Here is a 71766-nt window from a genome sequence, read left to right on the forward strand (position 1 = left end):
CCAGGAATTATGCTCTGTCACCTGTATATTCAAGAGGTAGTGTGGTTTAGGGGAAAACTAATGAAATTTGGTTACAGAAAACCTGGATTCAAATTCTTAGCCTCCCTACTTATTAGCTGTGTGAATTTAGGTAAGTCTCTACTTCAAGAGTCAATTTCCTCATCTATAAAATGGCATCAACACTTGTACCACCCACCTCAGAGAATCATTATGAAGGCCCAATGAGAGAATATAGATAACATGCTTTGACGAGGTGAGTTGCTATTATTAATCATTTCTACTCTTCATACTTCCCAACCACTTAATACAATTTAAGTCAGAATTGAGTCCTTGTGTCTTTGGAACAATCAACATTTACTCTCTGTAAGAACCCGTTCTAAACCAGGAACCCCAAACTATTGTTCTTTCTATTTTCTTAGAGCTAATAAACTGCAGAGACCTGCATCTGTCCTTTCCCCACCGTTTTTCCTATACATTTAAAAGGACCTTAGAATGAGTCTCAGAAGGTGAATGTAGACCTGTTTCCTGTCTGCCTGGTCGGTTCCTCAGCAGTGAGATATTTAGAGTTGAATGCTGTCTCACAGGTAACCGGAGAAGCAGCAGCAGGTGAAGCTCTTTGGTACAGTAGCAAGGAGCGTCCTAGCATCAGGTCTGCCCTAGTGATGAGCTGAAAGCCTTTGTGCCAGTAGGTGGACAGCCTGTAATGGGTTTCAGGAGAGAGCTTCAATATTTGTTGCAAACACAGGGACAAAGGATGTGGAGGGCCATTGTGGGATCCCCAAAGAGGAGCTAATCCTAGAGCAAGCAGACAGTCAGGGGGGGTTCAAGTGCTGGGTTGGGCTGGGTTGGGCTGGGGGGGACTTACTCCCTATTATGAGCAATTGTGGGGGGGGATAATAGCTCTGGGGTTAGGACACAGGTGGATGGAGAAGGCATAGCGCACCTGTCCTGAGAGGTCAAATAAATAGGCGTCATTCCCTCCCCACTCCACTCCCAAATTCACAGTTCCTTTAAGGGGGTTAGACCAATTGAGTCATCTCTCTATTATCCAGGAGTTGGCTGACTCAGTGTGTAGATCATCCAGTTCCTTCCTTCCTCTACTTTTCTCCCCTTATACCCTCCTCACTCCCGCTGCCTAAATTCAGTTCACTTTTAGAGGGTTAACCAGGGAAGGCTTTCCTGATTAATATGTTGTTAACACACGGAAGGAGGGCAATGATTTTATTGCTGACAGGAATGTAGAACAAAAACTTGCTAGCTCCGTCTAGTCCCTACCCAAGACTTGTTAAATGAAGTTCCTGGAGTGGTTTGCATAGATGTAGGTGGTGTCCAGGTTCATGGGATTAGAAAGGAATTTTTATATTCTAACTCAAAGAGTATACTGAATTCAAAGAGTGACAGCTGAAGAAAAGCAGTTTACAAGATGGACAATGTCTAATGACCTCTGAGGCTGTGGGTCTGAATCACAAAAGAATTGAAATAGCCCAAAGTGCTAGAAGCTAAAGGAGCTAAGAAAGTTCCTTATAGGGAAAAGTTGGCATAGCAGTTATAATTCAGTGGAGAACCAGAAAACAGAAGTTTAGCAAAGAAATCAAAGGATTAGAGAACAACTAGGAACCATAGACCAGCAAAGGAACTCAGCAATGTACAGGAGTGGAGAAATGAGCTATGGATTCACCTAATGATCACAAAGCTGGCAGATAACACTGGGGGGGAGGGGGGTGTAGAAAAGAAAGCAAGAGTACTGGAGGAATGCCTCCAGCAGGGATATTGATCTAGGATCATGAATTTCCCAAACTATGCATGTTCCCCAGGCATGTGCCTCCTATTCCCCACCTTCTCAGTGTATGCTCACAATATGTACACTCTCTTCACTCATGTTTCTTTTCCCCTGGAGGTTCCTGTGGGAAGCTATACCCTGTGTATATGGGATAGATTTTCTTTTTCGCTTATTTCGCTAAGCTGTTTAATTAAAGAAAAAAACACCCCTGAAGCTTGTGAACTATGACCTTGGGTTGATGCTTACCAAAAATGTGCCCTGAAGCACTATGCCAATTCCAATAGCTCCAACTCCAAATATAGGACATCGGTGTAGACAAAAGAGGACTCCCCTCTAAGGAGTAGGATAAGGGTTAGGGAGGGGGTAGCCCAGATTGGTATAGCAATATGGGTCAGTGAGGAAAGTGGGGACAAGAAGATACCAAACAACAGAGTTAAGCATTTCCCAGGCTACTTTCTAAGGTCACATTGTAGTTTGGCTAGGTCCAAAATAAAATAAATTTTTAAAAATTAAAAAAAAGAAAACCATATGTCCTTTGTTTCAAAGAGGACCAGTGACATCATGGGGTCGTGACTTGCTTGTGAATTGGATTTCAGTGAGGCAGAGCTGCACAAAGTTGTCAGCCTTACTCTCTCTTCCAGAGTCATCAAAGTCCAGTGGTATGACAAAAGTCAAGATGACTAGCAGCGGCCTGGGATATAGCAGATGACCTTGGTGCCTTCAATGTTTGACCAAATTCTAAACACTGCACAGCACCTCTTTAGGCTGCCTTCATGGCTGTTGGAGTAGAAGGACTTGAGGCAAGGAGACCAGAAAGCTTCTAAGAGCCTGGATCTGGAGTAAGAAGACCTGAGTTCAAATGTGTGGGCCATTTACTTGTTGTGGAACCTCAGGTACACCACTTGACTTCCCGGGGCCTCAGTTTCCTCATCCATAAAATTGAACAAGATGGCTTTTAAGGTCCCTTTCTTAGTATCCTTTCCAATTGTCCATAGTTCTCAAGGGCTCTAAAAGCACTTCTCTCCTCATAACCCTGAGGGAACATTTTCCTACTCACAAATGACCTGGGAACATATCAAGTTTAGAGATAATTTTTTCCATTTCATAGAAGAGAAACTGGGGCCAGCTAGGTAGCTCAGTGGATAAAGCACTGGCCCTGGATTCAGGAGGACCTGGCTTCAAATCTGGCCTCAGACACTTGATACTGACTAGCTGTGTGACCCTGGGCAAGTCACTTAACCCTCATTGCCCCACCAAAAAACCAAAACAACAAAACAAAAACAAATGTAGAAGAGATACTGACATTCAGAAAAACTAAGCTACCTGACCAAGATCACACAGTCTGCCTGGGAGAAATGGATACTGGGAGTCCTAGGTCATTTTCCTATTTATCCTGTCTATTGCTTATTTGTCCATAGTTGCTTGCACATTGTCTTCCCCATTAGATTGAGGACAAGGATTATCTTTTGCTTTGTACCTCCCACTGCTTAGCATGGTGCCTGGAACATAAAAGGTATTTAATAAATGTTTATTGACTGTCTGCCAATGCAACACTGTGTCCTTGATTAAGCTCCCTGCTCCTATGGAAAAGAGCCAGAGCTGCAGAAGGTCCCCCAACTGCAGATACTGTTCCTTGTCCCCCTACATACATGTGTGGACATAGATATGTTGGTTCCACCAGTTTCAGGAATTCAAACAATGAGAAGCATGAGTGAGTTACTTACTCATAGAAACTATTGGAAAAGAACAGGTGCATGTGTGGAAATCCATTCTGTTACCTCTATTCAGGGTCAGGTATTCTGTATAAGATAAGAGATAAGGATTGGACCTGTAATTTTGTTGATACAAAGACTTCTGAGATGAGGAAATTCCCTTCACTAATGCAGGTTGGCACTCTCTCTGGAACTTAAAGTTGCTTTACCAAAGAGCACTAAGAAGGTGAAGTGATTCTTCCAGGATCACAAAGCTAATATGGATTTGAACTTAGGTTTTCCTGGTTCTGAGGCCAGCTCTCTAACCACTACATCAGAGTGACAATAAGAGTTGGTAATAATAATAATAATAATAGATATAGGTCTTCAAGAATCTCTCATTTGATTCTCACAACAACCACCCTGGGAGATGGGTGTTATTATTATCCTCATTTTACAGATAAGGAAACTGAGGTAAACAGAAGTTAAAGGGACTTTCCCAGGGTCACATAGCTGTAAGTAACTGGTTGAGGTAGGATTTTAATTCAGGTCTTTCTAACTCTGAGTCTAGCACTCTATCCACTGTCTTGCCTGGCTGACTCATGATTCTACATTCCACAGAGCATTTAGGTTCAAGGAAAACCACTGAAAAAATTCAACTTGAAGTTGGAATGATAGATCTAAAGCACAGTAACCGATGAGGTGTGTGTGTGTGTGTGTGTGTGTGTGTGTGTGTGTGTGTGTGTGTGTACAATAAGAAGCATTGTGACATGGAGGAAATAATACTAAATTTAGAATGAGAAATTCTGTCTCTGCCAGTAATAATGATAATATCTAATATTTATATAGCACTTACTATGTGCCAGGCACTGTGCTTAGCACTTTACAATTATTATCTCATTCGATCCTCACAATAACCCCTGGAGGTAGGTGCTATTTTTATCCCCATTTTGTTCTTGTTCGTCCTTCATTTTTGAAGGGGATCAATGACAGATGAGAAGACTGAGGCAAACAAAGATTAAAAGTGACTTAGCCAGGGTTACACATCTAGTAAGTGTCTGAAGACAAATTTGAACTCACTCTTTGAGTCACTTCTCTTCCCAAACTATCAATCAAAGGCTAGATATTTACTGAATGCCTACTGAATTTGAGGGTACAGAAGGAAGAGTTGGCATTACAGTAGGTTAAGGTCTCTTGGTTCTGAAGACTGAAGACAAAATAGAGTCCTCTGCAGTTTGGTGTGAGAGAACAATTTTAAACTGTTACAGTTGGAAAGGACCCTTAAAGCTAATCTAACATAAACCCTTCGCTTTTCCAGATCAAGAAACTGAGGACCAGGTACATGAGATGGTCTGTCAAAGGAGGGGGGCAAAGCCAGGACTAGAACCCATCCTCCTGAGTCCTAATCTAAAACTTTTACCCCTTCATCAGGCAGAACGGACCCTCCTGGGCTAGACTGGCCAGCTCCGAACAATTCCAGCTCAGAAGACTTTGGGGTAGGGGGAGTGGTGTCGTGTTACTTTAAATTCACTTAAAGTGATACTATTTCCAATCAGCTAATGCGGAGAGGGAAGAGATGGGGGTGGGAAAGGGGGTTAGGAGGGGTGAGGAGAGAACAGGACCCAATTGGGTGGGGAGGGAAGGTTGAGATAGGTGGGAGCAAGTCTCTGCCTTCCTTCTTCATAGGCACCTGTGTCAGTTCCATGATTCTGGGGGAAGAACCTCAGGAGACCCAAGTTCATGAGATTCCGTTTATTAATCACAGAATAGAAAAAACTGGAAGGAACCTAAGTGATCATCTCTTCCAGTGGAGCCAGACTCAAAGAAATGGGGGCCACTAAGCCAAAAAAGGATCTTGGCTGCCTCATGGACTTAGGAAAACCACATATTAACATTACCTATGTTCTATTGTATTTTTGTGCATTTTGTCAATCATTTCCCAATTACACTTTAATCTGGTTCCTGCTGCACTCAGATGAATTGTACAGATTGACACCTCTAATCTGGTCTAATCCCTTTATTTTATAGAGGAGAAAACTGATGCCTAGAGGGATTTGCTCAAGGTCAGCCAGGAAGCAACTGGAAGAACCTAAGCATAAGAGGCTGAAACCTCAGTTTCCTGACTCTGGGTCCAGCACACACTCATTTTTCTATATTATATTTTCTCTTCTCTAAGGTTCTATAAGAAACTGCACATCCCTGAATCCAAAGCAAGCTAGAGAAAGGGGAAGGGAAGAAGAAGGTCCTTTTCAAGGGCTACCTCTGGGTTCCAGGCAACAGGTGTAGACATCCAAATCATTGACAAATTGATAAAGCTAAGGGAATATCTTTTTTTTTTTTAGTGAGGCAATTGGGGTTAAGTGACTTGCCTAGGGTCACACAGCTAGTGTCTGAGGCTGGATTTGAACTCAGGTCCTCCTGACTCCAGGGCCGGTGCTCTATCCACTGCACCACCTAGCTGCCCCCCCCCCACCAGATTTTAAGCTAATGACAAAGTCATTTTTTAAGATATTCCTGGGGCAGCTAGGTGGCGCAGTGGATAGAGCACCAGCCCTGGATTCAGGAGGACCTGAGTTCAAATCCAGCCTCAGACACTTGACACTTACTAGCTGTGTGACCCTAGGCAAGTCACTTAACCCCCATTGCCTCACAAAACGAAAACAAAATCTGGTAGGGGGCCATCACTGGTCCTTGTGACTTTTGTCTTGCTACTGGACTCTTATGATTCTGGAGGAGAGAGTGAGACTGATGACTTTGTGCAACTCTTCCCCACTTAAATACAATTCATGCAAAAGTCATTGTGATGTCATTGGTCCTCTTCTAGAACATAGGACAGACAACAAAATCTAGTAGAGTAATTCAATCCACTAATAAACTTTTTTTTTTTAGTGAGGCAACTGGGGTTAAGTGACTTGCCCAGGGTCACACAACTAGTAAGTGTTAAGTGTCTGAGGCCAGATTTGAACTCAGGTACTCCTGACTCCAGGGCCGGTGCTCTATCCACTGCGCCACCTAGCTAACTAATAAACTTTTATAATAATAATATATAGTATATAGCACTTTCTGGTTTGTAAAGCACTGTACTTACAATTATCTCATTTGATCTTCATAGCAACCCTGTGCTGTTATTATTTCCATTTTATAGTTGAGGAAACTGAGGGTGAGGGATTAATTGGCTTACCCAGTATCACACAGCTAGTAAGTATCTGAGTCAGGATTTGAACTCACTTCTTCTCGATTCTAAATCTAGTGCTCTGTCTACTTCACTAACTGCTATGTGTTAGGGGCTGTGCTAAGGGCTATGGATATAAGGACAAAAGCAAAAATAGTCCCTGCCCTTGAGGTGCTTCTAATTTAGTTGGAGGAGACAATGTGTACCTATACCAAAGAGATACAAGATAGATATAAGGTGATTTTGAGAGGAAAGCTTTAACAGCAGGGGGGCATCAGGAAAAGTCATGTGTGAAAGGGAAGATGAACTTAGCCTTGAAGGAGAATAGGGATTCCGAAACAAGGAGGTGAAGAGGCAATGTATTCCAGGCATTGCATACAGTCAGTATGAAGCCTCAGTTTGGGGAGGTGGAATGTTATGTATGAGGAACAGCAAGGAAGCCAGTCTGGCTGGACTGTAGTGTGAATGAAGAGGATTAAGATCTAATAAAAATGTAAAGTTGGTTTAGGTCTGAGTCAGGAATGATTTTAAATTCTAAACAGAGGAGTTTATATTTGATGCTAGGGGAACTGAGGAGCTACAGAATTTTAATAAGAGAGAGGAAGTTACTTCAATATTATTCTATGACGAGGGTGTGGGATAGAACTAAGGGTTGGCTGGTAAATGTTTAACGAGCAGTTCTCTGAAAAGGCTCCACACATTTTAAAGTTTAATTTGCATTAGTAACTTTCTCCATCACTTTCTTAGTCTTAAACAATAAAACAATAAACTAAGCCCTGATTTGTGGTATTTGCTGTTATCTGTGGTGTAAATGCTCACACTGAACATTTAACTGGTACCTGCACACCCCTGATAGATTCTCTATAGACTAGCTACCACTGAATAGCATTCCTGGGGGAAAATAAAAAACAAAACCAAGACAATTAATTTCTGAGTTGGGAATACTTTAGATCATCTCTCAGAGCTGGTCCTTAGGAGATAATATTTGTAAAGCACTTAGCACAGTGCCTGGCACATAGTAGGCATTTAAATACTTTCTTAGGGCACATTGGGGGATCTCCTCAAAGTCAGGACTACTTAAATGTAGGAGGCTTATTGTCAGCTACATATGCATGATTAAAGCAGAAACGTGGGCCAACAGAAAGACAATGAAGTCCATTTCTTGTTTTTTTGTGTGTGTTTGCTCAGATTAATATTTGTGGGGAACCCAAGGTATCTTGAAGATGAGGAAAAATACAATGCCTGAGATTCAGACACCCCTTTGTGAGTTATTGGAAAGCAGTTCCTAAAATATCTCTAGGGGAATGCAAGTTGTCAATCAAGAACTGATTAAAGGAGATTTTCTAACTCTAAGTCAGTTAATGGCTTATTATAGAGATGTTAGTTCAGCCAGCTGTGGCAAAGTCTAAATGTCTGTAGGTTCTAATTAGTTGTCTGGCTAGTCTGTTTTCTGAAAAAAAAATACTTTAAAAATTTTACAAGGCCACTGTGTCTTCTGTAATGTCTTGCCATGGCTCTTGTTGGTCTTGTTCCCTGTTGAGGATTGCTCTTTCCTGAACTTGCTCAGGTCTAGCTCCCAAACCTGTACCCATTGCATAGATAGATATATAACCTATCTAATTCAGACTGGACACAGTGGACACCAAATCCAGGATGTCCCAAAAGTCTTAGTGAAGGTTTTTGTTTGTTTGTTTGTTTTTTGGTGGGGCAATGAGCATTAAGCGACTTGCCCAGGGTCACACAGCTAGCAAGTGTCAAGTGTCTGAGGACAGATTTGAACTCAGGTCCTCCTGAATCCAGGATGGTTGCTTTATCCACTGCATCACCTAGCTGCCCCACCCCGTGAAGTTTTAGGCTTAAATAATTTAATGTTGTTTTCTGAAGATACTGCTTTTATAGTCTAGGGGCTGTTTTAAGTCTGAATTAAGAACCCTGAGGAGAAATATTAAGAAGGGAGTTCCTATGGTAACTCTGTCCTCTTGGGTTATCACTAAGAAATATCCAGACTAAACCCAAGGGAGGATCCAGAAATAGGGAGCCTAGAGGCAGTATCTCCTGAGTGAAGCAACCCCCCCTCTGATCCTTGACCCCTACAAAAGAGACAATCATTCAGTGATTCCTAAGACTTCTCTCTCCATCTCTTTCTAACCTCCCCCTTAACCTCCAAGTGGGTTGCCAACCTGCTTGGCCCTAGGTTTGTTTTTTGTGATGAGTGCCAGGGGTCACAGCAGCTTCTGGGACCAGGGTTAGTCTTTATTGTTCCCTCTTCCCCCGGTTGTGCAATTGTAGTCAGGAGATGCTCTGTCTTTCTGGGAGCCAGTCTGGTCTTGTCTCGATCCAGATCTCTGGCTTTCTGATTCCAAGGGGAGCTGTAATTAAAGGGCAACCCCCTCCCCCATTACCCTTGCCATTCTTCTATGTCTGCTGGCATCACTGGTAGGGAGGGAGGAGCATTACTACCTCATATGGAAGTTGGGAACATTGTATGAATTCACTCAGAGCCCCATCAGAGGTGGAAAGAGTCACAGATCCAAGGAGGATCTTTAACAGACCATTCTATAGATCCGGGGGAAGAGATGTTCGGTGAACCCAGAAGGAAACTCTCCTCTATCCTTAAATGAACTGGCAACTGGGTACATGAGATGAAAAAGATCCCCTTTGTGTCATCTTCCCCCTCTGCACCCACACCTTTTTGGAGTTCTATACTCTATTCCTGAAGTGAAAGAGAAAAATGTTAACTGTATGTGATCGTGTTTAAATTTATTTTGAGCAGAAGGAGAAAGGGGGAAAGATCTAGTTACCCAAGTGATTCCATAGAAGGTTTGAGTTACCAAATAACTTCCAGAAATCTGCGTGTTTCCTGACTGAAGAATCACAAAACCAGAGAATGTTTGAGCTGAAAGGGACCTCAGAGCTCACCTAGTCCAACCTCTCTATTTTATAGATGGGGAAACTGAGGAATGAGGGAACATTGGTGACAAGAGTTGGACCATATTCTGGAGCTGGAGTTGGAGAAAGGGGTTTCTCTTTCTAATTACAATAAACTCATTTATGTAAGTTTATCTATCTATCTATCTATCTATCTATCTATCTATCTATCTATCTATCTATCTATCTATCTATCTATCTATCTATTTTTTGGTGAGGCAATTGGAGTTAAGTGACATGCCCAAGGTCACATGGCTAGTAAGTGTCAAGTGTCTGAGGCCGGATTTGAACTCAGGTCCTCCTGACTCCAGGGCTGGTGCTCTATCCACTATGCCATCCAGCTGCCCCTATGTAGTTTATTTTTGAGGGTTTCTTTTTAATTTATTTCTCTCATTGCTTCTTATGCTTGTTTCCACCCCAACCTTTTCCTAGCAGTTGTAGAGACAGGGCTGACAATGAAGCTACTTGACATCTACATACCAGCTGACTGGACCCTGAGGGACTGGGGGTTACCAGGACCAAACCAGCATTCTGACTTGGGTATGGGGCAGTGAATGTCTTAGGCTGTCTGGGACCTTGAAAACTGATTTTGTCCCTTTCTTTTCAGACTGATTCCACTTAAAAATAGTCAACAGACAGATTAAAATCTGTCCTGAGTTAAAAAATGTCGGGGTGCCTAGGGTGGGCCACCTCCGTGGGGGTGGGTGTTCTGAAGACACCACACTGTCTGTGTCTAGGGACAGGAATCAGGAAGCGCTGAACTGGCACATTTTAGAGAAGCAGTGTTAGACTGGATCTGACCGAAAGCCTCAAAGTCAACCTCATCGTTTCTGAGGTATGATGTGTTTGTGTGGGCACACAAACAGTGCCCACCGGACTGACACCCAATTGCTGTTCCCCCTCTCCCACCTCCTCATCCCATTTTGACAAAGGGAGATGATTCTGGGTCATTGGAAGGCCCCATCCCCCAGCCAAACCCCTTACTAGTCTCTTGTCAAACACATTCCACTACCTACCATCAAACTTGCCAGTCATACTAGGTCCTCCCCCATCTGCATCCCACTGCACCCTCTTGATGCCCTTGAATGATGGCTGATTGCTGTCTGCATCCACAAATTGCTCATACACCAGAATCCTTCCTACTACTTGGCATTCCTAAGTGCTCCTGGAAGAGATGCCCCAGCTGGTTCTATAAGTAGTTGGTAAAGAGGATTCTTTCTACCATTTTTTTCAATATCTGGACTCATTCTCAACCCAAACTTCTGACACAGGGAAACCTGAAAGAGAGTAGTGCTACTGACCTCTTGTGGCCAATTGTCCATATGTTGTCTTCTACCTCCCTGCAGGGGCATTCCAACCCACCCCAGATTTTCTCTCTCTCTCTCTCTCTCTCTCTCTCTCTCTCTCTCTCTCTCTCTCTCTCTCTCTCTCTCTCTCTCTCTCTCTCTCTCCCCCTCTCCCTCTCCCTCTCTCCTCTCTCTCTCCCTCTCCCTCTCTCTTCTCTCTCTCCCTCTCTCTCTCTTTCTCTCTCTCTCTTACTCTCTCTCTCCTCTCTCTGTCTCTCTCTCTCTCTGTCTCTCTCTCTCTCTGTCTCTCAGCTCCATGTGACATAGTATCAATCTCTCCCCAAAACAAGGCATCTCATGGAAGACCTTTAACGTCATCCCTGAATACAGTTTCTATTTGTGCTCTCTTCAAAATGAGGAAATTGAGGGAATCGAGGGTATTGGAGCAGCAAGTGGTTCATTGTGGTAACTGAGTGAGCCCCACTGACTCCATCTTGTGGCTCAGTTCTGGAGCTAGCTTGGTTCCCTTTCTATTCAACTATGGTTCTAGTCCAATTTCTGTCTTGTGAGAAAACTTTTTTCAATTGTGGGAACTGGGAGAAAACCTTATTGTATTGTTTGAACCTAGCCCTGCATGGCTGGGAAACTGAACCACCTCTCCCTGCTATTTAGAAACCCTTAACTGAGGATCTGGGTTATGCTGACCAGAAACCTGGTCAGATCAAAAGATTGATGCAAGGAGTTTTCTCACAATTTTACATCTCAAGCAACCCATGTCTTATCTGAAAATTGACCCCAAACTGATCAATCAGGTATTGTTTCCATGTACTTTTGATTGTTTATACATACACACTTTGGGGAGTGGGACCCTTCCTTTTCTGATTTTAGGGAATTGCACCTGTTTGCCCTCCCCATTTGGAAAGTATTAAATCTTTCATCCAATTAGAAATCATAGATATCAGCTCGTTGAAAAATATCCAATGTATGGATGTGAGAATTGGACCGTAAGGAAAGCTGAATGCTGCAGAATCAATGCTTTCCAATTGTGGTGCTGGAGAAGACTTTTTGAGAGTCTCTTGGACAGCAAGGAGATCACATCAATCGATGTGCAAAGATGTGTTTCAAACAAAACTCATTCTCCTTCCTCTAAACCTCCCCAACCTTTGCCATTACTGTAGAAGGCACCCTTTCTGATGTACCACACTGTATTCTTATGGACCTGGGGAGAGGAACAGGAGACACACCTCGGGCTGGCATAGGGAACAAAGGAGGAAACCAAGATTTTTCCTCTCAATCAGAGAGCCCTGGTTCCAGCCCCCTGTCCCATAGGATGCATAATTGTTTTTCACCCCTTTGCTCTGTCTCTGGTCTAGTGCCTTTATGACCTTATCAAGGTAAACAAATAATGATGTTTATTTGTAGAGAGTATTGTAGTTTTCAAAGCATGTTGTCTCATTTGAGTCCAACCTTAGCCTTCTGAAGGCAAATAGCATCACCCTCCTTTTCAGATGAGAAAACTGAGTTTCACAGTGGCTGACTTGATAATTGGCCCAGCTGAGACTGTAACTGAGGTTTCCCAATGTTCTAGTCCACAGTTCTTTGGTACTTTCCATAACAAGACTGTTCTCAGAAGGCAGCTGGCTCAATTCCAAAGGCCTTTGCTTGGCATTGAGGTGTGACTCTTACAGTCAGACTAAGGCGCTCTCTCTTTCTCTCTCTCTCTCTCTCTCTCTCTCTCTCTCTCTCTCTCTCTCTCTCTCTCACTCTAATGCTCTCTCACTCTTTCTCTCAAATGTGTGTTGAATTGGGCTGTTTGTACCCAGGGTCAGGTAAGTTACAATGGGGTAGAAGATGAGGATGGTAGGTTCCTAATGAGGATAATTGTGGGACATCATTGTTTGTGGAGGGAGGAAGTCATAGAATCATAGATTTAGAGATGGAAAGGACATTTAGAGGTCATTGGGTACATATCTCTTATTTTAAGGAAACTGAGACCAGGAGAGGTTGAATGACTTGCCCAGAGTCACACAGGTTTTGAACACATTTGAACCCATATATCTCTGACTCAAATTCTAGTGCTCTAACCACTATTCTATATTACCACAGAGTTCTCAATAGGGATTTGACAGAAGGAAATATTTGGGATGGAGAAAAGGACTGAACTGGAAATCTTGTAGACTTGGTTTCTAGCTTTAGCCATATATGATTATAGGCAACTCATTTCCCTTCCTTATCTAAATTTCCTGAAATAGAGAGTTTGAAACAGTGAAGAGTAGAGGACCTGGATTCAAATCCTGTCTCTGATGCTTACTACCTGGTGACATCTGCCAAGTTACTTAACTTCTTTAAATAAATCCTCAGTTTCCCCATTTGCAAAATGAAGGGGCTGTATTGGAAGGTGGCTGAATCTTGCTTTGAGCTCTATGACATTGAAGGCCTCTTCCAACTCAAGAACATCAGTTATGATTCCTGAATCTTCTGTCCCTCTGCTCCCTTGTAGCAGGGAGGCTGTTTATCATGGGTCCACCAGCATCCTCTGTTCTTTTTCGACTCACAGACAGTGGCAGTGCATTGTTTGTCTTTACAGCTCATCAAGAGTCTCTTTTGGGCACCAGGTCCCAGCAGCCTGAGACAGAGGAGGTTATGGACAGGGGCTCCTAATCTTCTACCCAGCCCTAGTCCAGAACAATCAGCAGCCTCCTTCCTAGGGTGGCCTCTGTCTCTGAGAGGGGACTCTCCATCATCAGCAACATTTATTCCTTGGCTCACCCGCTGGTGAAAGCTTGATAGAATCAGTCAGATAGTTCTCAAAAATCCCTCGATGCTGCAGGAGGAAAGAAGAAAACAGAAATTATGTCCAGAGAGCCACAGGTCCTCTTCTTTCTAATGTCCACTGGAGGGTGGGATTGTTCCTCCCATTGTACTGATGAGTAAACCGAGACCCATAGTGATTTATCCTGGTTCACTCAGAAGCTGAGCTAGAAACTCAGGTTGTTTGAGTGCACTCAGCTAATCTGGATTTGCCATTCTATTTCTGGTAGCCAGGGAAACTGCGTTGGTGTTGGCAAAGTGGTGGTTTTACATATTTGCTAAACACTATCAACTGTGGGGTCAAAGGACTCCAGGCTGCCTGGATTGGGGTGAGACAGAGAAAGCTCTTATAAGCTCCACTTCTCCTTTCCCCTTACTTCAACTCCTCTCTATTTTCCATATCTTTACTTCTCATAATCTGTAACTGAATGGATTCTTTGAACAGGTGCTGCATGTTGAATGGGATGTTCTCTTTTTTTTTTCCTTTTTTTCTTTTTTGGTGAGGCAATTGGGGTTAAGTGACTTGCCCAAGGTCACATAGCTAGTAAGTGTCAAGTGTCTGAGGTCAGATTTGAACTCAGGTCCTCCTGACTCCAGGGCCAGTACTCTATCCATTGTGCCACCTAGCTGCCCAGAATGTTCTCTTTTAAAGTAATTTTAAAAAATTTTGAAGCTAATAATTATTAACATAAACATTTCAATATGCAGTATCCCAGATGATCTCGGACCCCAACTCAACATTCCCACCTGCACATGCAGGTTAGATAATACCAGATCTGCTGGTGCCTTTCTCATTGCCTAAAGAAAGAAGAACAAGAAAGAGGTGGACATAACAAATTCTATGCCTACACTTTGATTTTTTAAAAAAGTATATATTTGAGCACTGGCTCTGGAGTCAAGAGTACCTGAGTTCAAATCCGACCTCAGACACTTAACACTTACTAGCTGTGTGACACTGGGCAAGTCACTTAACCCCAATTGCCTCGCTAAAAAAAACAACAACAACAACAACAACTAAAAAGTATATATTTTGTTATCCAAGACAATGCCAAAAGACTGATGGTGGAAAATGCTCTCCACGTGTAGAAAAAGAACTGTGGAATCTGAATGTAGATCGAAGCATACTATTTTTCATTTTTGTTGTTGCTTTTTTGTTATTGTTCTTGTTTATTCTTTCTTGTGTTTTTTTCTTTTTGTTATGATCCTTCTCTTACAGAATGACTAATGTAGAAATATGTTTAACATGATTGTAACGCATAACTTATAGAAGATTGCTTGCTGGCCTCAGGAGAGGGAAAGGAAGGGAAAGTGGGAGAAAAATTTGGAACTCAAAAAAAATACCTTTACATGTAATAGTAAAAAAATTAAAATTAAATTAAATTAAAAAAATTTTTTTAAAGTATACATTTTGGTACTGTTTTATATAATTATACATGGATAACTTATATCTGATTGTTTACGGCCTCGGGGAGGGGGATAGGAAAGAAGGACAAAATTTGGAATTCAAAACTTTAAATAAAAGTGTTTACTATTTTTTAAAAAGTGTATATTTACTCTCTAACACTATAAGTTACTTTGAGGAGAGGAAGTAGAACTTCCATGAAGACACAGGCCTGATTTAAATGAATCAAGGAAACCACCAGTGAAATTACAAGTCTGGTTTCTTAAAAGTTCAAATTTAACAATGTAGTAACAAGATTGTCCTGCTTGTCTGTGTCCCTTTCTAAATTCCCTTTTTGTTCCCCCCACCCCCCACCTTCCCCAGTATGTTTTGTTGAAGTATTCTTCACAGTATCAACAATACGAAAGAGGTAGCTAGGTGACACAGTAGATAGAATGCTAGACCTGTAGTCCCAAAGATCTGAATTCAAATCTCGCTTCATTCATTCAGTAGTTGTGTCATCCTGGGCAAGTCATTTCACTTCTGTCTGCCTCAGTTTCCTCATTTATAGAATGGGGATAATAATAGCACCTACCTCAAAGGACTGTTGCCAGGATAAGATGAGATGTTATTTGTTAAAGTGTTTTGCAAACTTTAAAGCACTATACAAATACTAGCTGTTGGAACTTTTTCAAGAAGTCATCTTATCTGATCTTGTTTCTGACTGATGGGAAACACTTGAGTTAAAACAGTAATAATTTAAGGGGCAGCTAAGTGGTGCAGTGGATAGAGCACCGGCCCTGGAGTCAGGAGTACCTGAGTTCAAATCTGGCCTCAGACACTTAACACTTACTAGCTGTGTGACCCTGGGCAAGTCACTTAACCCCAATTGCCTCACTAAAAAACAAACAAACAAAAAAAACAAACCAGTAATTTAATATCTAGCATTTACATAGCATTTTAATGTTTGAAAAGCACTTTACACATATTATCTCATTTGATCCTCCCAACAACCCTGGGAGTTAAGTGCTGTTATAATAACAGTATTTATTGTGACTTGCTTGAACTTACACCTAGTAAATATCTGAGACAGAATTTGAACTCAGTTCTTAGGTGGCACAGTGGATAGAGTTGTGGGCCTAGAGTCATGAAGACCTGTATTCAAATTTGACCTCGGACACTTTTTAAAAAATCATAAACATTTTTATTTAAAGTTTTGAGTTCCAGATTTTATCCCTCCTTCCCTCCCTCCCCTCCTGGTTCCCTGAGGTAATAAGCAGTTATACATGTGCAATTATGTAAAACATTACCATTTTAGTCATTTTGTATAAGAAAACTCAAATAAAAGAACTTCAGACACTTTCTAACTGGGCAAGTCACTTAACTTCTGCTTGCCTCAGTTTCCTTATCTATAAAATGGAGATAATGCTTGCGCCTACATCATAGGGTTGCTGTGAAGAACAAATGAGAAAATGATTATAAAGCATTTAGTACATGGGCCATACTAAGTATTATATAAACATGTTCTTGTTATTCGCAGGAGTACTAGAAGTAGTACTGGTCTAGCTCTATTCTCTATGCCACCTAACTATCTAGAACCCCATTTTGAGTAGAGAAAGGAGAGATAGCTAGTTCACTAATGATTTGACCAGGGATATGGGTAAGCTACTGAAAACTCACCAACAATCATGGGGCTTCCTGATAGGCTGACAATAAGTCTGGAACAATAGTCAGAAGTCTAGCCAAAGTACTTGTGTTTGATGAACTCATAAAAAGTCACAGTGTAATCCTCTCACAGGATTCCTTTTGGTTTGTTTTTGTTTTTTTGTGGGGCAATGAGGGTGAAGGGACTTGCCCAAGGTCACACAGCTAGTGTCATGTGTATGAGGCTGGATTTGAACTCAGATCCTCCTGAATCCAAGGCTAGTACTTTATCCACTGTGCCACCTAGCTGCCTGGATTCCTTTTTATGTGTGAAAAAGTAGGGGGTGTTGAATCTCCTTAAGGTCACTTTGGAAGAGGAATAGTAGGGATGGATATCCAAGGCCTTCTTAGCACAGCAACTGTCATATAGTAAGTTCTTTTTTTTTTTTTTTGTGGGGCAATGAGGGTTAAGAGCGTACAATAAGCTCTTAATAGATCCAAGAGTTAAGTGATTGACTAAGAATCCTTTTTATAGTGATATGTCCCTAGGAATTGTTGTTGTTGAGTTGTGACCCCATTTGGGGTTTTCTTGGCAAAGATATCAAGTAGTTTGCCATTTCCTTCTCCATTTCATTTTACAGATGAGGAAACTGAGGCAAACAGAGCTGCCCAGCTAGTGAGTATCTGAGGCTGGATTTGAACTCAGGAAGATGAAGCTTCCTGATTCTAGGGCCAGCACTCTATCCACTGTGCCATAAAACTATCCAGGTGAGATTTTAGTTGGGACTTAAAGGAAGGCAGGAGAAGATGGGGAAGGAGAACATTTCAGACATGGGAGATGGCCTGTGAAAATGACTGAAGTCTGGATATGGAGTTGTTTGTTTAAGGAACAGTAAGGAGGGGCAGCTAGGTGGCACAGTGGATAGCGCACTGGACCTAGAGTCAGGAGGACCTGAGTTCAGATACGACCTCAGACGCTTAACACTAGCTGTGTGACCCTGGGCAAGTCACTTAACCCCAATTGCCTCACAAAAGAAAGAAAGAAAGAAAGGAAGGAAGGAAGGAAGGAAGGAAGGAAGGAAGGAAGGAAGGAAGGAAGGAAGGAAGGAAGGAAGGAAGGAAGGAAGGAAGGAAGGAAGGAAGGAAGAAAGAAAGAAAAAGTTATTGGCATTTAAAAACAAAGTGCATAAAAGGAACAGTAAGGAGACCATTGTCACTGGATCCCATAGGAGGACAAGGGTTATAAGGTGTAAGAAGACTAGAAAGGTAGGGGGAATCTGCAAAGTGCTTTACAAACCTTGTCTCATTTTGTCTTTACAACATCTCTGGGAGGTTGGTGTTAATTATTATCTCCATTTTATAGATGAGGACATTGAGGCAAATGGAATTTTAAATGACTTGCCCAGGGTCATAGATATAATGTATAGAGCTAGATTAAATTGAGATCTTCCTGACTCCAAGTCCAACACTCTTCTATCCACTGCACCACTTCAGGAAACTGAGGCCCAGGAGGTTGTGTCTTGACCAAAGTGACCCAGGCACAAAGACACCCAGAAGTGTCCAAGGGGACATCTGAACCTAGGTCCTCTGATTTTAGAGCCCGTGCCATTGTACTAGTCTGCTGCTCCCAAACAGCCCAGGGGAAGCCGACCCAGGCTGGACACAGACCACCCCAACCACTCACCCGTTTCAGCGCTTGTCTGGCCAACAGTTCAAAGGCTTGCTCCACGTTGATGTCATTCTTAGCACTGACCTCGAAGTAGGGTATGTCCTTCTCTTTGCACCAGTCCAGGGCTTTTTCCTGGGACACCTAAATAAAGGGAAAGGCATCAATAATATTCTCTGAGACACTAAGGCTTCTCCGGGCACAGACTACTTCCATAGCCCCTGTTCTCCCTCACCCAGAAAAATGATAATCACAGCTCCCATTTCCAAAGGACTTTGAGGCTTACCACAAGCTATCATCACAGCAGGAAGTGTAGGAATTATAATCCTCATTTGATTGGAGAGGAAAGTGGAACTTTGAGAGGTTAAGTGATTTTGTCCAGTTACTGTCAGAGTTGAGATTTAAACTGTTTCTAGAAATAAGGACAGACCTAACTAAATTGGAAAAAATGCTCAGGGGTAGGATGAATCAATATAATAAAAATGAAAATATTATCTGAATTAATTTACTTATTCAATTAAGGGCAGCTAGGTGGTGCAGTGGATAGAGCACTGCCCCTGATGTTGGGAGGATCTGAGTTCAAATATGACCTTAGACACTTACTAGCTGTGTGACCCTGAGCAAGTCACTTAACCCCAATTGCCTTAAACATCTGGGGCCATCTCCAGTCATCCTGATAATATATCTTGCCACTGGACCCAGATGGCTCTGGAGGAGAGAGTGAGGCTGGTGACTTTGCACAGCCCTGCCTCACTTAAACCCAATTCATTGCAAGTCTTGGCATCTATCATAGTCCTCTTCGAGAATGAAAGACAAACAAAAACAACTTATTCAATGTCATAGCAATCACACTATCAAATAATTATAGAACTAAAAAAATAATAACCAAATTCCTATGGAGACAAAAAAGACCAAGAATCTCAATGGAGATAATTTTTTGGAAGTGGGAATGAAGGGAGTCTAGCAGTGCCAGAACTCAAAAGAGAAATTCTCAAAACAATTTGATATGACTTAAGAAAAAAGAGAGATTAATCAGTGGAGCAGGTTAAGTATACAGTACATATAAGCAAATGTATATGGTCCCCTAGCATTCAGTAAACAGAAACCTCCCAGCTGCTAGGATAAGGACTTACTATTGGATAAAACTGCTGAGAAAATTATACAACAGTATGGAAGAAATTCCATTTAGACCAACATATTATGACTTATACCAAGATAAGTTCCAAATGGATGAGACATTGATAAAGAAGTTCATATCAAAAACAATTTAGAGAAACACAGAAAAAATACCTATCGTCTATGGAAAGAAGAAAAGTCCATGACCAAATCACGGACAGAGAGGATCTCATAAGATAAAATAGATCATTTTAATTACATAAAGTTAAAAAATTTTACACAAATAAATCCACAGATTTAAGAGTAAAAGGTAAGGGTAGCTAGGTGGTGCAGTGGATAGAGTACCAGCCCTGGATTCAGGAGTACCTGTGTTCAAATCCAGCCTCAGACACTTGACACTTACTAGTGGTGTGACCCTGGGCAAGTCACTTAACCCCAATTGCCTCACAAAAAAAAAAAAAGAGTAAAAGGTAAACAATTAACTGGGGAAAAATCTTTGCAGCAAGCTTCTCTGATGAAGGTCTCATTTCCAAGACATTTAAGGAACAGATTCAATTTTGTAAGAATAAAGGCGTTCCCTCAATTCATATATGTCTAAGGATATGAACAGACAATTTTCAAGGGAAAACACACAGGCTATCTATCTATAGTCATATGAAAAAAAAAACTGCTCCAAATCACTTAGAGAAATGCACATTAAAGCAGTTCTGAGATTCCACTTCACACCCATCAGATTAGCAAAGATGACAAAAATGGAAAATAAATGGTGAAGGGGTCTGCGTACATTGTTGCCATGCTGGTGGAGCTGTGAGTGGGTCCAACCATTCTGGAAAGCAACTTGGAAGCATACACAAAAAGTTACTAAACAATATGTGGCTAAATCTATACCCCAAAGAGATGAAAGAAATAGGAAAAGGTTCTACATGTACAAAAATATTTATAGCAGCCCTTTTTCGTAACCCTGGTAACTAAAGGGATGCCTATCAAATGAGAACTGGCTGAAAAAATTGTGGTACATGAATGTGATGGAATATTACTGTGTTGTAAGCAATGAGGAAATAAATAAAAAAGGACATGAAAAGACTTCGGTGAACTGATAAAGAGTGAAGTAATTACAACCAGAAGAACAATTTATAATATAATGTCAAAATTATACAAACCCCCCCCTAACTTTGAAGACTTTTATAAACTGATAAAGAATGAAATGAGCAGAACCAGGAGGAAAAAGACACAATAGTGTTAAGACAGACAGCTTCAAAAGGTATAAAAAAATAAAACTTTGATCAATAAAATGACCATCCATAATTCAAAAACTGATGATGAAACATGTTATCTACCTCCTGATGGAGGGATAGAAGATTTAAGGTAAAGAATGAAAAATACACACACACACATTTTATATACACGTATACATACATATTTGTGTGTGTGTGTGTATACACTGCCAATGAAGGAACTGTTTTGCTTGACCATGTATATTTGTTACAAGGAATTTTTTTTTTCCCCAGTGGGGTTGGGGAGGGAGAGAAAATCCATTTCTGTCCATTAAAAAAAAAATTGAGGTGGAGGATACTTGTATGGAATGTTGCATGTATTTTTAGATGGGTGTTAGTTTTGCTTAGTTGCTTTTCTTTGTTATGAGACAGTGGGAGTAATCCTGAAATGTTTGTCATGTAAAATCTTGATTTGTTTTGTTTTATTTTGTTTTTGGTGAGGCAATTGGGGTTAAGTGACTTTCCCAGGGTCACACAGCTAGTAAGTGTCAAGTGTCTGAGGCCGGATTTGAACTCAGGTCTTCCTGACTCCAAGGCCAGTGCTCTTTCCACTGCGTCACCTAGCTGCCTCTGTAATGTAAAATCAAAACACATCAGTAAAACTTAAAAAAAAAATTGAACGAAAATCTCCCAATTCTGCATGTACGCACCTGAGTTTGGTATCTAGCTCTGCTTTTTTCCTGTCCTCCCCCCATATTCCCAAAATAGAGCCATAATTCCCAAAATAGTTTCCTGTAGCTGGTGATGGTGGAATCTTGGGAGCCCCGCCAGGGCGAGGGGTGAGGGAGGCTGTCTCTGCAGCCAGCCCTGGGATAGCGGAAAGAGATCTAGATTTGGAGTCAAGAGAACTGGGGTGGAACCTTAGCTCTGGTAATTGCTGTGTGGCCTTTCTGAGCCTTAGCTTCATGGGGAGGGGGATATAAGCCCTGACTCCCTCACGGGGAGTTGTGGGGAAAGCTGCTTGTGAGCCTGAGGGCGGGGGGCAATCTGAACTCTCCTCTCTTCTGACCGGAATTCCAACAGCCCAAGCCTCTGCACCCCACCCGGGCCTGGGTCTGGGAAGTTGCAGGGGCCTGAGTTCCTGGGGATCCTCCTGGCCGGCTCTGGGGCAGCCTTTCTATCCCTCCTCCCGATTCATGCTTGCGGAAGATAACCCGGTGGGCGCTGAGCTGGACTCTGGCCACATTCTTAGTTATGCCCCATGACAACGGGGAGCACTGAGAACTGCCTCCTCTCCCTGATGACAGTTTCAGGGGAGCCGGTCTTGTCGGTGATCAAAGCTGCCATCAGAATTCCTTTCTCTCCCGACTTTCTCCTGGAGAAGCAGCAGGGTCCAAATCCCCTCCTCTTGGGCTCTCTGCCCTCCTTCACAATGTCTCCATTGTCCACCCGGGCCCAAGATGGACAACTTGCTGACACAAGCCCGGTGAGTGGGGACTTGTGGACAGAGTCAGGTCTCTGCCCCATTCTTCAGGACCCACAGGGAGTTGAAATACACAGCTTCCCCACCTTCCATTCCCCCTCCCTCTCCTACCACAACTTCCCATGCCTGCCATCTCGGGACTCATCTTCATATCTTCTCTGTCTCCGTCTCTCTCTATCTCCTCTCAGCATCTGTATCTCTGTCTCTATCTCTGTCTCTCTCAGTCTCCATCTCTCTTTGTCTCTCCCATCAGCCTCTCTGTCTCTGTCTCTCTCTGTGTCTCCCATCAGCCTCTCTGTCTCTGTATCTCTCTGTGTCTCCCATCAGCCTCTCTGTCTTTGTCTGTGTCTCTCTATCTCTCTGTCTCTCTCTGTGTCTCCCATCAGCCTCTCTGTCTTTGTCTGTGTCTCTCTATCTCTCTGTCTCTCTCTGTGTCTCCCATCAGCCTCTCTGTCTCTGTCTCTCCCTGTGTCTCTCTGTCTCTCCCATCAGCCTCTGTCACTCTCTATCTCTGTCTCTCTCTGTGTCTCCCATCAGCCTCTCTGTCTCTGTCTCTCTCTGTCACTCTCTGTCTCTCCCATCAGCCTCTCTGTCTTTGTCTGTGTCTCTGTCACTCTCTGTCTGTCTGTCTTTTTGTTACTCTCTGTCTGTCTCTGTCTGGGAGTCGGTGAATTCCACGTGCACTGTGACTCAGGTAACTTCTCATTTCCACCCCCTGCTGTTCCTCCTGGCCCTGGGGGTTGGGCCACCAGCTCTGGGGTGGGGTGGGGGGAGTCATACCCTTTGGTTTCTTCTCTTGTGACCTGCTTGGACTACTCACTGTCCCTCTTACACATCCTGTGCTTTACCACCTTGGCACACCCGCCCTACCCTCTGTTGAGTTCCTTCCCATCCTTTAAACCCAATTTAAATATCACTTCCTACACGAAGCACCCCTCTTCACTCCTAAGTTGGTAATAATCATTCTCCCTTCAGATTTCACAAAGCATTTTGCCTAATGCAGTTACCTATTCTTTTGTCCCATAGCTTATTGCAGTTCTTTATTATTTTGTCCCCTCCCCCCAACTCAACTGTAAGTTTCTTTAAGGGAGAGACCACATCTTGCCTAAACAACACACCTTCCTGATCCTCAATACAGTATCTGCACATAATAAATAAATTAAACTGTTGAATTAAATGACCAAAGGTTTTTGCTGGGGGAACAGTGCTTGCTCTCTGATAATGAAATAGGCTGGCTCTCCTGGGCCCTCACCCCAACACCTGGGAAAGTATATCAAGAAAAGGCTCAGGAGAGGGGAAGTGCTAGCATATGCCCACTACCCAGCCCAACCCAGCTTATCCCTTACCTCCCGGTCATCCAGGTCGATCTTGTTCCCCAGCACCACCATGGGGACAACTTGCTCCGTGGGCACTGTTTTCTGGAGAATGTCCCCCCTCCAGGTGTCCAGGGCATGGAAAGAGTCTCGGTCAGTGACATCGAAGGCTAAGATACAGCCATCTGAACCCTTGTAGAAGGTGGATACCATGGAACGGAACCGCTCCTGACCTCCTGTGTCCCATATCTGGAGGAAAAAATCCCACCATGAACTTGAAAGAAGCAGCATAAAGAGGCTTCACATATCAGCTTTCCTCATAACTTTCCTTTCTCTCTCTGGCCATTAGATTGTAAGCTCCTTGAGGACAGGGACTATCTTTTGCCTCTTTTAGTATCCCTAATACTTAATGCAGTGCCTGCTACATAGTAGGTGTTAAATCAATTTTGATTGATTAATTGATTGGCTGGTCAAGAGGCCAATACTTTGGTTTGGTCTCAAGCCTTCTGACTTTGAACATTATAATATCTTTGCATTGTACATTTAAGTTTCTGAAAGCACTTTCATATTAATTATGTCATTTTCTCATCACAGAATGCTTGTGAGGTAGGTAGGGCTGGGATTATAATCCCATTTGACAGATGAGAAAATTAAGGTGCACTGAGGTCAAATAACCTCCCTAGCATTTGCAGTTATTTTCAAATTCAAATTCCAGAAATGTTTTTAAAGTATGTAAGAACATGGGATCATGGGATCATAAATCTGAAGAAGTAAGGGCCCTAGGCAGCTATGTGGCCTGGTGAATAGAGCACTGGGCCTGGAGTCAAAAAGATTCATCTTCTTGATTTCAGATCCAGCCTCAGACACTTACTAGCTATGTGACCCTGGCCAAGTCACTTCACCCTGTTTGCCTCAGTTTCCTTATGCATAAAATGAGCTGGAGAAGGAAATGGCAAATCACTCTGGTATTTCTGCTAAGAAAACCCCAAGTTGGGTCGCAGAGTCAGACACGACTGAAATGACTGAACAGCTACAACAAGAGACCTCAGCAGCCATCTGGTCCAACCCTCCCACTAGGAACTAAGATCTTTCTATTGTGTTAAAGATTGGATGCTGGGAGGAGAAAGACATGAACAAAACAATCTCTACCCTCAAGAACTGCCAGAACTGATGGAAGAATTAATGACCAAGCCAATACTGGAACCTAGACTTACTGAGTTGTAATCAGTGCTTTTTCCACTAGATCCCCTGCTATTCTCGTATGTAGCTGATGGATGTGGCTACATCTGAGTCAACCCAAGGGACCGGGGAGGATTTGTATTTGTCTGAACACAGTGGGGAGGGGCGACCCTGCTCACCTGTAACTTCAAGGTTGTGTTGTCTACGATGATGACTTTGGAGAGGATGCTGGCCCCCAGGGTGGTCTGATAATCCTCGTAGAAAGTCTTGTGTATGTACTGATTCATGAGGGAGGTCTTTCCCACTCTGAGGGGACATAGAGATTCATGGACAGACACACACACACACACACACACATTGGCTTTACAATCATTTCATAGGTCTCAGGGCTCTGTTTTTCTCTGTGGAGGCCAGTCCCCAGAGTTTTTGGTCCTGTACATCATCATTGAGGGATACCTCACTATGGCCTGGACATACTTTCTCAGAGCTGGAAGTCTTTGGAGAACAGCTCTTGGAATAGGGACTAGTCAAGATGGTGGGTGGAGGAGAGTTCCTCAAGGTATTTGGTAAGGAGAAGGTTTTACACCTAGGTAAAGTCTGGATGTGTGGAAGAATGAGGGAGGCAGCTGCCTTAGTTCATTACCATCATCATCTTCTTCATCACTCATTAAAGTAGTATGATCTTATGCAAGTCACCTCAACTCTGTGCATGAACCTTCTCATCTTAGTATAAGAATTAAACAATTTAATAGCCGTGGTCATAGGCCACAGGATTTAGGGCTGGAAGGGACTTAAGGAATCACCTAATTCAGACAAGGAAACTGATGTAGAGAGAGGAAGGACTTGCTCAAGCAGGTTAATGAGTTGGTAGCTGAACTGGGTTCTGAACTCAAGTTTTCCGATTTCAAAAGTTCAATCTTTAGGTAATGATCCAATATAAACCTGAAGGACTTATGAAAATTGCAACCCATCTACAGAGAAAGAACTGATAGTATCTGAAAACAGATGGAAACACATTAAAAAAATTTTTTTTCCTCTTTGATAATTCCTTAATCTGAAGGTTTTTTTTTTTACTGTTTTCTCTCACAACCTAGCTAATGTGGGAAAGTTTTCCATGACTACTCATGTATAACTTATTTTGAATTACTTGAGTTCTTGTGGGTGGGGGGTGGGAATGGAGGGAGGAAGAGAAGTTGGAACACAAAGTTTTAAAAAATTGATGTTAAAATTTGTTTTTACATATATTTTGGAAAATAAAAAACAATTCAATACCAAAAAAGAGAAAAGTTCATGCTTTGAAAAAGTTAAAGTATTATGCAAATGTAAGGTGATGGCATTATAAAATCAAAATTATTATTATTAATAATAATTGATGAAAGGCAGCATGGAGTAGTGGATATTAATTTGTACTTTCAGCCAGGGAAGACCCAAGTTCAAATCTTACTAGTTAGTTATGTAACTGTGGGTAAATAACAGCCTCAGCCACCTCTCCATCCCCTTCTCTACACTTAAAGAGCCAACACCCTCATTCAAGCCCTACTAAAATAGCCTCCTATTCCTAAAGCACAGGTAAGCGCCAGTGGTTCCTTGTTGTCGCTAGGAAAAATTCAAAGTTCTCTGTATGGCTTTGGAAACCCTTTGTAATATGGTACCAGCCCACCTTATTAATAGGCTTGTAGCGAGGTTCTCTCTCACACATCCTCTGTGCTCTAGATTAATGGCTCTACTTTCTTTTCCCCATATACAACATTCCATGTCCATCTGTATGCCTTTGTCCAGGCTGTCCCCCATGCCTGGAGAGCACTCCTTTCCCAGCTTCCTTCAAGGCTCAACTCTATCTTTCCTGATTCTCCCAGTTGCAAGGGCATTCTCCTGGAAAGTGCTTTGTATTTTGGTGTGTATGTATTTTGATTTATTTATTTGTGTATAGGTTACTCCTTCCAATAGAATATAAGCTTCTTGGGGTCAGGCATGGTTTAATTTTGTCTTTATATTGCCAATGCCTTGCACATAGAAGACATATAATAAATGCTTATTGAATTAAGGAATGGAGTTTCCACACCAGGAATACCTAGACTGAGGAAATTATAGATGCTTGATGTATGAATGTAATAACATTGATATACCAAGCTAAGTACTGAGGATTAAAATATGAAAAACAATAGCGCCCTTGTCCTCAAAGAGATTACAGTTGTGTTTGTGTGTGTGTGTGTGAGTTATTCACAATTTATTAATAGTAGCAACCTTATATTAGCATGGCACTTTTAATGTTTGGGAAGCATTTCACGTCTCGCGTCACATCTGATCCTTAAAACCTCACTCCAAGGTAAGTGACCCATTTGACAGATGAAAAAACTAAGGCACAGAGCAGTTAAATGACTAAGGTCCCCCTGTTAATTGGAAGAAGAACCAGGGCCAGAGCCTGTTTTCAACTTCTAGTCTCGACCCCCTGGACAAGACCTCGTCCTATTATACATATTAGTGGTATGGCCACAGGAAAGACATCTAGTTTAGCAAGACTTCCTTCCTGGTGGAATCTCCAAGCTCAGGGACTCCCAGAAGGCAGAGCTTCGTGGAAGACATCTTATTATCTTATTATCTCGGGGCAAGGGGCTGCCCCCAGTTGGATACAATTCTAATCATTCTGAGACTAGGCATTGGGCAGGCTTCATCTTACCCTAGGGCTCCAATAATGATGAGCTTCAGGTCTATCTTCCTCCTTGGGTCCATCGAGGAACCAGGGAACCTATGGGAAGAGAAAAATTAGGCACATGCTAATTCCAGTGGCCACTGCAGTCAACCTCACCTAGACTTTGCCTTCTGATTAGTGTTTCCTTGGTTTGAGGTGGCCTAGAGCAACTCAGGTTGGCTTGTTTTCTTCTCAGAGAAAAGAAAGCTCTTGATAGGGCACCCTTTTACACTTTCTAAACTGGAGGGGGACTCCACACTATCACTATGTCTTGGTCTTTTGGTCCAGCAAATTCTGGGTTCACTGAGGTAACCCTGTCACATCCAGGAGGGAAGGCTGGGACCAAATCCTGAGATCCCCTGACAACCAGGACAGGAACCAACCATGGGTAGAATAAGGGTCTGATATAAGAGACCAATGATTAGTTCTGCTTTGGAGGTTTTGGGGGTGGTGATATAAGCTACCCAGTATTTGTATGTTCAATGTGGAATCCCTGATTCCTCCTTTGACTGCATTATTGCTGCTCTTTGCAAAATGGAAAGTTATTTCAAGGTCTGTTGTTTGTTACCAACCCCAAACCCACTCCCATACCACCTCCCAGAGCCCTCCCTTCTTTCATTCCCAAGCAGCTCAATGGAATTTGGACTTGAGGGCCTCAACAGCCTATAACTTTCCACCACTACTGTTGCTCAGGATGGAGCACATAGCTAGGAGCCCTTGACATATTTTAGCCGAAGGGAACATTATGTAATGGTCATTTCACATATGGAGACACTGAGGCCCAGAGATGGATGGATGGATGGATGGATGGATGGATGGATGGATGGATGGATGGATGGATGGATGGATGGATGGATGGATGGATGGATGGATGGATAGATGCATAGACAGATGGATAGACAGATGGATAGATAGATAGATAGATAGATAGATAGATAGATAGATAGATAGATAGGTAGATAGATAGATGGATGATAGAAAGATAGATACATAAATACATAGATAGATGGATGGATGGATAATTGCATAGATAGAAAGATGGATGAATGGATAGATGCATAGAGAGATGGATAGATAAATAAATGTATGTATGGATGAGTAGGTGGATAGGTAGGTGGGTGGGTGGAAGGATGGATAGATGGATAGATAGATAGATAGATAGATAGATAGATAGATAGATAGATAGATAGATAGATAGATAGATAGATAGATAGATGATGGATAGATGCATAGATAGATAGATGATGGATGAATGGATGGGTGGGTGGATGGATGGATGGACGGATAGATCGAGAGAATCAGCATGGAGTAGTGGGTTTAAATATACCTTCTGAAAATTACTGTGTACTCTTGGAGGAAAAAACTTCACCTTTGTGAGTTTTAGTTGACCTCATCTGTAAAATAGGGATATTATACCTCTAGGATCTTCCTTACAAGAATTGAATAAGATAATAAGACCCATCATTGAAATATATATAGCATTTAAAGATGGGCAAAGCACATCATGTAAATAATCAAATGGAAACTTTAAAGCAGTACCATATAAATGTGAATTATTATAACTATTATAGACTGGTAATAGCTAAAAGAGAACTCCAGGGGTCATTGCATCTATCCCCCTGCCCTGAGGTGGGGGTTGAGGGACTATGTTGAAACCCTTGAGGCAGATGAAATATATAATTTTTTGAAGATAATACAGGGGCAGCTAGGTGGCAGTGGATAGAGCACCGGCCCTGGAGTCAGGAGTACCTGAGTTCAAATCCGGCTTCAGACACTTAACACTTACTAGCTGTGTGACCCTGGGCAAGTCACTTAACCCCAATTGCCTCACTAAAAAAAAAAAAAAAAAGAAGAAGAAGATAATACAGAAAAGTCTGAGTAGTAGAATTCTCCATTGTTACTACTTTTGGTCTAGTCCCTGAAGCCATCCTTGAAGGGAGCAATCCCTGTGACAGTTGGTCCACCAACCTAGCTCCCACTAACACCAGCATCTGACCAAATGCCATGATGAGCAGGTAAACCCAAGAGCCCCCATCCCATAATCCATTGGCCCTGCTTCCAGCCCTGTTGCTGATCATTCAGGGCAGCAGTTCCTGTGGAGAAGGACCAGCCATCCTCCCCAGATGCCTATTAGCTGCCAGTACCCATTAGGGTAGAAAGCTGGTCTAAGTGCAGCAGCAAGGCATTATAAGGGAGGAGACAGAGGGTGGCATGTGCCAGGCAGGCCAAATGGACTACCACCTCCCCTCAGACATGGATGGACCCCGAATTAAAGAGCCCCAAGAAGATCAGACTCCACATCCCCAGACCCCAACCGTCCTTCCAGCCTTAATTCCACAACCACCATCCAGGACTCAAGCCCTCTGGAGATGCAGCCTGGCAGTTACTTCTGTAGACACTACTGCCCCTGACTCCTGGGCATCCACAGAGCCTGAAGATTTAATCAATCAATAAACCTTTATTAAGCACCTACCTACCAGTGGGTCAGGCACTGGTCTAAGCTCTGGGGGGTACTAAAAGAGGCAAAAGGTAGTCCCTGCCCTCAAGAAACTCATAATTTTATGACTGAAAAGAAAGTTTCTTGCTACCAAAGTCCTTGGCACTGTCAAATGCTTCAGCACCAGAAATCTAGTTTTATCAATGAAAACAACATTAAGGATTTTCATCTTTGCCATTGTACCCCAAGGACCAGGAGGGCTTTCCATCTGACCCGGAGCTATGACCTCCTTTATGTGCCGTCTCTATTAGGATGTGATCTCCTTGAAAACACGGATTGTCCAGTCTATTTTTATCTCCCAGTACTTAACACAATGCTTTGAATGTAGTAGATACTTAATAAATGCTTTGTTATTCATTCATTCATTCATTCATTCATTCATTCATTCATTCATTCATTATGAATCAGAAGGAATGAGTGGAATCCAGAGTTCTGATCTCATCCCTCACTTGAATCGAAAATCCCCAAATCCATTCTTGCCTGTCTATAATCGAACCTCTCTCCTCTACATCATGTTGCCTTTTAAATACAATCATATATGGTGACAACGATGACAGCGATGACAACCATGAAAATAATAACAACTTCCATTTACATGGTTAGAAAAGACTTTCACTTTTACAATCTAATTTAATTCCTACAATAAATCTATGAGATAACCAGAACTGGTATCATTAACAGATGAAGAAACTGTATCTTGCTTGCCTATATTAGAGGAAGAATAATCCAGAACAGTAGATAATATCCTCATTTCTATTCTGCTTTACAATGTATAGGTTTGGATTTGAGTCTCGGCACAACCACTTACTGTGTGATAACAATCAGCCTTCTTGAGGGAAGAAGGGAAAGAATCTGAAACTCAACATTTTGAACAATGAATGTTAATTTTTTACATGAAATTGGGAGACATCTAATGAAATAAATATATTAATAAAAGAATATACCATTATAATTTTTAAGAGAGAATATAAGGGGTCCTGAGACCAAACAGGTTGAGAACTCCAGCTTTCTAAATAGAGATGAGTTTCCACACAGTAGTTTCCTCAACCCAGTGAAATCACAGGTTTGGATCCCCCAAAAAACAGTCATAGAATTTAGAACTGAAGGATACTTTAAAGATCATCTAACTCAGCTTCTTAAATTTATGCATGAAGTAATTTTTTTTGTTAGTTTACACATTTGTTTATTTATTGTGGGATAGTTCAGCTAAAGCCAATGAGGTCAAAGGTATTGGTCTGGTCTTTACAGGGTCTTTTACAGGCCAAGTGCCCAGACAGAGCTCTGTCCCACAGCCACAAGCTGCAACTTCAGTCTAGCTGGAGTTTCTCCCAGATCTGGGTCCTGGGCCATGGGGAGGACTGGCAAAGTAGGGGAAAATAACCCAATGCTTGTGGAGTGATGTGGCCTGAATATCAATTATGACTTGGGAAAGAGGCTCAGGATTCTCTGTAGACACTTTCCTAAGAACACTTGCCCGACAGACTGCCCCAGCCAGCAAAGCATCACCCAGAAGGTGTTAGAGACAAAACAAAATGTTCCCCTGCCTTGTGTATAAAACTATGGGGGCATCTGGACTTGGAACACTCTGTGAAGTTTTGGCTACTTCAGTTCCCAAAAGACCTGCAGAGTTGGAAGATATCCAGAAAGGGACATTAAAAATGATCCAGGGGAGAGGTGCCAGGAGCAGGGTAGTCCTTGCTATGTGGAAGCTCGCCTTCCTTTGAGGGAAGGGAAGACTTTGCCTTTTTCATCTTTGTATCTCCTCTCACCCTCTCATCCATCACGCAGTCACTCAACAGGCCCTTATTAAGGAGCTTACTGTCTTCTAGGCACTATGTTAAGCACTGGAGACACAAAGAAAGGCAAAAGCAGACTTTCTCCTCAAGGGAGACTACTTGTCAATAACTATGTCCATAGAAGAGTGTAAATCGAAGGTGAAGCCGGGTTGGGGTGAAGAGCTGGAACATTCCAGGAGTGGGGAACTGCCAGGACAAATGTATGGAGTCAGGAGATGGATAAGAGGTGGGATTCGAACCCAAGTCTTCTGATTCCAGAGCCAGTGTTCTTTCTGTTGTACCTCATTGCCTCTATATTACCTGTATGACCATGGGTAAACCAAAGAATCTCTTAGTGCCTCAGGCAACTCTCTTTAAACAGATTATAGATAAATTGCTGATCTGCATTCCTTAAGGGGGGTGTTTTCTGGCTCTGGAAACTCTCCCCACCCCAAGAGTCTGCATCGTGAAAGTATAGTTTGAAAAATAATATGCTACCTTTATATAGTTCTTTGGGGTTTACAAAGTACTTGTACCTTGTGAGATGAGAAGCACAAATATCATCCTCACTTTGCAGATGGGAAAACTGAGTTTCAGAGAAGCTAAAACTTGTTACCCCAAGAAGTTGTACAAGGCAGATTTGAATTCAGATCTTTCTGACTCCAAATTCATTCAGTGTTCCATCTACTGTGCTATCTTTTTGTTGTTTAGTCCTTGCAGTAGTGTCTGACTCTTCATGATCCTATTTTTAAGTTTTTCTTGGCAAAGATAGTAGAGTGGTTTGCCATTTCCTTTTCCTGCTCATTTTACAGATGAGGAAATTGAGGCAAACAGGGTTAAGGGACTTGTCCAGGGTCACCCAGCTAGTAAGTGTCTGAGGCCAGGTTTGAACTTGGGAAGATGAGCCTTTCTGATTTCAAGCCTGGTGCTCTATCCATGGCACTACCTAGCTGGCCAAGGGAGGAATCATGTGAGAAGACCTTACAATTCTAATACTGTGACATTGACCTCTTGACTGTCCCACAACCAAAACACTCCATCTCTCAGCTCCAGGTATTCTCTCTAGTTGTCTCCTACTCTCTCTGGCATTACCTCCCTCCTCAAGTCCAACTACTGACTTATCTGACTTCCTTTAAGTACCAACTAAAATTCCACCTTCTATGAAAGCCTTTTCCAACCCCTCTTAATTTCAATGCTTTCCCTCTTTTAATTCCACATTTATTATTTATCCTATATATAGGTCACTTTGTATATATTTGTTTGCATGTTTCCTACATTAGATTGTAAGCCTCTTGAGGGCAGGGACATCTTTTGCCTCTTTTTGTATCCTTAGCATTTAGCACAGTGCCTGGCACATGGTAGGCTTAAATACTTCTGAATAAAAACTTTCTGAATAAAAATCTGGGTAAAAAGCATTTTAAAATTTAATCATTTAAATTTCATTTACTTTTTTAGTTTTGTGACTTTTGAATGCTAAATTTTTAATTTTAATTATGAGAAGATGGGGTACCCTGTCATTATTCATTGAGTTTGTGACAGTTTCTGGGTGTCAGTCACAGATCAGTAAGGAAGGTCTTCTTGCTTGGCCACCTTGGTCCCCTGATCGATCACCACTGGACTTTTTCTCATGTATGTATAAAACTGTCATGTATGTATAAAACTTCATTCTTTGGATGATTCTAAAGCTCAGATTACAAATGTAATCCTTCCAGTCACTGCTGAAGGTTTTACAAAGTTAGAAAAAAATTGAATAGAGTGATATACAACATAAAGAAAATGATTATATTAAATTTCAATAGGAAGCACATCAATATTTTAAAATTTGAATTAACCATTCAAATGTTGCTTTTTGCTAAGTTTGTAGCATTTATTCCTTTAAAGTTAATAAAGCTTAAAAATGAACTAAATCATTCGGTATGCCCTGTATTATCCTCAGTAGGGAAAAGAGTAGTAAGGATTTCAATTAATAAGCATTTATTAAGCACTAATTATGTACCAGGCACTAACAGAGACAACAAAATGAAATAGTCCCTGCCTTCAAGGAGTTTATATTTTATCTAAATACATAGAAAATAAATATAAATACTATTGGTCAGGGAGGCATCCTCATTGACTCATTCTCTTTCATCTCCCATTTCCAATCTGTTGCTAAGGCTTGTTGGATTGACCTTCCTAACATCTCTCACGTACATCCCCTTTTCTCCTCTGCCGCTGCCACTCCCCTCATGGCCATCATCTCATGTCTGGATTATTTGCGATAGGGGCCAATGAGTCTCCCTGCCACAAGTCTCTACCCATTGCAATCCAATTCAGTGTTAAAGGGATCTTCCCATATCACAGGTGTGACCATGCCAGTGGCTCCCTGTTAACTCCAGGATCAAATATAAAGTCCTCTGTTGACATTCAAAGCCCTTTGTAACCTGCCCTGTCTCCTTTCAATCTTTTTATCCCTCACACGCTCTTTAATTCAGTGACACTGTTCTCCTTGTTGTTCCTTGACTAAGACACTCTGCCTCCTGACTTTCCTGGGTTCTTTTAAGCCCCAGCTAAAACCTCACCTGCTTCTGGAAACCTTTAATTCCTCTTAATTCTAGAGACTTGATTGTTTCCAGCTTATACCGTATATCACTGGTTTGTACAGGGCTGTTTATATGTTGTCTTCCTCATTAGACTTTGAGCCCCTCAGGGGCAGGGACTGTCTTTTTGCCTTTTTTTGTATTCCCACTTAGCAAACGACAGAAGCTTAATAAATGCTTGTTGACCAACAGGCCCCAACATCTGGGGGATGGGGGCAGGGGAAGGTTGATCAGGAAGGGCTTCGTGTAGGACAATGCCATGTGTTATAGCTATGTGTTTGTGTCTTTTCTAGAGAGACAAGTGCAGCAGTCTATACATCACAGGCAAATGAATAAAGGTTTGTTGAATGAATAAGGACTGGATTTGTCATGAAAGGATTTGGGTTTAAATTCTGCCCCTTTGGGGGTTTTCTTGGCAAAGATTACAAGAGTGGCTGGCCATGTCCTTCTCCAGCTCATTTTACAGATGAGGAAACTGAGGCCAATGGGGTGAAGTGACTTGTGCAGGGTCACACAGCTAGTAAATGTGTGAAGCCAGATTTGAACTCAGGAAGATGAGTCTTTTTTGCCTCCAGGCCTATCCACTGCACAACCTAGGTGCCCCTTTAAATTCTTCTAACAAAGAATTAAACTCCATTGTAGTAGAATCAAATTTTAGTACAACATATGTGACTTTGGGCACATCACTTAATTCCTTGGGGTCTTGGTTTCCTCCTTTACAAAGTGGAAGGAAAGATTTGGGTCAGGTGATATCCAAAGCCCCTTTCAACTCTAGATTCTAGGAGCAAATGGGCTCAGAGAGGCCAGGCCAGTTAAGTGTTAGAGCCAGGATTTTAACCCAGATCTAACTCCAAGTGCAGTCTTTTCCTATCAGGGAGCCAGCTCCCTGTTCATTCCATTGTTCAGCTCCTTGCCGGGAATCTGTGGTGACCTTGTAAAACCTTATTCACTCCACATGCCTGAGCATTAGCAGGGCTGACTCAGACACAAAGAGTCCTACCTTAGTAAGTGACACAGGGTGACTTGCCCTGCAGAAAGCCCTTCCAGAGCTGTAATCCACTGAGGGCCCTCCTCCAATAGCTTCTTCTCTAGTACCTTCCCTTCTAGCCTGAGTCATCAGAGGTAACCTGATGGAGAGACTCCACTGAAAGCCAGGGGGTCCCCTCCCTGTTGAGAGCAGGAGTGGTCCAGGGAAGCCCACCAGGCCTTGGGAAGGTCAGAATGTAGACTCGGCAGCATTGGGTCCCTTCCTCTTTTGCCCTGTCTTCTACTCCATTGGGAATCATTTCCCTGGATTAACCATCACCTAGATAGGGACACATTCTCTCATCCTCAGTCCCGAGCTGTTTTCACCAGGAGCTGCCTGAAATCGGACACCAATGACATTTTGGAGCTCTCGGGTCTGAAATGAAACTAAAATAGGTGATGCCTACTATGATTTTTAAGAAATCAGTAAAATCCATGGACAGCAATTATTATATTGAAGATTAAAAATGAGTGAAAACGGGGCAGCTAGAAGGCGCAGTGGATAGAGTACCAGCCCTGGAGTCAGGAGTACCTGAGTTCAAATCCGGCCTCAGACACTTAACACGTACTAGCTGTGTGACCCTGGGCAAGTCACTTAACCCCAATTGCCTCACTTAAAAAGAAAAAAGAACATTTAAAAAAATGAGTGAAAACACTCAATCTCTCCCTCTCTCTGTCTGCATTCGCAATCATGGACAGAAGATGAAACCAGGTGGCTTAGCACTTAATGTTCTCTGCTTCCTATGTCACATCTCCTCACTTAGAGCATAAGTTCTCTGTGGGCAGGGACCATGGGTTATACTTTAGGCCTAGAGTCCCAGGATGTTGGAACTAGGAAAGGACTTCACAGACAATCCACTTCACCCTCCTCGAGAGGCAGTGTGCTATAGTGCACAGAGGGCTAGACTTGGAGTCAGCAAAGAGCCGAATTGGGGTTAAGTGACTTGCTCAGGGTCACACAGCTAATAAGTGTCTGAGGTCAGATTTGAATTCGGGTCCTCCCAACTTCAGGGCCAGTGCTCTATCCACTGCACCACCTTGATATCCCAAAACACACTGAATACCTTAAAGGGAAGAAACATAGTATAAAGAATAAAGCATCGACTCAGAATTTAGATGACCTCTGTGAAAATCCTACTTAATATATCCAGTGTGACCTTGGGCAAATCATTTGACCTTCCTTGGTCTCAGTTTCCACATTTGTAAAACAAGGGACTTGGACTAGATAGTCCCTGGGGTCCCTTCCAGTTCTCAATCTATAATTCCATGAAAATAGTATATGATTTCCAGCTAATTATTTTCTCTAAAATGAGAAGGAATGTGACTTCCCAGGGGTCTCACTCCTAAAAAGTGGCGGTGCTGAATCTCAGGCCAGGTCCTCTGACTTCCAAACTAGCACCTTTCCTGTTGCACAATGAGTCAAAGAATATTGGAAGAGGGAGAGAATGTAGAGGTCATGAGTCCAATAATAACCGGTCATTAGCCAAAGGAATAAATCTCTAACTTTGAAATTTTAGAAACTGTGACAGCAGCTGAGAAAGGGGGGTTTTGGTGGCCAGCAGTGCCATCAGCCCAGGGCAGGTGACGGCAGAGTGTGAAGGGCAGTAGGTTCGCAGCTCCCCACTACTGTGGAACCCTTTCTATTGCCGTGTGTGACCCAGGGGAGAACAAAAGGGAGGGGCTGAAGAGGAGCCGCGGGGCCTCGCTCTACCAGCCGGCCGGATTCCTTGCTCAGCAGTTCCTTCCAAAGCACAACCCGGACAACTTCAGGAGGGATCAGGCTGTTGCTTCCTGCTTGGGAACCACAGCCCTGCCCAGCCCAGCCCAGCCTAGCCCAGCTCATGCTCAGCCCCGTGCTCTCTCTGAAAAGGAGGGAGTTGGGAGTGGGGAGGGGAGAGCACAGCCGTGCCAAAGCTGTTCCTGAAACATCTGCCCTGGCAACTCTCGAAGGGACCAGGCATTGTTTCTCTAGGGTGGGTATTTTTGCCAACGCCTTTGTGGTTGGATCCAAGCCCCCGAGCGTCCAGGTTCACTAGAGTGCCCCTTGGGGGAGCTGGGACAGACCAGCAGACAGACTGACAGATCGACAAACTGACAGATCGACAGACAGACATGAAGGCAACATGTTACTCACGGGGTTACTTGGAACAGGGCAGCCACGCTGCCCAGACAGGGGGCTTCGAGGCTTCTGGGAGTCAAGGGGCCATGCCTAGTACCCCAGGGACACCGGAGAAGGGAAAGAGGCTTTGAAGGAAAAAAGCAGGAAGATAAAATGAGGCAGGCCACCTCCTCCAACAGTTTTCCCCCCTATCCCTCTCGTGCACAGACATGGGGAAAGTTTCAAAAGAGGCTGAGTCCGATGACATCAACAGTGTGGGCGGGGGGGGAGGGGGGGGAGCCAATGTGCTTCATTGCTGCTATTCTGACCCTGGAGAATTTCATTCACAAGGGAGTCTGGGGGATTGAGGAAGTGAACCTGCAACATGGGGCAAGTGGGGGCCCCGTATACGTCTGGTGGGAAAAGGGTTTAGGGAGAGAGAATGTGTCCTGAGGGGGGCTGGGGGTGGGGGCGGAGAGAATCACTTCTTGAACTTCCACAGAAAAGCTCCAGACTTACTTCTTTTAGGAATCTTTGCCTCTACGCCTGAACCAACCCAAGAATTTGGAAACATGTCCCTTTGGGGGGGCGGCGGCGGCGGTGGAAATCCTGTGTGTGTGCGCCTATGAGATGCTGTTAGATGATGCAACCAATGAAAGATCAGACATCCCAAAGGATGGGTGGAGTGGGTGGGCATATTTCATAGGGATTTAGGCAACCTAGTTCTAATCTCAGATCCCTCATTCCCTCCCTCGGTTAGGCTCTCCCCTCTCTCTTCTCTTCCCCACCCCCAGCCCTTCCCAACTCCCAGTCCTAACAGACACATGCCAGACTTGTGAGATGTTGGGCAAGTTCTTACACATTGTGACCACAAGGGTGGGAGGTTTAAAGGGACCAGATGGGTGAGTTGGTTTGAGTTCCTAGGGAGAATGAAGCCGTTTAAAGCGCTGTTAGGATAAGACTAAGTGTTGGGAACTCTGGGCTTTCTGCGGGGAAGCCCTCAGTAATTATAGCCTGTGGAGCAGAGCAGGAGAGAATGTGGTGACCAGCACTCGACTTCCCTCACACAGATTCTTCAGGCTGGAAGGGACATCCCCTCTCGCCTTTAGAACGGGGTTGGGGGAGGTGGCATGGGATAATCTCCAGGGTCTCTAGAAGCTCTAGATTCTGTGGTCACATGACTGCTTTAAAAGGCAGTGGGCTCCCTGCCACTGGAGTTCTTTTATATTTATTATTTGGGGGGGAGGGGGGAAGCAATGAAGGTTAAGTGACTTGCCCAGGGTCACACAGCTAGTAAGTGTTAAGTGTCTGAGGCCACATTTGAACTCAGGTCCTCCTGAATCCAGGGCCAGTGCTCTATCCACTGTGCCACCTAGCTGCCCCCACTGGAGTTCTTTAAATGGAGGTTGTTTGACTGCTCCTCATAGACTTAGCTGACCTGTTAAGTACCTTTCTAACCTAAGCATTCTGATCTCTGAAATGGGGAGAGCTGGCGACGACCTCATAGAATTGTTGTGTGGCTCATATGAGGATAATGTAAGTAAAGTGCTTTGCAATTTTTAAGACAGCGTCTAAATCTAAGGTATTTATCATTATCATCATCATTATTCTGTTGTAGGAAAGGATTCCTGTTTCAATTCAGTTTAGACAAAACGGTCTTTGTGGTGCCTTCCAATTCTGTGGTTGTCTGATTCCCCACAGCGTTTCAGACAGGAATCTTACCAAACCCAGCCTCCCACTGTATCCGGGGCCATTAATAGACGCCTTGACCTGTGTCTTGCCACTGGACTCCGATGACTCTGGAAGAGAGAGTGAGGCTGATGACTTGGAACAGCCCAGCCTACTTAAATTCAATTCACTCACAAGTCAAGACATCACCCTTCTGATGTTGTTGTTGCTCTACATCTTTCATTCTGGAAGAAGACCAACAACAATAACCCAACTTGGCCTAGTATAAGGTGTGGTGCATGAGCAAAACCAATATACCATTGCTGATGCTAAGGAGTGCAATGGAAACACTCATTAGACTTATACTTCTCAATGGTAGCAATCCAATCTTATTCATCAAATGTGTACAAGCCTTAGTTTACATGATCTCTCTCTCTCTCTCTCTCTCTCTCTCTTTTGGTGAGGCAATTGGGGTTAAATGACTTGCCCAGGGTCACACAGCTAGTAAGTGTTAAGTGTCTGAGGCCAGATTTGACTTCAGGTCCTCCTGACTCCAGGGCCGTTGCTCTATCCACTGTGCCACCTAGCTACCCCAGTTTATATGATCTCTTAGACAATATCAACAATAACCCCAGCAGGGACAAACTAACAATCTGATTTCCTAGGGCTTCCCATAAGCCTATCTCACACTGATACCCAAAGACAAGGTTCCCTCTCTGCCCAGCTGGAGGATATTTATGTCTGCCTCAGGTGATTGACGGGCAAGTCAGCAAATCTCAATCAATCAATTAACATTGCCCTCAGGTGAGCCTCCAGGATGCTTGAGTCTCAAGTGTGGGAAACACAGCAGTTAGGCTTGGTTGTGACTGAAGGTGAGGCTGGGGGCAGCTAGGTGGCACAGCGCCTGAAGTCTAGAAGACTCATCTTTGGCCTCGGATGTTTCCTAGCTGTGTGACTCTGGGTAAGTTACTTAACTCGGTTTGCCTCAGTTTCCTCATCTGTCAAATGAGCTGGAGAAGGAAAGGGCAAACCGTTCTAGTATCTTTGCCAAGAAAACCTCAAATTGGATCACAAAGAGACAGACATGACTGAAATGACTGAACAACAACAAGGTCAAGCTGAAGGCTGGGGAGGGGCAAGGGGGTGTTTCTGGTAGTTTCTTATAATTCTAGCTGAGTGTTAGCATATTATACCCAAATTCAGATTGGTGGTCAGGGACTTAATTTGTTTGCCAATTAATCTGATTGGTGCCAGATGATGTAAGTCAAGGTCAATGACAACGTTGGGTTTTCTTTTTTTCTTTTTCTTTTCTTTTTTTTTTTAGTGAGGCTCTAGATTCTGTGGTCACATGACTGCTTTAAAAGGCAGTGGGCTCCCTGCCACTGGAGTTCTTTTATATTTATTATTTGGGGGGGGGAGGCAATGAGGGTTAAGTAACTTGCCCAGGGTCACACAGAGAGTAAGTGTTAAGTGTCTGAGGCCACATTTGAACTCAGGTCCTCCTGAATCCAGGGCTAGTGCTCTATCCACTGCGCCATCTAGCTGCCCCATTGGGTTTTCCTTTAAACCTAATTTTCCCATTGGTGATCTGTCTAAATTAAGGGTCCTGAATATTTAGCAGTTGTTTTTGAATACACACATGTTCTAGACCACATGTCCTTATCTTAATATTGAAAAACAAGTTATGAAAAACCAACACCAAAGTACTTCACAAAATGGTGGCCTGATGAAAATTGGTGCCTGTTATGTCAAGACAACAAACTTATTCTCACTAAGCCTAAGCAGATGAGATTTTCTTTAGCTCAACACTCTCCTTCAGCCACCTATCCTTACCACCTATCCAGAAAGTTCTTTCTTGCATCTGGCTTGATTCTTCTTGCTGCCATCTTAAGCAAATTTCTCTATTTCTCCAGGAAGAATCTTGGGAGAGAACTGATTTTCAAAGAAGGCGCACTCATATCGAATGGCAGACATGGGCCCTGGAAAACCCCAGGTACCAGGTTCCCTAAATAGTATTGTGGTTGCATGGAGAGGGTGTTTGGTAGCCACTCTCCCCATCCCCACCCCCACTGAAAGTCCTTTTTCTGTAGTTGTTGGTTTCACCTTTTACTGATACTAACACTTGATCTTTTCTGGGGGGCTGTTTTAGTCTATTTCAGAGGTTTGGGGATTTCAAATAAGTTTCACAAAAGAATCAGACAGATAAAAATGGATAGAGTAATTTATTATGGCATAAATTTGTTATTATATGTTTTACCACATACAAGGAAAGATTGATGGCTCAACTTCAAATACCTGGGGATGGAAACACAGGGTTGGGGGTGGGGGGAGGCTGGGACAACAAGGTAAGGATAAGTGGTGGAGGTAACCAGACTAGGGGGCTCCACAATAGTCTTGGGAGGGGCTTTCCCTAGACTGGGTACATCAAATATCACTAGCTCAGGGCAGCTAGGTGGCGCAGTGGATAGAGCACTGGCCCTGGAGTCAGGAGTACCTGAGTTCAAATCCGGCCTCAGACACTTAACACTTAACTAGCTTGTGTGACCCTGGGCAAGTCACTTAACCCCAATTGCCTCACTAAAATATATATATATATATATATATATATATCCCCAGCTCTCTGTTACTCCTTCTAAAGATGTGACAGTAGGACTTCTCCTATCCCAGGGAAGTTCTTAAGTATTTCTAGATTAGGGTAGCTCAATAACACCCCTGCACTGGGGGCAGCTTGGTTTTCTATCTCTGAACAGGTCAAGGTGAGATAAATTTGAGAATCACTGTACTCCTTGGGGAAAAAACACACACCATATTTTAAATAAAAAGCCCATTTCAAAAAAGCCTAAATGGAAACTGCCAATACCCCTTAGAACCAGAGGACCAAATGAGAACAGAAAAAATCCCCTGATCACTTATTTTAAAGTTTCCCTCCTCCAATTATGTGTTTAAATAATTTGACATTTTAAAAAAGTTTTGAGTTCCAAATTCTATCTTTCCCTTCATCCCCTTGCCACTCCCTGAAATAGTAAGCAAACAGATATAGGTTAAACATGTGCAATTATGTAAAACATTTCCATGTTAGTCATTTTGCCCAAGAAAAGGAATTTAAAAAATGAAAAATAAAGAAAGTGAAAACAGCATGCTTCAGTCTATATTCAGACAGCATCAGTTCTTTCTCTGGAGGCAGTAGTATGCTTCATCATTAGTCCTTTGGTATCATTCTATTGCTGAGAGTAGTCGTCGTTCACAGCAGATTGTCATACAATATTGCTGTTATTGTGTACGACATTCTCCTGTTTCTGTTCACTTCATTTTACATCAGTTCATATAAGTCTTTCCAGATTTTTCTGAAATCATCCTGCTTGTCATTCCTTATAGCATAATAATGTTCTATCACAATCATATTCCACAGTTTGTTTAGCCATTCCCCAACTGATGGGCATCCCTTCAATTTACAATTTTTGGCCACCACAAAAAGAACTTCTATAAATATTTTTATACAAATAGGCTCTTTCCCTTGTTTCTTTGATCTCTTTGGGATACAGACATAATAGTGGTATTGCTGGGTCCAAGGGTATGCACAATTTTATAGCCATTTGGGTTTGTCCACTGCACTGATAAGTACAGGAACAACCACGAAGGATGACTCAGGCAAATTTAAAAATTCTGGTCATCTAGGTCAGGGATTGGACTCTTTCTCCTGTCAGTGGTCATCTTCTTCAGTACAGAAAATTCCTCCTATTTCTAGTCAGTTCCAAGTGAGGGACTCTCTGAAGCAAACTCTTGATTTCATGAACTCATAAGGCTGCTGCTAAGGTTCAGGATGTTCACCTCAGGATCGCTTTTTCACTCACCTATGCTCAGGTCAACAACCACAAAGCACAAGATGCAACTAGAAGCTTACCACGAACATACAGTTGCTATTTCTCCTCAGGTAGAAGAGAACAACTATAGCCTGCTTTGGGTCCCACACTGCTGGGCCCCTTCACTGGATATCCCAGTCAGGGGGAGTTATAAAGTTCCAGAGTGAGAGTGAGACAAAAGCAATCTTTTAGCTGAAGCAGCCTCCTTGTCCTCCACAAATTAATTGGCGTGACTTTGTCACATTTATCTATATCTCCAGCTCTGGGAAGGTCCTTTGGTGTGGCAGGCCTGGAGCTGGCCAGAGATCATGAACTCTGACCAATTAAGAGAGCACAACCTTAGGGTGGGAACCAGAGAGCTGTGTCAGAGGTAGAGAGGAGAGCAGTGGCAGTTGGGCAGTGGACCAAGAGGTTTGGCCAGAGAGAGCTATAAGGAAGAAGGGATTTCCTGGATGATGGTAATGAGGAACTCCTGCTGGTAGCAAATGGTGTCAAAAGCTAACAGAAGACCAGCAAGGAGCTCCCAAGCCATACTGGAGGGCACAAGAACACATCAAAAAATGATAATGACAGATGACATTTGGGGGAAAGGCAATAGAAACTAGGCCAGAGAGAAAGAGAGGGCCAGCTACCAGCCCCCAGGACAGTTGGTGCTGTGAGTTTTATGAGCAATGTGTCACTGAACCCTTGATGTTTTAATGAAAGAATGGCACTTACCAGAAGGTGGGTTAAAACTTCCCAACTGGGTTAAAATATTAGCTACATCTCTATTATTAATTTTTTCTCAATTACACATAAATAAATTTCATAAACACATGTTTAATAATGTTTTGAGTTCCAAATTCTCTCCTTCCCTCCTTCTCTTCCCCCCTCCTTGAGAAGGCAAGTAATTTGATTAGATTATACATAGCTAAGAGGCAGCTAGGTGGCACAGTGGATAAAGCACCAGCCCTGGATTCAGGAGTACCTGAGTTCAAATCCGGCCTCAGACACTTGACACTTACTAGCTGTGTGACCCTGGGCAAGTCAACCCCCATTGCCCCACAAAAAAAAATTATACATAGCTATATCTCTATTCTTTAAACATATTTTAATGAATCCTGTTCTATGTTCCATGCCTTGTTGGCTTGCTTCTGATATTCCTAGGAAGACTTCTGAGTAGAGGTAAATAAACCATAGAGATTTTAATGGAATGCTTTGGATTAACCCCAGTCCATGTGAGCCCAGAACTATGGTAAAGGGCAAGGAGTTAAAGAATTTTTAAAGTGGAAGAGATCTCAGAGACCTCATCTTCCCCATGAGGAAACCAATTTAATTCGACAAGTATTTATTAAGAACCTACTATGTGGGGGCAGCTAGGTGGCACAGTGGATAAAGCACTGGCCCTGGATTCAGGAGGACCTGAGTTCAAATCCGACCTCAGACACTTGATATTTACTAGCTGTGTGACCCTGGGCAAGTCACTTAAGCCTCATTGCCCTGCAAAAACAAAAAACAAAAACAGAACCTACTATGTGCCTAGGCACTAGGGATACAAAAAAGTGAAATGCTCCCTACTTGCAATGAGCTTGCATTCTAATGGGAGAGTAATTACAGAAAATATGTACAACATAAATATAAAATGCATATAGACACATACACATACACACACACACACACACAAGAATTAAAGACAAGGTAGTTTGGCAGGTACACAATTAGCAGTTGTGAAAATGAGAAAAATCTTCATGTAGAAAATGGTACGCATTGCATCCTAAAGGGAGACAAGGACCCTGTGAGGGGAAGGTAAGGAGGGAGTGCATTTCAGGCATGGGGGGAAAAGGCACAAGAGATGGGAATTGGGATGTCCTGAGTAAGGCCAATTTGTCAAGATCATGGAGTGTAGGAAAGGGCATAGTGTTCCGTGAATCGGGAAAGATGGGCAGAGGCCAAGTTGTGAAGGGCTTTAAGAGCCTGAAATGGGCAATGGTGTGTTGGAGAGTCACATGATTAGATCTGCCTTTAAGGAAATGTCATTTGGCAGCAGTGTAGGAGATTGGAAGGGGAAGAAATGAGGCAGAGGGACCAATGAGGAAGCTGTTGAAATAATCTAGGCAAGAGGTGATGAACCAAGGTGGTAGCTGTGTGAGTAAAGAGAAAGGATCAAATGTGAGATGTGTCAGGAAGGTAGAAATGCAACAAATTGTCAACTGTATGGATATGGAAAGCAAGGGAAAGTGGGGGCTCCCATATAATTCTGAAGTTACAAATCTAAGACAATGGAAGGATGGTGTTAAGTTCATTGGACATAGAGAAGTTTGGGAGACTTGGGTTTTCCGGATTCTGGGCCCAGCACTCTAACCACTGTGCCACCCAGCTGCCCTAGCTGCCTAGAATACAAGATGGACTTAATATTTGCCTGTTGACTGACTTAGCAGAAACAAGAACTGTCTGGCCAGGTAGCCAGACAGAGGGAGGTGAGTGAGATAGCAGTGGGCTACCCAGTGAACAATGCCCATCATCCAGCTGACAATGCAGCAAACAGTGGGCCCAAATCTTCCATATTGTAACTACTACTCTCAGGTGCCACTTCTTCCCTCAGAGCCTTCAGAAATCAGTCTAGTTCTTCTTAGCTAGCATTCTTCCACATGACATCTTTTTGAATATTTGAAGATAGCTATCAACCTTTGCTCATCCTATTTCCCAAGCTAAAATGTTCTTACGTTCCTTAACCTAATATCAGCTAACATTGTTTAAGGACTTTTACTATCCTATAAAAGAAGCATAAGACTCATTTTTCTTGGGCCCAGAGGACAGAATTAGGAGCAAATTGTGAAAATGAAGGGAAGGGGGCAGCTAGGTGGTGCAGTGGATAAAGCACCAGCCCTGGATTCAGGAGTACCTGAGTTCAAATCCAGCCTCAGACACTTAACACTTACTAGCTGTGTGACCCTGGGCAAGTCACTTAACCCCAATTGCCTCACTAAAAAAAAAAAAATGAAGGGAAGGCAGATTTATGTTTCAAGGAGAAACTTATCTAATATTTAAAACTGTCCAAAGTTAGAAAAGTTAGAATAAGCCACCTGGGAAGGAGTTGGTTCTCTTTCACTGAAGGTCTTTCAGAGGAGGCTGGATAACAACTTGTTGGAATGTCATGTAGGGCATTCCTATTAACCTTTGTAGTCTCTATTAATTTTTAGATTTCATGATCTCAACAGACTAGAAAGAGGAATCTAATCTACCAGGATAAAGCTTAATGGAAACAAGTATAAAGTCCTTGACTTGGGTTCAAAAACTCAACTCAACAACTACAGAACAGGGCAGATGTTCATGTGAGAGCTTATTGTCTAGCCAGCCGGTCAACTAGGGTTTATTAAGCACCTACTATGTGCCAGGCCCTGAGTTAGTCTAGCATTTGATTCTGGGCTCCAATAACTTAAAAGTGAAATTGACAAAATGTGATGTAAATAGGATAATAGTACATTTACATAGCCCTTTTTTTTAGTGAGGCAATTGGGGTTAAGTGACTTGCCCAGGGTCACACAGCTAGTAAGTGTTAAGTGTCTGAGGTTGGATTTGAACTCAGGTACTCCTGACTCCAGGGCCGGTGCTCTATCCACTGCGCCACCTAGCTGCCCCTACATAGCCCTTTAAAGCTGCAAAATATTTTCCATACCTCTCACCTCTGTGAGGTTAGCAGTCCAATTATTATGGACCCTCTTTTGCGGATGATGAATCAAGTTCAGAGGTTAAGTCACTTAACCCAGTTTACACAATTTGTGAGTATATGAGCAGAATTTGAACCCAGGTATCCTGATAAAAAAATCTACTGCTGGGGCAGCTAGGTGGCATAGTGGATAGAGCACCGGCCCTGGAGTCAGGAGGACCTGAGTTCAAATCTAGCCTCAGACACTTGACACTTACTAGCTGTGTGACCCTGGGCAAGTCACTTAACCCTAATTGCCTCACCAAAAAAAAAAAAAATCTATTGCTCTTTCCATTATATTGTGGTACCTCTGTACCAAGAACCAGCAAAATTCCCATGGTTTCAGTCAGTCACACCTATTTACCAAGGAAGCATTAAGGATTCATTAATCTGGTGCTTTAGAGACCCAGGGCAGGACCAACCTTTGCACAGGTTCCTATGGTGCCTCATTCCAGCAGCATTTCCAGATAAAGATGCCATTAGCAGAGAAAGATTTAGATATAACAACTGGTCAGAGGAAGCTGTCTGAGACCCACCTAGTGATTGGTTTCCATCATTTCCTCCCAGAGGACTTTTTTCCTTTTTTTTTTTTTTTTTTTGAAATGAGGGAGTGGAGGCAGACTGGTCCGCAATGTGTGGATGTTTCCTGAACTTAATATATCCATATGACAAGGAAATATTGAGGTGAGATTCCACAGGCTGGATAATCTCAGAGTGCAAAAGGTCCTCAGGGGGCCATGACATCCAACACGTGCATGACAAGTGGTCTTCCAGTCTGTGCTTGAAGACCTCCAGATAAGGAGAACTCATTACCTTCTGAAGCAATCACTTTGTTAAGGTTTTCCTTAAATCAAGTCTAATCTAATTAATAGCTCCTAACCACAGCTCCTGTTTCTGCCTTCTGGGACCAAGCAAAACAAGTCTAAAATCCATCTTCCAAATGATAGGTTCCCCCTGAGTCTTCTCTTTTCCAGGTTGAACATTGTCATTTCTTTCAACTGATCTCTGCATGGCATAATTTTGATGAAGGAAGAAAAGAAAGAAAGAAGGGAAAAAGAAAAGAAGGAAGGAAGGGACAGAGTGAGGGAGGGAGGAAGGAAGGAAGGAAGGAAGGGAGGGAGGAAGGAAGGAAGGAAGGAAGGAAACAAACAAGCATTTATGAGGCACATAATATGTGCCAGGCACTGTGCTGAGTGATTTAGACCCATATTATCTCATTTGATCCTCACAATAACCCTGGGAAGTAGATGCTATTATTATCTCCATTTTATAGCTAGAAAATTGAGGCAGAGAGGTGAGTGACTTGACCAAGGTCACGTGGTTAGTAAGTGTTGGAGGCCAGATTTAAACCTGGGTCTTCCTAAATTTGTGTCCAGTGCTCTAACCCCAATTAGAATGTAAACTCCTTGAGGGCAGGGACATAGTATTTTTGCCTTTCTTTGTTTAGCTGCTTAATTAATGCTTAATGACTTGACTTTGGGAGCAATACCATAAATTTTCTAAATGGGTGATCAGCTCATTTGATTGATTGATAGTGGATCCACTCTAGATGAAGAAATGGGAATGGGATAGGGTAAATTCTGACATTGGGGTTGGACTGGATAACACCAAATCTCTTCTCATTTGAAAAGTCTGTGCTTCTATATACAAAGAAATACACATAGTGATTCTGTATCTTTAAAAAGTTTATTTATTTAGGATAAAACACAGTAAGTTCACAGTTTAGTTCTAGGAGATAATTAGAGTTTTCCCAGACTCTGCCTGGTTCTGTCCCAGACTAAATTGCTGGAGGAAGGGAAGAAGATCAGAGCTTGGTTATGGTGGGCCTAAGGGATCTGTAGAAGGTGTCTCAGGGAACTGGGGGCTTTGCTTTAAGGGACAGCTGGGGCCAGTCCCACAAGGTTGTTGCCACGGTCAAAGACAGAGTAAAATTGACCAATGAACACATCTCCGAGGATCCAGAGTGGCCCAGCTGGGGGCTTGATGTCAAGACCCTGGAAACCACTGGTACAGAACTCCATTCCATCCACAAAGTCCTAAGGTTGAAAAGAACAGTGCCAGGGATGAACAAGAGGAAGCAGAAAGTCTTACTTCCTCAGAGTTTGCCTTTTGTGGTTGCTGGTTCCACCAGAGACCTGACAGCCCTTATTTAAGTTTAGGGGTGTTAATTCTTTTCTTTCCCATCCCACACATTAGGGCTCTTGGAGCTGGGCCACACATATACAATCCCACAGTGGGTCAGACTTAGAATCACATTTGGGAAGAGCGGGAAGGAATCAATCCAAAGATCACTGAGTTCTGCTCTCTTTGTTTTCTAAATGAGGAAATGGAGGGCCAGAGAAGTTGTGGATGGACTGGTTCAGTGCTTGCTAAACCATGCTGATTCAAAGTGGAGATCTGGAGAGGGGATCGGGGATCGATGTGGAGCCCAGGTTACATGAGCATGTGGTAGCTCCTGGAGAAGGGAGAAGCAGAAGTCCCATGAGGAAGGACCAATGGTTAGTGAAACAGAGGAAAACCACCTACCGTCAGTGTGTAGGCTGTAGGGGGCAGGGTGTAGGGGATTCCATTGATGGTGAAGGTAATGTCTGGCATCACGTTGAGGTTGTTACACTCCATGGAATACTAGGAAATGAGGGGAAATGCTGACATATCCCCGTCCAGTGACCACATGATGTCATAGGAGGAAAATCCCCATTCCCTTCCTACCCACTCCCTCTTCCCCAAGAGGGCACTCACTTCTCCATCTGTGAGCACTGCCCCAATGGCATTCTGCAGCTGTTTGATCTTGTCAGGGGGTCCTGTGATGAGGGATGTCCCTGTGTCCACAATGGCTTGGCAGCCTTCTGCACAGAACGCAATAGTGCCTCCCACCTGGATGCTGGGGGTAAAGGTAAAGGGGTAGGGAGGGTAAAGGGCCATGGAACAGAAGGCCATGGAATAGAGCCTAGAGATGTCGCCCTCTGGGCAATGAGTTTGATCCCCATTGTCCTAAAAACATAAGGAAAGGACAGCTAAGTGGAGCAGTGGATAAAGCATCAGCCTTGGATTCAGGAGGACCTGAGTTCAAATCCAGCCTCAGATACTTGACAATAGCTTTGTGACCTTGGGCAAGTCACTTAACCCTCATTGCCCCCTGCAAAAAAGAAAGAATGAAGGAAGAAAAGAGGAAAAAAGAGAGAAAGAAAAAGAAGGAAGGAAAGAAAGAAAGAAAGAAAGAAAGAAAGAAAGAAAGAAAGAAAGAAAGAAAGAAAGAAAGAAAGAAAGAAAGAAAGAAAGAAAGAAAGAAAGAAAGAAGGAAAGAAGGAAAGAAAGAAGGAGAGAAAGAAAGAAGGAAAGAAAGAAAGAAAGAAAGAAAGAAAGAAAGAAAGAAAGAAAGAAAGAAAGAAAGAAAGAAAGAAAGAAAGAAAAATCAGACACATCTTAAAGGGGAAACTGAAAAAAAATAGCTTTCTTTGCTAGTTTGATGTTTATTAAATCTTGTTAAATGCTTAAGATCCTATGTAAGATTTTACTTCTTTTCTCCATCAAGGTTCTCGCCCGATGCCTCATTATCTTGCAGAGTTTCCCCTGGGTCCCGGAAGATGATCCAAGTAGAATGTAAAGGCTCTGAGTACCGATCCAGTGATGGCCTTGATGTCGGCCATCCAAGGATTGGGGGCAGCTCAGAACAGAGAGACCTGTCACCAGAGCGGTTGGAAGATGATGATTTTTCTGCCTACAGTGACTCCCAAAGACCATCTCTCTGGAAGGAGCGCATCCTTCCTGATGAAGGCGATGCTCATAGTGGTGAATTCAGAGGGGGTATGTGATACGCTATTTATTTCTGTATAACTGTTTTGGGATGTGCATCCACTGTGCCAAAATAGAACATATTAGTAAAAACAATGACAACAACCAGGATTCAAACACTGCACAGGATCCCAGATCCATGGCTGGAAAGGACCTAAGATGTCATCTAGTCCAACCCCTTTATTTTTCAGATGAAGAAAGTTTTAGAGGTAGAATTGGGATTCGAACTCAGATCTTGGACTCCAAGGTCAGCACACTTTCCACATCACCTCCTAAGAAATCTTTTTTCTTTAATCATTTTAACCTGTACCTCCCATATGCTCATTGCTGTGGCCCAAGTAAATCAGTCAGTGCCACCCCCTGGACAACACTCACTTGTCCAGGGCTATCTGCCAGTAGCCCTGTTTGGTGACGGGGACCCAGTTCAGGCTTCCGGTAAAATGAGTGTGATCATAACCTCCAAAAATCAGCTCACTTCCAGTGGTGCTATCTGGATTCCTATGGGAAGAAAAAGTCAGACAGCCAACGGGGGAGGGAGACTCAAGAATCATCCAAAACAGGTCTGTGTTTCTGCTTGTCATTTTTCTCGTATATACCGCTAAGTGGAAGCTCTTACCTTATTTGATCCTTACAATAACTCTAAGAGGGTTTATTCCTATTGAATAGGTGAAGGAACTGAGGCACAGATGATCAGAATGATTTAGAGTTGATAATTTAGAACCAGAAGGAAACTTAGAAATTGACCTCTTTTATTTTAGAGATGGGGAAACCGAAGGTCAGAGAGGGTGAATGATTTGGCTAGGGTCATACAGCTAGAAAGTATGGTGTGGGGGGCAGCTAGGTGGCGCAGTGGATAAAGCACCGGCCCTGGATTCAGAAGGACCTGAGTTCAAATCCGACCTCAGACACTTGATATTTACTAGCTGTGTGACCTTGGGCAAGTCACTTAACCCTCATTGCCCTGCCCCCCCCCCAAAAAATAGTACATCTGAGGTCATATTTGAATTCAGATCCTCTGGACTCCAGGCTGCTGCTTCTAACCATTTCTGGAAAGCCATGGTCTCTCTTTGCTCTGGTTAAATCACATGTGGAATAGTATTGTTCTCAGTTCTGGGTGTCCCATTTTAGAGAGGACATTTACAGACAAGCAGGAGGACATCCTGAGAAAGGTGACATGAATGGTGAGGGGACTGGAGGCCATGCAATAGGAGGGTCAGTTAAAGGAATTAAGCGTGTTTAACCTAGAGAAGCAGAAGTCTTAGGGGGAGGTTGTAGCCTCTTCAAGGATCTAACAGGCTGTCCCAAGGAAAGACATGTTCTGCATAGATTGAAGTTGAAAAGAGACAAGTTGAGACTTGATATAAGGGAAAAGTTACTAAGAAGTAGAACTTCCCCACACAGTGGAATGTTCCGCCTTGGGAGGTAAGAAGGTGCTCCTCAATGAGGAGTCTTTGGGCAGAGGCTGGTTAACCCCTTGTTGGACTGAATCCCTCATATGTGGGTCAGGCTAGGTGATATGAGTTAACTCTTTTTTTTTTTGTGGGGCAATGGGGGTTAAGTGACTTGCCCAGGGTCACACAGCTAGTGTCAAGTGTCCAAGGCCAGATTTGAACTCAGGTACTCCTGAATCCAGGGCTGGTGCTTTATCCACTGTGCTATCTAGCCGCCCCCATGAGTTAACTCTTGATCCATGAGAATCTGTGCTTTGGTGAGGGACTCTCTGAGCTATACTCTATGAGTCAATGAACCCTCTGGGCCTCAAGAATAGGAGGTTAAAAACATCCTGGTTGAACAGGATCTATGTGGGACGGAATTAATTTATGGATGAAAACAAGGATGTGAATTTCTTTTTCTCCAGGGGCTAGAGCAGCAGGTGGAGATTCGTGGTCTAGGAAAAATATGCATAGATTTAATGCCAGCCACCTGCCTGCTGAAAGGACAGAGGAAATATCTACGTGTTGTTCAGTTGTTTTCATGACCTTATTTTGGGGTTTTCTTGGTAGAGATACTGGAGTGGTTGGCCATTTCCTTCTCTGGCTCATTTTACAGATGAAGAAACTGAGGCAAATAGGGTTAATGACTTGCCCAGAGTTACATAGCTAGTAAGTATCTGAGGCTGGATTTGAACTCATGAAGATATCTTCCTGATTCCAAGTCCAGTGCTCTATCAGCCGTACCACCCAGCTGCTGAACATCTACGTAGAATCACAAAATCCTAGTGGTGGAGGCATCTTTTGAGATTTTCTAGTCTAATCCTGTTCCCTGATGAAGGAATTCCTTGTAAAATACTCCCACAAATGGTCTTCTAAATAAACTCTGCTTGAATATCTCCAATGATGTAGAACTCACTACTTCACGAGGTAGCCTATTGCATTCTATTTAACAAGAATTTATTAAACACATAGTTCATGTCAGCCATTGTGGTAGGCACAGAATGGCAAGAAACATTTATTTATTGCCTACTATGTGCCAGGCACTATCATAGACACTGGAAGGAAGGAAACAAATATTTATTGATTGCCTTTGTACCAGATACTATATTAAACACTTTACAAACATCATCTCATCTTATTTTCATGACAGTCCCATGAGACAGGAGCTATTATGATCTCATGCTCAAGGTATAGGTTAAATGACTTGCCCAGGGTCAAATGGGTAGTAGCTACTTGAGGTTAGATTTTTAAGTCAGATCTTCCTAATTCAAAGCCCAGAGCCCTATCCACCAGAGATGTCAAAACAAAAAATGAAATACTTCCTGTTTTCAAAGAGCAATGGCAAGTTCATTGATAAGGGAAACAGAGCAGTCTGGTGAAAAGAGTAGTGAAATTGGAGTCAGAGGACCTGGGTTCAAAGTTCCTCTTCTGATACCTATTACTTTGTGATCTTGGGCAAATTATATCCCCACTGAGCTTGAGCTTTAATAATTCTTGCATCATCTCCCTCCCAGTGGTGTTATGGGAATCAAATAGACAAGACCCTAGGTGTTGTATACTTTGGAAACCATGAATTGATCTAGAAATAGGAGCTGTGATCCTTACCTGGTCATGTAGACGGAAAACATTGGTACATCCACCAGGTTTTGGGCCATCATATTGTCGAACACCGGAGTGACCCCGCCCACAGCCAAAGAGGGATATGCCAGCCCCAGGATCCCATCAAACTCTGCATTCACGAAAGTGCTTCCTGGCTCGCTGACACTCTCTCCAAACTGCTGGTTGGCTACTGTAATCCCTTCCACCTGGTGTGGGGAAAAAAAAGCCCCAAGAAAGAGGCTGCATGAAATCAAAGTTCCTGGGTGCTAACTTCAGTTGTTATCTGCTTTGCTGAATGTCCTGAGGCACTTTCCTCCCACTCTGTTTTTTCCTAGGCTAAATTTGCATGGTGGTCTTTGCCACCCCTCTACCCATTTTATTTGTTTTTATTTTTGTTTTGGGGCAATGAGGGTTAAGTGACTTGCCCAGGGTCACAGAGCTAGTAAGTGTCACGTGTCTGAGGCCGGATTTGAACTCAGGTCCTCCTGAATCCAGGGCCGGTGCTTTATCCACTGTGCCACCTAGCTGCTCCCCTCCTCTACCCACTTTAAATGAAGGCCGAGGGATTGTTGAGATGTTGTTAATAGTATGGACTGCTTGAAGGAATTATGAACCAGGTAAAATGAAGAGACTGTAAGAGTCACTGCTACATGGGCATTTCTTTTCTTTTTCTTGTCCCTCCACATCCCTCAGCTTGCTAACTATTAGAGAAGACATTAGGAATTCACTGATAGGATGAGGAATGGAAAGAACAGTTAGTCACTCTCAAGGCTTTGGATTGAGAGAAGAAACAACTTTGAGAGAGGAGAAAATGGTGTTCCAAATTTTGTCTTGAGACCTCCGGGGCGGAGCCAAGATGGCAGAAGAAAGGCAGTGAGCTCTCAAACTCATGACATGATCGCTCCAAAAAAACATCCAAATAGTCCCATAGGATGATTCCTGGAGCAGTAAAACCCACAGAAGAATGTGCTAAAATCATCTTCTAACCAAGGACAGCTTGGAAGGTTAGAAGGAGGGAGCTGCTATGTTAAGACAAGAGTAGAGCCCAACCCCACAGTCATGCTGACACTGATCCAGTCCCAGGAAGGCCTTGCCAGAAAAAGAGACCCCCCCCCCCGGCCGAGCCTCTGAATCAACTGCAGTGCCAGTGTTGTCTGGAACTAAGCTCACAGTCTGGTGAGAGGGCTGAGCCCTTGGCAGGGGGAAGATTACAGGGGTCTATTCTGGTGCTGAGGCAGAACTTGGGTTTTTCAGCCCTGCTGGGAACCAGAAGGTAGGCTCAAGTAGCAGTGGCACAGGTGGGGGAGGGGCACAGGCTCGTGGGAGCTGACAACCACAACACACAAAGCTGGTTGAATAGCAAGTTGGTCTGGGGTCATCTATGGACCAGGGAATAGGCCAGGTGAGTGAAGAACCTGCTCCTCCTTGAATCATATCACCTGGGACTTCTGAAGCTTGGGATAGTACAGCCTGGAAACAGTGCCCCACTTTAAGGAGCTAAAAGTCAAGTAAAAGAAGGGCAAGATGAGCAGACAGAGAAAGGTGAGGACCATAAAAAGTTTCTTTAGTGCCAAATTTTATCTTACGGAAACTTGGTCCATTCCAATGATTCCAGACAAGCTCCCTGTCCCATACTGGATGGAAAAAGAGTTCCCATTCTCGACATAAGTGCTGGATTGAGAGGGGTGAAATTGATTGTGACTCTCTGTAATGGAAAAATAATGCCCCCATCACCTGCTGGTTACTCTCAAAGCTATCCAGTCAGTTAATTCAATTAAAGCCAATCCAATCCAACAAGTATTTATTTGGATGCTTCCCTGTGTACAAGGCATTGTGCTGGATGCTGAGAATATAAACAAAAGAAATACCAGTCCGGGGCAGCTAGATGGTACAGTGGATAGAGCACCGGCCCTGGAGTCAGGAGTATCTGAGTTCAAATCCAGCCTCAGACACTTGACGCTTACTAGCTGTGTGACCCTGGGCAAGTCACTTAACCCCAATTGCCTCACTAAAAACAAAAACAAACAAACAAACAAAAAAACCAGTCCCTTCTCTCTAGGAACTCACACTCTATTGAAGTCACATATCACTAGGAAGCTTGTGGTATCCTTAACCTTGGAATCCTCAGAAAAGTAAGGCAGCTGAGGCATTTAATAAGAGCTCCGGGTTTAGAATCAGAAGACCAGGCTGTGAATATGGCTCTGCTACATTACCACCTGTTAGACTTTGGGGCTGTGGGTCTCAGTTTCCTTACCCGTAAAAGGAGAGAACTTAGAAGACCTCTAAGGTCCCTTCTAACTCTACTTTCTATGAGCTTTGGTGTGGAGTCTCCAGGTTCTCTCATCCGTTCCCTCCCTGGGTAAACCATCTTGTCTGTGATTGTCCAATATATGAGTCACTGGCCACAGTAGTTCACTGGTTTGTGGCCAGATTGTAGGCAGTTGCTGTTGAGTCATTGGTTTACAAATGTAATATTTTCAGCATGGGACGTTGCTACACACATATGTGATGATTTGGATATTTCCTGTTCCTAAAATTGCCATTTAAATGGGTTCTTTCCTGATACTTGTGTTCTCGTGTTTGTCATCCTCCTCCTGGCTCCATATGACTTATCGCCTCATCAGTCTAAGCTAATGGGATGAGCCAGTGGCCACCAATCACACGGAACCCTAGATTTAAATGATAGCTAATAATAATAATAACTGTAACTTATATAGTGCTCTAAAGTTTGAAGAGTACTTTATAAATATCATTTCATATTTATCCTCACAGAAATCCTGGGAGGTGCGTGCTCTCATTATTCCCATTTTAAGGATGAGGAGACTGAGAGCTAGAAATAAGTGACTTGTCAAAGGTCTTATAGAAAATTAGAGATTGAGGCAGGACTTGAATCCAGGTCTCCTAATAATTTTCTATACTATGCCACACTGGGAAGCAACATTCATCTCATATGAACAAATGGACATGCTCCATCCCAGTCAGACAGGGGCCTTCTTAGTTATCCCCTAGAGGAGGAAATTCTCCAGTTGGCCTTGGTCACTCAGCATCACACCTTAATTCTCAGTCCATAGTCAGGCAATTCTAAACAGAGAAGATCTGCACCAATCACTGGTGCTGCCTCTGAAAATAGTAGCCCATATCCGTATAGCATTTAATGCTTGTAGGGTTTATAGGTGCCAATCTACTTTGGTAGGGAGAAATCCCCAACTGCAAATGAACAAACATTTGCCAAGTGCCCACTATATGCCAGGCACTGTGTTAAGTGCTTTTACAAATATTATTTCATCTGATCCTCAACAACCCTGGAAGGTAAATGCTATATCATCATCTCCATTTCACAGTTGAGGAACCTGAGGCAAAAAGAATCTGGGTCACTTAGCTAATAAGTATATGAGGCTGAATTTGTTTAATTTTTCTTTTTTGGTGAGGCAATTGGGGTTAAGTGACTTGCCCAGGGTCACATAGCTAGTAAGTGTTAAGTGTCTGAGGCCGGATTTGAACTCAGGTCCTCCTGACTCCAGGACCGGTGCTCTATCCACTGCGCCACCTAGCTGCCCCTATGAGGCTGAATTTGAACTCAGATTTTCCTGACTCCAGTTTCAGTGCTCACTATCCATTGTGCCATTTCACTGCCTTTGTTAGCCTTTTATACTGTTGAAATCATGGGTCTGTTTAAAAAAAAAAAAAAGCTTGCAAAGTGCTTTCTTCATAACAGGTCTGTGTGTTAAATAGTGTTATTGATATTCCCATTTTTTGCACATTAGGTAACTGAGGATTGGCTATATTAAATGACCGGCTAAGGCAGATCAGGTTTTTTTCCATTCAATAAACATTTATTAAGTACCTATAATGTGCCAGATACTAGTCTAGTTCAGTTGGTAAGTCTTGTACTCCAACCCAATCCTTTAATAGCTAATTGAGAGCTCTTTCCATCAAACCTGCCTGTCTATGTGAATTAAGTGTCTAGATATTGGATTTAAATTGACCTTATTGAATAAAATGTTCTGAGAAATTAATTTGATTCGGTTCTGTCTTTTTCACCTTAATAACAATAGTGATAGTCATAATAAAACTGAAAAGAAAATTCCCCATGAAGAAGTTCCCTTTCCCAGGACCCCAGATCAGCAGACAGAAGGCACTGATTGGCTTGAAACTGATTGAGCTCGGCTTTGTTGGCTATACCCTGCCTGCTTGCCCAGAAATATTCATTTCTTACTCAATCCTCTGTTTGGGACTGCTGAGTTTTTCCTCAGTGATTCCCAAAAGGATGAAAGAGCTTGCCCTGAGTGTGGCTGATGTCCAGAACCTCCCGCCCTGGCATCATCTGTAGGTGATCCTGGCAAGCAGAAGAGGCTTTGGGGTGATTGGAATGGTTAGAATGGGAGGAGGAGACTATTTTTGAAGCCTGAAGCCACTTCTTCCATACATTCCCGCCCCCCCCCCCCCGCCGTGACCTTTTGCAATCACTCACACCCAAAGACCCCAGATTGCTTCCCATAATATCCTTCCCTCTCCCTAGTTCCACTTACTGCAAGCTGGGCTGGCACAATATACAGAAGGGACCCAGAGATTGGAAGAGCCCGTGTCAAAGATGACAGTGAAATTCTGCGGTGGGGAACCAATGGAAATGACTCCAAAGTATTCCATCTGAGAAAAATGGGAAAAGGATGAGCTTTATGTATGAGCAAAGAGAAGGTGTTTTTTTCCAAAGGGCTAAATGAGGACAGAAGGACTTGGGCCATATTGAAGTACTATTACTTCTTCCCTCTAAAAAAAGTTTATTTCAACCAAAGTCATTTTTTCAATATTATCATTTAAAACATTATAATCAGAGTCCACCAGAATATTCTGAAACCCTGACAGAAAGTTCACTCAGAACATTTATGCCACTGTTCCTATGAAACTAAGAACCCTTGGTAATGTCACCTAATTGTGTGTATTCATGGAACCCGTTCATGAAATGTCAGGCTGTAAGCCTGCATTAGACTTGACAAAAACCTGGAAAACAAAAAGCTGCAAAGCTTAGAAAAATTTTGCAGTCTCAGAAAGGCAGAACAAAAGCCTCTAAGAAACCAAATACTAATAATACCTTTCACTTGAGTAATAGTTTCCAGAAAGTTTACATGTTCGTTATCCCATTTGACCCTCACAACAATCCTACGAGGTAGACAGGGCGAGCATTATTATTCCCATTTGGTAGATGAGGAAATGGAGGATTAGAGAAATGAAGTGATTTGCCTAGAGTCATAAGCCAGTGAGGTCAGAAGTAGGACTGGAATTTAGGGGGTTTTGTTTGGGATGTCTGTGTCCCTTGGCTCCTTTCCTCTACCCCCTCCCCTCTCTCTTTCTACCAGAATCCAAACCTTCCAATTCATCCCCTTCAGAAACCCTTTATCTGAGCTCTAGATAGTTTTATCAGAGAAAGATCTGTTTAGCCAAGGCAGAGCAGAAAAGGGAGCAATTATGCAAGCATTCAGGCTGCTCATCTGGATAGATCTAGGTACCAAAGGGAGCTAGAATTCAGTTTCTGAAATTAACTGTCTACACTACCATCTGGTCCCTGGACCCTTCAATGGAGCCTTCCTCTTTTGGCTCCCTCCATCCATCCCTCTTCTCCTTACGTCCAAGTAGTTGATGAGAGGCTCATTAGCACTCTGAACTTGGGAGCAGGAGTCAATGAACTGGACCATATCCAACTTGTGGGTCTCCCAGAAATGAGAAAGTTGTCCCCTTTCCCTCAGAGTTTTCCGGAGGGATTTGTGTCTCTTCAAGGGCACCCTGGAGGATAAAGAAAGCCCCCATGACCCTTGAGTGAGAAGTGCTGATACTATTTCATCCCTTATGTCTCCCAGCATTCAACCTTTTATTGTATCCTGTCCCAACCAACTCAATTTCTAGGTCGGGGGTTTGTAACTTGAGGTTCACAGATCTCTCTCCCAAACAAGAGTCCTTGGATAGACTTCAAAGGTCTGTGAACTTGGATTGGAAAAAATTACATATTTAATTTCGCTAAATCTCTAACTAAAAATTATCATTTCCTTTAATGATGAGTGTAGAATAACAAACCCTTGGGGAAGCTAGGTGGTTCAGTGGATAAAGTGGATTAACTGGCCTTGGATTTAGGAGTACCTGAGTTCAAATCTGGCCTCAGACACTTGACACTAGCTGTGTGACCCTGAGCAAGTCACTTAACCCTCATTGCCTTGTTTAAAAAAAAAAAAAAAGAATAACAAACCCTTACTCTGGCCTTCACTAGACTTCCAAGGGGATCCACGTCATACAGAAAGGTTAAGAACCTGAACTAAAGAATAACCCAAGAAAGAGTGGACCTGACAGAGAAAATTCTTGGTCTCCACTTGACTCATGAGACTTCCTGCTTGCTTCCCATACCTCAGTCTCTCCTCCTATAAAAATTAGACTTCTACAGTCAAGGTATGCCCATAAGGAATAGGTAAAATACTTTGAGAGCATTCATTCATTTGTTCACTCGTCCATTCATTTCCTTTCTTCCCTCCTTCTTTCCCTCCTTTCTTTCTCTCTTCTTTTCCTTTCTTCCTTTCTTGCTTCCTTCCTTCTTACTTTCTGTTCTTCCTTTCTTTTTCTTTCTCTCTGTCAATCTCTCACTCTCTTTCTCTCACTCTTTTTTTTTTTTTTTTTTTTAGTGAGGCAATTGGGTTTAAGTGACTTGCCCAGGGTCACACAGCTAGTAAGTGTTAAGTGTCTGAGGCCAGATTTGAACTCAGGTACTCCTGACTCCAAGGCCAGTGCTCTATCCACTGCGCCATCTAGCTGCCCCCACTCTCTCACTCTTAAAAGTTACTATGTGCTATTCTAGGTACTAAGGATACAAAGGGGGAAAAAAACAGCTTCTGCCATCAAGGAGCTTAGGTTCTGCTAGAGCTCTTATAACAAAAAGAAAGAACTGAAATGTCTCCAGACTTGCAAGAGCTGAATCAGTTCAGCAAACATTTATTAAGAGCTTACTCTATTTAAGCCACTATGCTGAGGATACAAATGCAAAAAAAAAAAAAAAAGGTCCTGCCCTTAAGTAAGTTCTACTCTACCACAATGACTAATTTAATTATTGGAAAGTGAAAGATTGACCAAATTTCTATATTTAGGGAAGGCAGAAAACTCCTTCAGACAAACACTGCAGCCTAATTGGGTTTGTTTGGTTTTTTTGCTTGGGGCAATGAAGGTTAAGTGACTTGCCCCGGGTCACACAGCTAGTAAGTGTCAAGTGTCTGAGGCCGGATTTGAACTCAGATCCTCCTGAATCCAGGGCTGGCACTTTATCCACTGTACCACCTAGCTGCCCTCTAATTGTTTGGTTTTTGTTTTGTTTGTTTGTTTGTTTTTAGTGAGGCAATTGGGGTTAAGTGACTTGCCCAGGGTCACACAGCTAGTGAGTGTTAAGTTTCTGAGGCTGGATTTGAACTCAGGTACTCCTGACTCCAGGGCCGGTGCTGTATCCACTGCGCCACCTAGCTGCCCCCCTAATTGGTTTTTAAAGTCATTTTTAGATCAAAATTCTATGATGTTTCTTGGTGAGGCCATTAAGTGTTTTCAGCTATAAATTGCTGAAGAATTTCATGGCATCTCAGAGTTGGATGAATAATATGGAAATATGTTTTACATGATTACACACACACACACACACACACACACACATATATATATATATATAACCTATATAAAATTGCTGTCCATCTTAGGAATGGGGAGGAAAGGAAGGAAGGGAGAAAATTTGGAACTCAAGATTTTTCCATGAATGTTAAAATTTGTCTTCACATGTAATTAGAAAAATAAAATACTATTTTAAAAAAGATTCTCAGAGTTGGAAGGGGACATCAGAGGTCAAATATTTGACCTCTACACAAAGCAGGAATTCCATTGACATCTAGTTGTCATTTAGCCTTTCCCTGAAGACATCCAGTAAGCAGGAACTCACTTGCTCCTGAGGTATTTCCCTCAAACTACTTAAGAAAAGGATCATCTTATTTGTCTAAAAGGGTAAACCTACAGAGGCAGGAGGATGGATAAGTTGACCTTTAGAGAACCTACTAGTATTTTCAGGCATAGAATCTTATGACTGGAGCTAGAAGGGATCTTGGATATCATCTAGGCTAACTCCTTACCCTCCCATTTTACAGATGAGAAGACTGAGACTTAGAGAAGCTGACTTGACCAAGGTCATGCAGGTCATACAGTAGCAGAGTGGGGCTTCAGACTCAGGTTCTCTGACTCTAAACCCATTTTTCTTTCCACCGCAATATTCTGCTTCCCGTGCTAGATCAAGATGACCCATAAAATGACCTCTCATCAGCTGGGTTTTATGAAAATGTCCTCACCACCAGTTCCCTACCAGTTTTCCACTCTAAGGGAAGTCAGGAGTTTGGGAGTCTACCGTCTGTGCCCCCTGAATATTGGGCCAAAGCGGCACGCTTACCTGAGAACCCCTTGAACCAATCCCAGGCCAAGTAGCAATTGTAGTGAAAGAAGGAGAGTTTTCATCCTGGTCCCCCTGGCTCTGACCTTACCACTCTCTCAATGGCTTCTTGGAATCTTTCCTTTCTGTTCTCACATGGGGCGGTGAAAAAGCAAGATTTGCCTCACTCAGGCAAGTACAACCCAATCCAGATGTGAGGAATTGGTGATAAGGTTCATGAAAGTCAATAGCAGTGGATTAAAGGTAAACAGGGCATGTGTAATAGGGCGGTCCCACTTTCCACCATGGTTCAGTTACTTCCTTGAATGGGAAGGACATGATTGGACTGATAGAGGACTCCATCTACCCAGATTTGGGGTCTGTGTATTTTTATACGGGGAATGGACCATTGACCCACTTCCAGAGATTGGCAGGTTACTTGACCAAAATGGGGCTTTTCAGTGAGGGGAACAGCAGAGTTCTGGGCACCATACAACATGGGACCTACTTGTCCTTGAAGACCTTGCTAGGTTTCAAAAAAAAAGAAATACAACCATTTGTCATTGCTTATCACAAACATGGGAGAGTAATCCATCAGATCTACTACCAAGATTGTTACAGTGGTTGACTTGGGAACAACACAGTGTAAATGTCATTGTTGTTGTTCAGTCGTTTCAGTTGTGTTTGACTCTTTGTGACTTCATTTTGAGGTTTTCTTGGCAAAAAAAAAACTTGAGTAATTTGCCATTTCCTTCTCTAGCTCATATTATAAATTAGGAAACTGAGGCAAACAGGGTTAAGTAAGGTGCCCAGGGTCACAGAACTAAAAAGTGTCTGAAGCTGGATTTGAACTCAGGAGGATGTCTTCCTGACTCTAAGCCAGTCCTCTATACACTGCATCACCTGGGCAGTATGATGTTGTGGGAAGAGCACTAAGCTGGGAGCCAGACATTTGGGTTTTGGTTTTGGTTATGTTAATAACAATAATCGACATTTATATTACATAAACTATTTCATTGATCCCTACAACAATCCTGTGAGGTAATAAATACCAGTATTGTTATTACTGCTTTACAGATGAGTAAACTGAGGCTCAAGGGGTTAAGTGACTTATTAGTCTATCAATATCCATCTATCTATATATTTATCATCTATACATCTAGCAATATCTATCCATCTAGCAATATTTATCTATTTCTATCTCCTATCAATCTATTGTCTATCAATATTATCTATCAGTATCTATTAATATCTATCCATCTATCCATCTCTCTCTCTCTCTAATAATGTTGAAATTTGATTAGTGTAGGTAACTCCTGATAAGAAGATTGTCAATAGGGGCGGCTAGGTGGTGCAGTGGATAAAGCGCCGGCCCTGGATTCAGGAGTACCTGAGTTCAAATTCAAATCTGGCCTCAGACACTTGACACTTACTAGCTGTGTGACCCTGGGCAAGTCACTTAATCCCCATTGCCCCCCCCCAAAAAAGATTGGCGATTGTTCTTCAACTTGTATTCTTAGGGAATTGCCTAGAGTACTTAGGGGTTCAGTGACTTGTCTAGGGTCACCCAGCCAGTATGTAATCAAAGTCAGGATTTGGACCCAAGTCTTTCAAACTCTGAGACCAGCTTGCTCTCTGTTGTACCACACTAACTCTCACTATGCTATTACTAGCTCTCAATTCAATTTAGCTCATTTCAGCAAATCTATATTAAATACCTCCTAGTCCAAAGCACACTACTAGGCATTGGAGATACAAAGAAAAAAAAAACAAAAATAGTCCCTGCTAATGGAAAAAATAAGTAAATAAAAGATAATTGGAGGAAAGAGAGAACATTTATAACAAAGGGGATCAGGAAGGGTTTCCTGTAGAAGGCAAGACCAGAGCTGGACTTTGAAGGAAGCTAAGGATTCTAAGAAGTAGAGTGAGGAGGGAATACATTCCAGGCAGGGAGGACAGTCTGTGCAAAAGCATGGCAATGGGAGATGAAACAAACACTGAGTCTGAGAAAAAAGAAATAGGCCAGTATGTCTGGACATAGATGTGTAAAGGAAAATAATGTGAAATAAATCCAGGAAGGTCATCTAGAGTCAGACTGGGAAGGGCTTTACATGCCAAACCAAGGAGTTTTTATTTTATCTTGGAGAAAATAGGGAGTTACTGAAGATTCTTGAGTGAGGTAGTAACAGGGTCAGACCTCTGTATGGGAAATATTCTGTAAAGTGACAAGGTTGGATTCAATGGCCTTCAAAGTCCCTTTCTAGCTCTAAGTCTATGATCTATGCTTCATTCAATTGTTACTGTTTCCTTTGGAGAATGGGTGTTCCTGTCTAATATCCTCCCTAGGTATGTGCTCTTGGAGGACTGGAAGGGTGCTTGGGCTAGGAATTCTCTCAACACCAAACCAGGGTAGCAGCAACCCCAACATCTCATGCTAAAGGAACAGAGAGCCCTGAAGTTTCAGCTACACTGAGTCCCCAGATCTTACCCCACCTTGTGGACTTTTCCTTGACTCTCATGGAGCTCTCTAATCAAGACTATGGGGTTAGCTGACAACTGGAATTCTCTCCCTCTCTCTCTCTCTCTCTCTGCTTCTGTCTCTATTTCTCTGTCTCTTTCTGCTTCTGTCTCTCTTCTGCTTCTTTCTCTGTATTTCTGTCTCTTTCTTCCTTTGTCTCTTTATTTCTCTCTCTGCCCCTCTCTGTCTCTTTTGGTCTTTTTCTGCCTCAAACTCTTTCTATCTCTGTCTCTCTTTGCCTCTGTCTCACTTTCTTTCTGTCTCTCTTTGCCCCTGTTTCTCTCTCTTTCTCAGTCTCTGCCTCTGTCTCTATTTCTCTTTGTCTCTGTGTCTCTCTCTGCCTCTTTTTCTCTTTCTGCCTCTGCCTCTCTCTGTCCCTGTCTCTTTCTACCTCTGTATCACTACCTCTGTCTCAGTTTTTCTGTTTCTGTCTCCTTCCCCCCCCTCTCTTTTTCTGTCTCTGTCTCAGTCTCTGCCTCTGTCTCTCTCTGTCTTTCTGGGTCTGTTTCTGTTTCTCTACTGGTTCCTAGGTCTTCTGGTCTCTGTGGAAATCTATTTCCATGAGCTTCCACTACCCAGGAGAAGGATCCTGAACCATTGTAGTAAATCATTACCTGTTTGTAGAACTGGCCACCAGTATTAGAGAAAGAAGCTCAGGCTTCCAGTCACGGTCATGACATTTACCAACCTGTGGAATCCTGGGCAAAGCACTTTATTTCTCTGTGCCTCTGTTTCCTGATCTGCAAAATAAAGATAGTCATGTTCACACGACTTACTGCGAAGAAAATCTTTGGAAACCTTTAAAGGCTGTGTGAATGTGAGCTACTTCTTTTTTTTAAGGGTCAGGGTTAATTTTTAAAAAATGCTTAATGTTCTAGTTTTCTTTCCATTAAAAAGTCTTATAAAATATATGTTGGGGGCAGCTAGGTGGTGCGGTGGATAAAACACCTGCCCTGGATTCAGGAGGACCTGAGTTTAAATGTGGCCTCAGACACTTGACACTTACTAGTTGTGTGACCCTAGGCAAGTCACTTAACTCTCATTGCCCCGCAAAAAAATCTAATTAATTAATTAATTAAATAAAATGAATGAATGAATGAATAAATAAATAAATAAATAAATGGAATATATGTTGGTTCTTGTTCAGACTGGTTCCCTAGGTACTGCTTTGGAAAAAACCTGATCAATTCATGTTTTAATCAGATAGCAATGGTACCAATAATAACAGGAACAACAACATTTGGATCTGGTTCATGTAGTAGATGGGGTTTACCTTTAGGCTTAGCTAGATGGGGACCAAAGGAGTCTTTGCACATCATTCTTGGGCAAAGGAGACTGTGAAGTCTTTTCTCCTCACTCCACAAGGCAATGTTAGGTGAATGCATGGTTGCCCCGTGATGCTCTCCTTCCCTAGCCAATTGTCCTACCATGGATTGTCTGAGAACAACTCCAAGTAATTTCAATAATTGGAGCAACTAGGTAGCACAGTGGAGTCAGGAAGATTCATCTTTCTGAGTTCAAATCTGGCCTCAGACACTAGCTGGGTGACCCTGGGCAAGTCACTTAACTCTGCTTGCCTCAGTTTCCTAATTTATAAAATGAACTGGAGAAGGAAATGGCAAACCACTCGAGTATCTTTATCAAAAAAATATTTATATAACCTATATCAGATTACCTGCTATCTAGGGAAGGGGGGAGGGAGGGGAGGGAGAGAGAAAAATCTGAAATTGGAAAGCTTGTATAAACAAAAGTTGAGAACTATCTTTACATGTAACGGGGGAAAATACTTTATTAAAAAAAAGAAAAGAAAAAGAAAAGAATAAAAGAAAATACCAACTGAGGTCACAAAGAACGAGACACAATTGAAAACCTATTTGAACGACAACAAAAAATGTCAATAGCACAGCACAGCTGGCTTCAGAGGGACCCACAGGTGGAAGGGATAGCTTGGGGAGAGGGTAGGTGAGCTCTGTTTTGATTCATCCTCTAAACCTGGGGGTGGTGCACTACTATAGTGTTGAGGAAGGGGTACATGGAACTGTATAGTCATGATGACTCACCCTGGTACCGGAACATGTGGCAGGAAGTGTATTTCTGATCATTGGGCAAACTTCTTTGAGGCCAGAGGTGGTCAGTGTAGAGGCTGACTAGTGCCATCTGCTGGAGAATTACTCAGAGACTGATGCTACTCAAGATGGCAAACTGTAGAAAACTTGTTGCTGTTTGTCCTTCATTTTAGAAGAGGACCGATGACATCACGAGGGTGATATCTTTCCCTGCACTGGATTTAAGTGAAGCAGAGCTGTGCAAGGCGGCCAGCCTCACCGTCTCCTCCAGAGCCATCAGAATCCAGTGGCAAAATATAGGTCAAGATTACTGATGATGGAGATGTGTACCGAGGCCTCAAACCAAAGGCACTATCTTCCCTGGGGGCAGATCAATCAATCAACAAGGGATAGATACTAAAAGGCAAAAGAGAGTCTCTGCCCTCAAGAAGCTTACAATCTAATGAGTACTCATGTGAATATAGGTCACTGGAGAAGAGGTGGTGTTATTTCTATTAGCTCGGCTGTTTTCTCTGAGCTGCCAATGAACTTGTCCATCTTTTGAGCCTTGTGAACCATATGCTTGCAAAGGGAATAGGAGACAACACATGGGGGTGGAATAAAATCATGAAGTTCCCAGATTATTTAAATGGGGGTGGTATAAGAGAGAAAGCTGAGAAATGTCCTGAAGTATACCTCGATGTCATGTGAAAGCCTTTGATTACCCCAGGATGTTTAGCAAGGGTAACTTTACCAGGATATGAACAGGCAGTTTTCTGATGAAGAAATCAGAGCTACCTATTGTCATATGAAAAAATGCTCTAAATCACTATTGATTAGAGAGATGCAAATTAAAACAACTCTCAGGTACCACCTGACACCTATCAGATTAGCTAATATGACAAAGAAGGAAAATAATAAATGTTGGAGAAGCTGTGGAAAATTGAAACACTAATGCATTGTTCGTGGAGCTGTGAACTGATACAACCATTCTGGAAAGCAGTTTGGAACTGTGCCCAAAGGGCTATAAAGCTCTGCATACCCTTTGACCCAGCAATACCACTATTAGGATTTTTTCCCCAAAGAGATCATAAAAAAATGGGAAAGGACCCACATGTACAAAAATATTTATAGGTGCTCTTTTTGTGCTGGCAAGGAACTGGAAAGTGAGGGTATGCCCATCAATTGGGGAATGGCTGAATAAGATGTGGTATATGAATGTAATGGAATACTATTGTGCTGTAAGGAATGATAAGCAGGCAGATTTCATAGAAACCTGGAAGGACTTGCATGAACTGATGATGAATGAGATGAGTAGAACCAGAAGAACATTGTACACAGTATCAACAACATTGTGTGTTGATCAACTGTGATAGACTTGATTCTTCTCAGCAATACAATGATCCAAGATAGTTCCAAAGGACTCATGATGGAAAATGCTCTCCAAATCCTGAAAGAAAAAAAAAAAAGAACTGTTGAATCTGGATGCAGATCAAACTGTACTATTTCTATTGTTTTTGTTGTTTTCATTTTTGGTTTTTGAGGTTTTTCCTTTTTGTTCTGATTCTTCTTTTATTACATGACTAATGCAGAAATATGTTTAATGTGATTATACATATATAACCTATATCAGATTACTTGCTGTGCTGGGGAGGGAGGGGAGGGAGGGAGAAAAATTTGAAACAGGAAATCTTATAAAAATAAATGTTATGGGGCAGCTAGGTGGTGCAGTGGTTAGAGCACTGGCCCTGGATTCAGGAGTACCTGAGTTCAAATCCGGCCTCAGACCCTTAACACTTACTAGCTGTGTGACCCTGGACAAGTCACTTAACCCCAATTGCCTCACACACAAAAATAATAATAATAATAATAAATGTTGAAAACTATCTCTACATGTAACTGGAAAATAATAAAATATTTATATGGGGAAAAAAGAGTAGCTTTACCATTTCAACATGAAAATGTTAGGGGCGGCTAGGTGGCGCAGTGGATAGAGCACCGGCCCTGGAGTCAGGAATACCTGAGTTCAAATCCGGCCTCATACACTTAACACTTACTAGCTGTGTGACCCTGGGCAAGTCACTTAACCCCAATTGCCTCACTAAAAAAAAAAAAAATACATGCTCAACATGAAAATGTTGCAACTTCTGAAATAAGTTTTGGTTTTGGTCTGAAAATGACTGAACAGACCCATTTTGAATGGGTTATACCATGGTATAGAGGAAATAAAACTGGCTAGGCATTCAAGACTCTAGTACTGATTCTGCCATTCATTAGCTAGTATGATCTTGAGCAATCACTTTTTCCTCTCTGTGCCTCAGTTTCCTTGTCTGCCAAATGAGAAGACTGGCCTAGACTTTAATAGAATTACAGGTGTTAAACATGCAGCCCATAACTGCCCTTGAGTATGGGCCAAACCAGATCAAAATGTAGTTTCTATCTGATTTTAATGTGTTGATGAATTAATTTTTTTTAAAAGAAATATATAAACCTGTGGTTTTCTAAGTGAATATGTGGCCTACAGGCATCCTTATGCATGGTCTAGTGGTTCCCTTTCTATTTGTGTTTGACACTTCCGCACTAGACAATCTCTAAGGTCTATTTAATAACCTATATATTGTTCAATTAAACTCATTCTTGGAAAGAAATAGGAAAAGCTTCTTATGTTGGAGAGGGCTCCTGGCATAGGAAGTGATGTGGTTCAGTGAGGAAAGTACTGGCCTAGGATTCAGGAGACCCGAGTTTGAGTCCCAGTTCTGTCACTTTGTCGGTAGATGCTGTCAGTCAGCAAACCTCTCTGAAATCTAGTTCCCCCATCTATAAAAGAAGAGTCATGAGACTGGCTGCTGCCTATGTGAATGAGTAGTTGTGTGGGAAGTGTTTTGCAAGCATTTAAGAAACATGAATTCTCATATTGGAGGGGGGCGTGGGGATCTCCCTCTATGTGTGTATTGGATATTTGTTTTTTTCCACCAGGTTTATTTTTCTTTGGTTTGGCAGACTCTTCTTTTCCTTCCACGGCTTCTGAAACAAGAATGATCAAATGTCTTTGGGGTGTTATCTTGCCAAGAAATCGGTCGGCTTGGCTGTGACTTTCCCAAACAGACTTGCATCAAGATGTGGGGATCAGATTAGGTGGCTCCTGTTGCTCCTTTCAGCTCTTGATAAGGGGTGTGACCCAAGGACCCTAGGGATCCTTGAATTTGGGAAGATTCATTTCTGAGAGTAAACTGCCTTTAATCCAACAGCAGAGGGAGCCTCACGCAGGTACAATGTGACTGAACCCAGTCCTTTGGTACCAGGGAAAACATCTCTCTGTTGATGTACCTCCATGGTTCTGTAAATGTTGAGAGGGTATGTGTGTGTGTGTGTGTGTGTGTGTGTGTGTGTGTGTGTGTGTGTGTGTGTGTGAACAGCCAGTCAATCAACAATCAATTATTAGTGTTTACTATGTGATAGGTGCTGGGAATACTAATTTTTTTGTTCAGTCATTTCAGTCCTGTCTGATTCTTCATGACCCCATTTGGGGTTTTCTTGGCAAAGATATTGGAGTAGTTTGCTATTTCCTTCTCCAATTCATTTCTTCTTTTTTTTTTTTTTTTTTTGGTGAGGCAATTGGGGTTAAGTGACTTGCCTAGGGTCACACAGCTAGTAATCGTAAAGTGTCTGAGGCTGAATTTGAACTCAGGTCCTCCTGAATCCAGGGCCGGTGCTCTATCCACTGTGCCACCTAGCTGCCCCCCTTCTCCAATTCATTTCACAGATGAGGAAATTGAGGCAAACAGGGTGAAGTAACCTGACCAGGGCCACCCAGCTAGTAAGTGTCTGAGGCCAAATTTGAACACACAAAGATGGGTCTTTCTGACTCCAGGCCGGTGCTCTAACCACCATACCACCTAGCTGGCAGGGAATACAAATACAAGAAGAAAAAGATAGTCCCTACCCTTAAGGAGCTTACATTATTTTTTGGGGGGCAGGGCAATGGGGGTTAAGTGACTTGCCCGGGATCACACAGCTAGTGTCAAGTGTCTGAGGCTGGATTTGAACTCAGGTCCTCCTGAATCCAGGGCCAGTGCTTTATCCACTGTGCCACCTAGCTGCCCCAAGGAGCTTACATTCCAATGGGGGAAGACAATGCATAAAAAGAAGCTGAAAGGGGATTAGCTGTTTATCCCTGTGTGTGTGTGTGTGTGTGTGTGTGTGTGTGTGTGTGTATCTGTGAGTGTGCCCATGTGGCCGTATGCACACAGTATGAGACCTCAAGCATACATCTACATCTGTATACGGTATATGTGGCTCTTGTGGTGCCTATATGCATTATGTGGCTCTTGTATGTTTATGTCCAAACAACTTCTTGTCCCTCTTCTACTGGAGGGGAAAGAGTGCAGGATGAGGATTCAGGTGACTTGGGTCTCTATCTCAGCTCTGGTACTATGGGAATCTACAGTCTTAACCTTAGTCTTTTCTTCTGCAAAATGGGGCTAATAATTCTAAAACACCTACTTCTCTGGCTTTGGTTGTTGTTTGGGAAATATTTTGTAAGCACTTAAGGGCTAAGCCTGGGTGTGTATATTGGAGTATGTGTGTTGGGTGGTGTGCCTGGGTATGTGTAAGTGCCAGGACAGAAGCTACAATTTGCTCCTTCTGGCTCAGAGGGACTAGGGAATGTACAAATTACTAAAACAAACTCAGAGTGACAAGTATTTGTGTTAACAGGTTGCAAGCATCTAGTTCACTTTGGACTAAAGAGAAAAGGGAAGATTCCATGGGGGAGTTGGCATTTCAGCTGAATCTTAAATGATGGGGAGGCTTTTCAAAGATGGAGATGTTAGGAGAGAGGCTTTCCCAAGCAGAGAATGGATTTAGTAAAAGTGTGAACATGACAAAGTGCAAGTCTCCTATGTGGAATAGCAAATAGACTAGTTTGGGTGGAGATAGGGTAAAAAATTAAAGCAGGCTGATTGTGGGCCACACTGGAGAAGGTTTTGGGGTTAGAGTTTATTCAGTAGGCAATGGCGAGCCATGGTGAAATTTTAATCAGGGAATGACAGGATCAAAGACCCACTGTATGAAGATTAATCACGCCAAGGTATGAAGGCTCAATTTCATCAAGGAGAGATTAGAAGCAGAGAGATCAGCTAATAGGTGATTGCAATAATAAAGGCAGACCTTAGCATAGGACTGAACTGGGGAGCAGGTAAGGACATGCAAAGAGAGATCAGTGTGACTGATGTTGCAAAGATCCTTGAAGAATAACAAAAGTGGAAAAAAAAACCCCATTTTTTAAAAAAGGCTATTTCCTGGGGGCAGCTAGGTGGCACAGCGGATAAAGCATCGGCCCTGGACTCAGGAGGACCTGAGTTCAAATCTGAACTCATACACTTGACTGTACTAGCTGTGTGACCCTGGGGAA

General features: G+C 42.7%; 2 protein-coding genes across 2 annotated transcripts; both read right to left on the reverse strand.

The window, feature by feature from the left end:
* Window positions 1–11181: 11181 nt before the first annotated feature.
* RAB7B (RAB7B, member RAS oncogene family) lies at window positions 11182–37547 on the reverse strand. Its single transcript, XM_044004830.1, has 6 exons — window positions 37362–37547; window positions 27342–27410; window positions 24844–24970; window positions 23519–23734; window positions 18378–18503; window positions 11182–13681 (listed from the first exon to the last, which is right to left on the reverse strand). Exons 2-6 carry the CDS (start codon window positions 27392–27394, stop codon window positions 13601–13603), a joined length of 603 nt encoding a protein of 200 aa, XP_043860765.1. The 5' UTR covers window positions 27395–27410; window positions 37362–37547; the 3' UTR covers window positions 11182–13600.
* Window positions 37548–48936: 11389 nt separating this feature from the next.
* Window positions 48937–61902, reverse strand: CTSE (cathepsin E). The gene is made up of 8 exons (XM_043963023.1): window positions 61812–61902; window positions 58984–59140; window positions 57892–58009; window positions 54949–55067; window positions 53369–53568; window positions 50706–50828; window positions 49278–49419; window positions 48937–49163 (listed from the first exon to the last, which is right to left on the reverse strand). The coding sequence occupies exons 1-8, from the start codon at window positions 61874–61876 to the stop codon at window positions 49038–49040; spliced, it is 1050 nt and encodes a 349-aa protein (XP_043818958.1). The 5' UTR covers window positions 61877–61902; the 3' UTR covers window positions 48937–49037.
* Window positions 61903–71766: the final 9864 nt, after the last annotated feature.

This window comes from Dromiciops gliroides, chromosome 4, assembly GCF_019393635.1.
Source record: "Dromiciops gliroides isolate mDroGli1 chromosome 4, mDroGli1.pri, whole genome shotgun sequence".
NCBI lineage: Eukaryota > Metazoa > Chordata > Mammalia > Microbiotheria > Microbiotheriidae > Dromiciops > Dromiciops gliroides.

Bases quoted from the DNA above. Each gene is read 5' to 3' on its own strand.
- CTSE (XM_043963023.1), bottom strand. From the start codon at position 61,876: ATGAAAACTCTCCTTCTTTCACTACAATTGCTACTTGGCCTGGGATTG. The intron at 58,010-58,983 runs GTAAGGAGAAGA...CATTTTTCTCAG, and splicing joins CTCTCATCAACTACTTGGAC to ATGGAATACTTTGGAGTCAT. The intron at 50,829-53,368 runs GTAAGGATCACA...TTCTTCCCATAG, and splicing joins TTTTCCGTCTACATGACCAG to GAATCCAGATAGCACCACTG.
- RAB7B (XM_044004830.1), bottom strand. From the start codon at position 27,394: ATGGACCCAAGGAGGAAGATAGACCTGAAGCTCATCATTATTGGAGCC. The intron at 24,971-27,341 runs GTAAGATGAAGC...ATGTCCCCTCAG, and splicing joins ATCATTATTGGAGCCCTAGG to AGTGGGAAAGACCTCCCTCA. The intron at 18,504-23,518 runs GTAAGGGATAAG...CCCTTTATTTAG, and splicing joins TCGACCTGGATGACCGGGAG to GTGTCCCAGGAAAAAGCCCT.